The following is a 72,089-nucleotide window of genomic DNA, read 5'->3' on the forward strand; positions in this document are numbered from 1 at the left end:
GTTTTATAGTAATCGTAAGATAAAAGGAAAATAGTTTTCCAAATTTAGTAGTTGCTCCATTCGGAAATTTCTTATGGAAAAAGGCTATCAAGCAAAAATAATTTTACTAAGCGATAGTTGTTGAGAGCTTAAAGAATTATTTAGAGTTGACTATACAATAGTTAGTCTTTTGATCGTTGCTACACGATCGAATAGCAAAGTCTATGCAATAGGCTTCATTTACTAAACGATCGAGTAAATCGTCTATGCGATAGACAGTGTTCTTATCTCCCACTTACTTGATCATCTACCCGATTGCATACCTTCTTTCTTCCTCAATCCAAGATCATACAGAGCCCACAACTCCTAGATTCTCAAACCGAGAATACCAAGGTAACACTTGTGGTGGTGTTCTATATATGTTCGTGAATTGAGTTGGACTCGATTGGGTTCGAGGAGCATCAAGTTGTTCGTGTTGTTGGTTGGTCTGTTCATTGCGTACAAGTGCTGCTTTGGATGCATTAGAGACTGGTCAAGGGATACTTGAAGAATGGATCTTCAAAGGTACGCAGACTCTATCTCTTGAATCTCTTATAACATGTTGTAGTTTCTATATATGCATAATCTGTATGTATTCGTTTAAGACTGTAATCATTGTGTTTATTCGAATTAGGATTTGGAAAGATCCACTTCCGCTGCTCATGGAGATCCCTGTTGTGATTTCCTTCAATGATAACAGTGGAGTAGTTGCAAACTCAAAGGAACCTCGAATCCATAAATGTGAAAAACACATCGAGTGGAAGTACCATCTTATCAGGGAGATTGTACATAAAAAAGATGTGATCTTCATGTAGATAGCCTCACAAGACAACTAAGCTGATCCATTTACGAAGGCCCTCTCGGCTAAAATGTTCGAGGGTCACCTAGTAGGACTAGGTCTACGAGATACTCATAACTAGGGCAAGTGGGATAATTTATGGGTATCTGATGCCCTAGTTTATTGTATTTATATTTTTTATTCTTTCATTGTACTCAACATTATTTGTATATATTTTATCCACTGGAGTTTTAGTCCAAGTGGGAGTATTGTTGGGTTGTATGTCCTGAAACTCGTAGTTTGTAAAGCTAAACATATTCTATTGTCAATAAATATGTTATTCGACATTACTTCAATAAAGTTGTTATTGAAATCTACAAATTTCATTTATACAATCTAAATCCAATAAACTGAGATCCATGGCTATTACATGAATACTTGAACTTTATGTGGAGACATAAAAGTGGACCAGGTTCGAGTAAATAGACAAAATGATCTATAGTATACAAATATGGTTGGGTGCCTTATTCTGGTAGCACTATCAGCTGTGGTCCACTTTGTAGTTGTTACAAGTTATTGTAAAGGTGCTACAAACGAAGTGATCCTGATTTGTTCATGTATTGAAATGAGGAGTGGGGGCATCCTATGCAATGAGTTTGCGTAGGATCGAACCAAGAAATAAGTCACTCTTACTTTATAATGCCGTTTACTGTTTAAGACTAACTATTTTGCTTAGATGACCTAGGTAACTCAATCTTAATCCTGAGCTAACTATGAACTCCTATTTATTCGGGATTATTCTTAGATTTTCATAAGTGAGGGTTGGCTCAATAGCATCGGCTCAATATGCCTGCCATTTTAGGAATAAGACCGAGTAGATAGCTGGGGACATAGGGTGCAATAAGGAATTCATGCCTACCCGATTTAGGGATAGAAGAAAGGTTGTTCTCTTAAGTACTGTATCCAGGCCTTGAACAAGGGGTCCCACCCTCTCATTGGCCTAAGAGGGATCCAGATTAGTGATTGGAAGCAAACCAATTGTTCATTAGAGGATCAGTGGAACTTAAGGAGAAATATGTAATATCGGGGGTAAAACAGCATATTGACCCAACCATTATTACGGACAACCTATGAAGGGTCGACTTACTGATCATGGTTAAATTAAGTCGACATAAATATATCTACATTGGGGAGTGCAACTATTGAGCTATAGTGGTATGACTTGATAGTTAACGAATACCGATTAATTTGGTCTAAAGAGTTTTAACCAATTAATTTTAAATTGTTGGAGCTCATGATCTGTAGGTTCATAAGGTCCCTCTACTAGCTCATAAAACATGAGTACCTTGTATTATTAACTTGAGTGAATTTGGAATAATATAAATTTGAATTGTTCAAATTGAATTTCAGTTTGAAAATGTTCAAATTGAAATTAGGGTTTGAATTTCAATAAGTTCTAATTCAAAATTAGGGTTTCATATAATTGTATTTGATATAATTAAACGTTTAATTTGGTGAAATTAAACAAAATTGAAGAGTTTATACTATTTAAATATTGATTTAAATATTAATTACATTAATAGGATTCATGTTTAAAATTAGTGTGTGATTAATTTAATATTTGATATTAAATTATTTAATTAATTAAATATTTTTAATTAATTAAAAAGTAAATTAATTTTTTAATTTCAAATTCAATTTAAGAAATTTAATTATGGTGTTTTATATTTAATTAATTATGAATTAATTAAATCAAAATTTAGTTAATTTTGGAATTGATTAAAATTTGAAATTGAAAGATGAAAATTTGGTTTAAGTGGGAATATCCATGATTGTTTAGCAACGATCGTGTACCTTTATTATGCGATGAAGCATGAGGCACGCGATCGTGCAGCGTGCAACACACAACGCAAGCCTTAAACTATCATCTAAACAACAACGATGTGGTGAAGCACAATCGTCTAAATGATCGTTGAGCAAGCGCGAGGTATCACATACCGGGTGATCGTGTAGTCAATGATTATGCGATGAAGCATGCTAACTACACGATCATTTATTGCATGCACCTTTTATTAAATGATGAACATCAACTGCTCTATACGATCGTCTACCTCCAGCGTCCACGCGATCGAGCAACCAATGCTATGCGATAAAGAAAACACTTTATCCCATCGTTTAGCTTGTTTAGTAAATACTAGACGATCGTGCAGAACATTTCTACACAATCGTTTAGCCAAATCCCAAAGATCGCTTACCTCAATCTACACAATACGACCAACCTTTGGTCTTCTTCCTTCCTGAAAATCGCATCTCCACGCTTCAAAACTTCATCACGAACGACTCAACAAACTCAAACACTTTGAATTATAGACTCGATTTCTTGTTAATTATGCCCAAAAATTCAGAGGCCTTTACAAATTAACACTGTAAATTCAAAGAAGCTTTAAACAAAGGCAATTCTTCCGTAAACATTCATCAACATCCATCCACAAATGCATTTAACACTTAAATGAAATGCAGAAAACCCACCATGACTGTAAAAGAAGTTCAAAACAGAAGTGAAATTTGGAATATTAGAACAACCTGGCTCTTATACCAATTGAAGGAAATCAGACATGAGGATTTTCATGAGCAGCAGAAGGATCGTTCCAAATTTCATTCAAAATTGAACATATACAATTACAGTACAAGAACGGAAACTCACAGGTCATGCAACAACTAGAAATTACAGCATGCTTACACAGAGAGTCAAGGGATAGAGTATGCGTACCTTTGAAGAACCATTCTTCAAAATCCCTCAATCACTCCAATCATCCAAGAACAGCAACTCAGCCCTCGAACGCAACGACTGGAACAACAACACAAAAAACAGCGATCATGACCCCAATGAACGGCCTCCAAAACCTCGAATTCAATCGGGTTGAGTAACTCTCCATTTTAGGAAAACATTTTTCCTTTTGTCTCGCAGTTACTATAAAACCACCAACCACTCAATTGGTTATTAGAGAAAAAGAGATAATTATCAAATAATTAATATTATTATAAATATATATGTTAACCAAAATTATCAAATAATTAATATTATTATAAATATATATGATAACCAACTTACCATGTTATATTTATAACATATAGTTTCAATATTTCATCTCATGAAACATATAAACCATAGTTCTTTTTCTATTTTATGGTACTTAATGTAAATCATATTTACATTAATCCTCCACTTGATGTATCTCCTATATCGCACCAATTATATCATATATAATTAAATTTCCTCTTGTCAATTTGAACATTTCAAATCAACTCCAGGAACTGATTCTCAACTTGAATCCATTGAGCTACCAAGGGGACCTTATGGACTTGTAGCTTGAAGCTCAACGGTACGTTATAACTGACTAACTCTTTAGTCACGGGATCCACCATCCATTAACTGTCGAGCACTCCACTAAAGACCGACAGCTGCACTCTTCTCACTATAGATATATTTTGTGTTCATATCAACCAATAAACAGTGCGATAATCCTTCATAGATCACTCGTAAGTACAGCTGCCAATTTACCGTTTTTCCACTATAGTTACATCTAACTCCTTAAGTACCACTGATTCCTCTAATGAACATAAGTCATAGTCCTACTATGACTGAGTCCTCTCTTCTAAAGAAAGAATGTGGCCACTATGTTCAAGACCTGGAATCAGCCCTTAAGGGAGCAATCTATCTACTTACCCCTGCTTCGGGGAATGAGTGAATTCCATCTTGTGTAACTGAGTTTCCAACTCCAAAATCAGACAAATCTCCAAAAAGGTAGGCTTGTTGAGGTTGCAATCTGACCACTCCCACCCATACTAATCAAAGAACCACACTCGAAGCCAGGAGTTCCTAAAACACTCAAGATTAAGGTCATGTCACCTATGGCCCTTTAGGTGAGATGTAAGTCTCGAGTATCAATGGCGTTATATAAAGAGACTAGTCATCTCGTGGTCCGATCTTATACAAACACTTTGTATAGGACACCCGCTCGCATTCTCCACATGAATGGACAGGATCAGATCATCTGTAGTAGTTCACAACACTTGTAAACCTCTATAAAGCGGGTCGTATCTGTAGTGTCACCAGGATCAGGTATCCCTCCTTAATCCTTATACTAAAAACCTTTTTAAGTTAGGCATGATCCACTTGTATATCTCATATACATGCATAAGTTTACATACAATAACCATAGATCTCTGTTTATTGGATATGAGTAAATGCAAACTAAAATAACTCTTATTTTATTCATAACAATGTGTACAATGTTTACAAACTACGAGACTACAGGAGAATTAGGACATCAATCCCAACAGCCGCAGCATCACAACGCTGCCTTGCGCGCACGTTCATCATAATGTTCGTAGTGTTGCTACGCTACATTCAGCATTACAATGTTACCCTATCTCACCCAACTAGGCAGCTACTGCCTTATAGTGTTGCGCAATGCTCAATCCAGGGGTATTTTCATCCGTTCACGTCCCTTTGAAGCTAGTTGCTCAAATTAGCTCCTAATTGCTCCAAAATAACCCCAAATAGCTCATAATGATTGATTCTACCTCCAAGATGCTCAATACCTACAAAATTATCAAATAAACAAATTAAACATAGTAACGACTTAGAATTAAGAAGAGGAAAATAGCACATTTTTTGTGCTATCAGAAATTCATGCAGATAATCACACCTTTCCTTCATGTGTTACAAAACTCATAAATCTTGGAGATTATAAAATCTAACATCTTTGAACGCAAGATTTGAATGAAATGAAGCAAAAATCAATTAAGGAAACAAAAGTTGTAGCCATGGAAACATGGAAAGTGATCAAATCAACGCTCAATCTTGCACGCAGAGGACTACACTTTGAGAAAACAACAATGAAAGAAAACGACAAAACGCGTAGTCAATGGAAGTCAAATCAAGGCGCAAGTTGGTCGCTAACTTGAGACATTCGCGGCAAAACCAATGAATCTGTGATATGAGTAATCGGTGCAGCAGGGCATGGAATTAAATGCAAAGGTACCAGTGCATCATTAGAAAGAGGCAAAGAAGCTTCCTTCTTGACGTATATAATTAGCCCATTGAAATTGAAGTTAAGTGTGAGACTTTCTTCCAAGAAATTGATCGAAAATCTACTCAAAAACCTCCACATTTCCACCATCATCTTCAACCTCTTGAGCTTATCTTTAAAGTACTCTAAGTGAAACTCAATTTTCTTCTTTTAAAAAGAGAGAGAACACCACCAGTCTCCATTACAACCGCTGTGAAGTAGCTACCGTACAAGCTAAATGAAGCAAGAGATTACGACTAGCTGCTTAACACTTCCATTCTTTATTCTTTATCATATATTTCTTTACATTTATGTTTGTATTAAGTAACTGAGATTGAAAAACTCATGCTCTTAATATAAATATGATGTCTTTCACATTTCATCCATTCATGTCTTTCTATCTTTAATCATGTGCAACTAAATTTTACATGGGTTGAGAAAGCTAAACTGACATTTTTCTTCAGACTTCCATAAACCAAAGTTCACCTTGATTGATGTATGCATATTACATTTCTTGAATCCAATTGAGATATTGCTTTTAGTAGGCATACTTGACGGCTAGAGATAGTAAGTGAATGTAAATCTCATTAAACAAGGATAGAAGTAGCTTTAGAGATAAAGTTAACCTTTTATCAACATATTAACTCAGGCATGAGTCCTAGAGATAGGGAGTTGTGGTTTAAAACCACTAAGAGGAAAATTTTGTATTTTTATGAGTTAATGACATGAACGGATGACTTATGCATTACTTGAAAAAATGTTAGTAAACCTTTCTCAACCCTACTTTATAAACTGATTTTTCCTTCACTTTCCTTGCACACTGCTTCACTGTATTTGTAATAACCCATATCTTTATCATTTCATTTCCAGCCTCATACCATTCGACGCATCATTGATCACTATCACTCACACAATCACCATCATCCACTTCCACCACACTTGGAACTAGTATTTAGTTAGCTATGAAGAATCCTCCATGCGTAATTGAAAAACTCATCACGTTAAGACCGAGCATTAATTTCAACGCATCTTAGTCGATAATCCATGTGTTCGACCCTAGACTCACTAAGACTCTATTCAGGCTTACTCTTAGGTCTTCATAGATAAAACATTGCATTTATGATTCTTTATTTATCCCATTAGAGATTAAGACACGACACAAAACTATAATTTCATTCATCACTTCCAAATGCAACAATGTATGTCCAAGGATGTCAATAAGGTCGCATTTATCATCATCAGTCAGCCTATCAATAGCAAATATGGTGTCAACTACCTCCTTCCGACGTCAAAATTCTAGCTCTACTTCTTCTTTTGCTACAATATGAGTATGTCCATGTGTGTTGAATACATATCAGCAGTTGATCGTAACATGTTGATCATTTCATACTAGAATGTCAGTCTTTTTCTCTTAATCCCTCTAGATGGCTTTATTGATACTCTTACTTTGCTTGTGTAGTTATTTGATACACCTGTTCTCCCTATGGACATCTCTACCTGTTTTTCATCCATTACATCCAGAGGCAATTGGGCTTCGGTTTGCTAATTATCTGAGATAGGGAAATCCTATGATCCTAGACGAATCTCATCCTCCATTTCCTGAAACAATTTTGATGCCATCACCAAACGGGGCTCGCGGTTCTGTCTAGTGGCCCTTTCCTTCCAAATACATTGGAAAGCTCATCGTATTTTTCCATAGTCCCTTTATGTTGGGATGACTTTGCATTGATACGTAGAAGCAAAATTAGAATTTATATAAAAACAAGTATGGTGTACATTTTGGTATCGGTGTCCTAATTCTCCCAGAGTCTCGTTGTTTTGTAAAGATACACATTTTTCAATGAATAAAATAAGTGTTATTTAATTCTAGCATTTACGCATATCCAATAAACAAAGCTTCTTAGTTATCTTATGTGAACTTAAGCATGTATATGTGATATACAAGTGGATCATACCTTAAGTGATAACTTAAATAGGTCTGTAGTATAAGGATTAAGGTGGGATACCTGATCCTGGTGAAATTACGGATATGACCCACTTTGTAGAGGTTTGCAAGTGTTGTAAACGATCCTGACCATTCATGTGGAAACATGGAGCGGGGGTGTCCTATACAAAGAGTTTGTATAAGACTTAGACCACGAGATGACTAGACTCTGTATATAACGTCGTTGATACTAGAGACTGGCATCTCACTTAAACGACCATAGGTGACACGACCTCAATCCTGAGTGTTTTGGGAACTCCTGCCTTTGAGGGAGGTTCTTTGATTAGTATGGGTGAGAGTGGCCAGATTGCCAACTCAACATGTCTACCTTTTTGGGGACTTGTCTGATCTGGGAGCTGAGAACTCAATCCATAATATGGAATTCACTCCTTTCTCGAAGCAGGGATAAGTAGAGAGATTACTCCCTTAAGAACTGATTCCGGGGCTTGAACATAATGGCCACAGCTTCTCTTTGGAAGAGAAGACTCAGTCATAGTAGGACTATGACTTATGTTCATTAAAAGAATCAGTGGTACTTAAGGAGACAGATGTAACTACATGGGCATAACGGTTATTGGCCCAGCTGTACTTATGAACAATCTGTGAAGGATTTTCACGCTGTTGATTGGTTAAGATGGACACATAATATATCTGTGGTAAGGAGAGTTCAGTTTTCAGTCTTTAGTGGAGTGTCTAGCAGTTAACAGATGATGGATCCTGTGACTAAAGAGTTTAGTCAATTATTCACGTACCGTTTGAGCTTCGAGCTATAAGTCCATGAGGTCCCCTTGGTAGCTCAATGGATTCAGTTGAGGATCAGTTCTTGGTGTTGATTTCAAATGTTCAAATTGACAAGAAATATTTTGATTATATATGATATAACCGGTATGATGTATGAGATACATCTAGTGGAGGATTGATGTAAATGAAATTTACATTAAGTACCATGGAATAGAAAAAGAACTATGGTTTGTATGTTTCATGAGATGAAGTATTAAAACTATAGGTTATAAATATAGTATGATAAGTTGGTTATCATTTATATTTATAATAATATTAATGATTGGATAATTAATTATTTTTCTTTTAAATAACCAAAGTAGTGGGTGGTTATTGAATCATGGTAATCGTGAGTTTAAAAGAAAAATGTTTTTCCTATTTTCAAACGGAGTTTTTAAAAAAGATTGAAAAAGTTTTCAGTTTTCTCTCCACGTAACAGAAACTTACGTAGTCGTCAAGTAAATAGGGATTTACTAAACAACAGTTGGGCGAGCTAAACGATCGTGCAGTGGCGAACTAAATGATTGTGTAGTATTTACTAAATGATCGCATAGTTTTGCTAGACGATCGCTTGCCCTAAGTAAACGATCTGTAGAGTCTGTAGACGACAGACCGAGCTAAACGATGAACTAAAAGATCATATAGCTTTTGCTAGACGATCGCTTAGTTTTATCTAAACAATTGGGCGTCGACCTATACGATAGGTCTCCACCATCTCTGATGCATTATTTTCTGCGATGAAATAATGAAAGAAATTGCGAAGATGGAAAATGTGTTGTGCTAACAAGTTTTCTCAACAAGACCCAAGTATAAATCCTACTGAGTTTCCTGGTAAGTCCAAGGTCGAACTCAGGGACTAAGGAAAACAATATGCGGCAATAATTTTTAGATTACTTTGCGGTAGCAAATAAATTAATGATTTGGTTGGTTTGTTGTTTGAAGTATAAAAAGTATGCGGCAGATTTAAGATAAGAATGATTATACAACAGACACACTAAGTATGCGGCGAAATGGGTTGAGAAGGTTTTTAGCTAGCGTTTCCCGAGAATGCATTCAAACTATGCGATCATGCTACACTCATGCGACAGCAAATCATTTTCCAATGCAAATGCGGTAGCTCCTAATTCTAGGACGTATGCGATGAATGCGATAATGTCTATAGAGCTTATTCCTAAGTCTCTACTTCTTGCCTATGAGATGATGCAAGATGCATACAAGGACAAGGTGACCGCATACAATCATAACCTATCTCTAGGATGCATGCGATGCGTTAATAGCAAACAGCGTTTATTCCTAAGCTTCTATCTCTTGATTATGCATTTCTAAGCGGACTCTTCCAAGCCTAGATTCTATCTTTAGACTACCCTCCTGAGTATCTCTAATGGACGAATGATGCATACATAATACAAGATAATCGCATAGAATGAAGATCCTTAGTTATGCTAGCTAAGTGCTTCTTAACCCATTCGATAGATTTAGCTACTCATGCGTAATATACAAAGAGTGAACAGATGTAAAGATGTAAATTCCATTTCTATAAATTAGTTCAGAGTACAAAATGACAATGGAAGATAAGGATAGAGAGCCTAGTAGCAATTCCTTGCTTCTTAAGGCTTTTACACTGTTAACTCTATTCTGCTCAAAAGATGTTCTTGCTTCCGTAGGAGTTGGCCCTCTCTCTAATCTCGATGCTTCCGGCAATCTCCCAAGTTCACCGGAACGATCTCTCAGTACAATCTCACTTCCCTCGCTTCCGCCTTCTAAGTAAAAGAAAACTATGAATAAGGCTACTTCTATCTAAGGGGAAAATTCTCTAACTGTCGAACTTCTTCTCTGAAGGTGGCCTCTCGTATTTATAGAGCTTCGGGGTGAAAGGATTCTTCTCTCTTATGATTGCATTGATGGGATGGCATCAATTCTCTGTCTGATGCGCCGAATATTTGTCACCCAAAAGTTGAGTGTACTTGCTACAGTAGTTCGTTAATGACTTGTCAACTTAATTCGGAATCGACCGTCATCAGTTTTCTGTCCCATCGTGATTTATTGCGCTTTTCACCTAGATGCGCCCACCATGATGCGCGGGCTCTATGCGGCAACCTTCTTGAGTGGATAATCGCAAGTGCAAATGATTGCATAGCCTTGCGTTAACGCAATCTCTTGATGTGTTCGGCCGTTGATTTATTTCGATCGTATTTCCGCCTTGCGTCAACGCATATTTTGCACAAAAATACACAAGTTGGTTTTTTTAATGCGATGGACGCATGCAACCGCAATATTGTGAACTTAATTCTTTTTGGACACAAGTTTTTATCATCGCAATCCTGTATTGTTTAATAACTTAGCACTGTAATAACGTGCATTTCTGCCCGTTATCACATCCCTAAACTTAAACAATGCTTGTCATCAAGCATAAGCTAAAGATTTCCTTTAGAAAGTCGACCGCCTTCTCTTTTCCTAGATTTCTCAAGGATACCTTATTCAAATTCTATACACCAAATTTCCTTAATTTTTATCCAGGTCTTTTCTTAAAATATTTCTAAAATTTAGGAACCGCAAGTTTAACCTTCAAAAAGACTTTACTATATTCTAGGACATCGTATGATTTATTTCAAAAACTTTTTCACTGGGGTGTTAAATGATTTTTTTATCCTTGCGTATTTTAGACATTATTTTTTTTCCTCTGACCTTGTGCTAATCCAAGTGCCTCACTTTCCTTTTGGCTTGCCCCCACGTGTGTCATGTGGACATCCAATTACGAGCAAGGCACTCTTTCTCAGACTAAACTCATGCCCATTTGGCAGTGGAGTTGCGGTCATTTATTTATGCGTTGATCACGATTCCTATCTTCATTTTGGCTTACCCCCACGTGTGTCATGCGGACATCTAACTACGAGTAGGATCCGATGGTAACGTTATGAAATAATTTGTTTTTCTTAAGCAAGGCTAAAAATAGCAAGATTGAGAAATGAATACCGCACCCCCAAATTTAAAATGTGGCAATGTCCTCATTGCTAAAAGATTGAAAGAAGTCATGCGATGTTCTTAGGAAGTTTCATAAAGGGTCAGTTTGAAAGAAAGCTAGCAGACCACTAACTTCTAGAAATATTTCATGAGGTGACTGTCCTAAAATTAAGTTGACTCTAGTGTGTACGAAAAGATAGAAGCATGCATTTCATCATTGAAATCATAATTGACAAAGAAAATCATGCGGTGACTTACTAAATTGATTGCAGCAACCAAAGAGGATGCGGTGATAAAATTTTCAAAATTAAAATGTGATGCGATAGTGCAAAATTTGGAACAAAGTCAAGGAAAGATACAACCCCCAAATTTGCGATGTCGCCATCATTAGATGTTGATGCATCCTGCTTTGCGGCGATCTACTTCCTTTGGATTGTGGTGACGAAACAAAGTAGTTGCATCTTCGTGTATCGCCTTCGCAATCGTTCACTTCGATCGTTGTAAAGAAAACATTGAGAGGGTCAAATACAAAAACAAAGTTAACAAAATCGTTTACCACGATCGTTCAACACGATCACAAAAAAAAATATTTATTTATTATTATTATTATTATTTTAGATATAAAGACAAATATACGATAACAATTAAAAGACAGATGATGAGAGTTCATGAAGCATTGGTATAAAAAGGATATTTCAAAAGGAATGCATCCCTGATGAGTTCGAGTTGCATAGTAACGTAAGGACTGCTTATTTTAGGCTGGACTTTTTACGTCCACGGCAGCTTTTTATTCTTTTCTCGTCCTCTGGGATTTTGATAGCCTTAATCCGGAGCTTTTCCTTATTGACATTCATTAAAATTTCCCCAATATACGATAACAATTAAAAGACAGGTGATAAGAGTTCATGAAGCATTAGTATAAAAAGGATATTTCAAAAGGAATGCATCCCTGATAAGTTTGAGTTGCATAGTAACGCAGGGACTGCTTATTTTAGGCTGGACTTTTTACGTCCACGGTGGCTTTTTCTTCTTTTCTCGGTCCTCTAGGATTTTGATAGCCTTAATTCGAAGCTTTTCCTTATTGACATTCATTACAATTTCCCCCTTGCGCACATCAATTTGAGCGCGACCAGTCGAGAGGAATGGTCGGCCCAATATNTTATTGACATTCATTACAATTTCCCCCTTGCGCACATCAATTTGAGCGCGACCAGTCGAGAGGAATGGTCGGCCCAATATGATGGGCACATCTTCGTCCGCTTTATAATAAAAAATGATGAAGTCTGCCGGTAAGATGAATTTATCAATTGAGATTGCAGCATCTTTCAACTCTCCCTTAAGATGTATTCGGGATCTGTCCGCAAGTAGGAGAGTCTCCGTCGTGGACGTAAGTTTGCCTATATTCAATCGTTTGAAGATTGATAGCGGCATTACGTTTATACTTGCCCCAAGAATGCATAGTGTTTGGTACTTGTAGACCCCTCCAATGGAGCATGGTATCCTGAAGATTCCCGGGTCACACATTTTTGGTGGGATCGTTGTATTTTGCGTTACTACCTTTGTAGTGATCTTATCTTCATCATTTTGTTTCTTTTTCAATCTTTGCGGAAATGGTGGTAGCTGGACTTCTTCTATCTCATGTTTCAGAGGCTTAAAGGTGGACGCAACTTCTAGATTCATCTTCTCGGGCTCTTCTGAATCATATGTCAATGGGTCCTCTGTTGTTGCCGCATTCAAGTTGGTCGTGATGGGTTCCTCCCCTACTTTTGTTGTCATTTTTTCGCTTAGCAAGGAGACAGCTAAGCATTGTTCCTTTCCTGTACCCTGAATGTTGTGAGCGAGCTTAGTTGAGCTCGGAAATGCTTCTTTTGGTCTGTTTTTTAGTTCGCCCATAATCTGTCCTAGCTGAATTTCGAGATTTCGGATGGACGTTACTTGATTCTAAAGCACTGATTCGTTCTTCTCAATGTACTGCTTCAACAAGCTCTCTAAGGATGAAGATTGCGGTGCCTGCGAACTGCTGGCTTGGTTATGCGTTGGACCGTTGGTTCACGGGAAAAATCTGGGTGGCCCTTCTTTTTTAGCCACTGGTTGAAAGCTTTGTTGTTGATTTTTCCACGCGAAATTGGGGTGGTTTCTCCACCAGGGTTTTATGTATCGAAATAAGGATTATTCTTTATGAAGCAAACTGACTACAGATTTCCTGGTCATTCTTCCATCGGATGTGCATCTCCACAGATGACACAACTTGCAATCCCGTTTGAGCAATTGCGTTGACCTGCCCTTTTTTCGCTCCCGTGCTATTAATTGTGATGCCTTGTATCAAACTTATTATCGCAGTCATTTGATTCTGAAGGGATGCGATGGCCTCGTTGTTCACATCATTGTCTCTAATTCTTAATCTTTGATTGCTTTCACTTCAGTCCTCGTGATTTTTTGAAATGCGATCAAGGATATTCTTGGCCTCCTCATACGTTTTATCCAGCAGACCTCCAGCTGTTGCCACATTGGCAACGGTCTGCGATGTAGGGTTAATACTTGGTAGAAAATCTCTATCGGTAAGCAGTCTAGTAAGCCGTTATGTGGGCAATCTCTTACCAGCCTCTTAAACCTCGCCCAAGCATCGCTGAGCGATTCTTTCATGTCCTATTCAAAATTGGTTATTAATTTCCTTCTTCTGGCATTCTCCGTTGGTGGGAAATATTTCTTCATAAACTGTTCTACTACTTGTTCCCATGAGGTAATCTCCCCCGGTTCGAGAGAGTATGCTCATTTTCTTGCTTGATCGCATAAGGAAAATGGGAACAATGTGAGCCGAACCTCCTCGGTAGAGATATTTGAGAATACAAAAGTGTTGTAGATCTTGATGAAACTTCGGAGGTGGGCGTGCGGGTCCTCGCCACGCCTCCCACCAAGCTATTCGGCAGTCTGGATCATCTGTAGCATCACTAGTTTCATTTCGAATTGCAATCCATCAAGAGCGAGCCTCATGATTCCTGGGGAGAAATCGTAAAGGTTGGGTGACGCATAGTCCCGAATGGGCCTATTGCGGTCGTTCACCAATAGGATGGGATTCGCCATGACATTGTTTTCATTTGGTGTTCCATTTCCAGGTTGTTTTGCCATGTTATCTTTCTCGTGTTGTTGTTGTTGGCGACTATCTCTTAGTCTTCGTCGGAACATTATTTCAATCTCTGGGTCGTAATGCACCAGAGATTGAAAGCTGCAAAGAAATCAGAAAAATTATCATGAGCACACTGTATTGCCGAAATCCCCGACAACGGCGTCAAAAACTTGATGCGTTATTTTCTACGGTGAAATAACGAAAGGAATTACGATGATGGAAAATGCATTGTGCAAACAAGTTTTCTCAGCAAGACCCAAGTATAAATCCTACTGAGTTTCTTGGTAAGTCCAGGGTTGAACTCAGGGACTAAGGAAAACAATATGCAACAATAATTTTCAGATTACTTTGCGGTAATAAATAAATTAATGATTTGGTTGGTTTGTTGTTTGAAGTATAAAAAGTATGCGGCAGATTTAAGATAAGAATGATTATGCGACAGAGGCACTGAGTATGCGATGAAACAGGTTGAGAAGGTCTTTAGCTAGCATTTCCCGAGAATGCGTTCAAACTATGCGATCATGTTACACTCATGCGACAACAAATCATTTTCCAATGCAAATGTGGTAGCTTCTAATTCTAGGACGTATGCGATGAATGCGATAATGTCTATAGAGCTTATTCCTAAGTCTCTACTTCTTGCCTATGAGATGATGCAAGATGTATACAAGGACAAGGTGACCGCATACAATCATAACCTATCTCTAGGATGCATGCGATGCGTTAATAGCAAACAACGTTTATTCCTAAGCTTCTATCTCTTGATTATGCGTTTCTAATCTGACTCTTCCAAGCCTAGATTCTAACCTAACTTTTCCAAGCCTAGATTCTATCTTTAGACTACCCTCCTGAGTATCTCTAATGGACGAATGATGCATACATAATACAAGATAATCGCATAGAATGAAGATCCTTAGTTATGCTAGCTAAGTGCTTCTCAACCCATTCGACATATTTAGCTACTCATGCGTAATATACAAAGAGTGAACAGATGTAAAGATGTAAATTCCATTTCTATAAATTAGTTCAGAGTACAAAATGAAAATGGAAGATAAGGATAGAGAGCCTAGTAGCAATTCCTTGCTTTCCAAGGCTTTTACATTGTTAACTCTATTCTGCTCAAAAGATGTTCTTGCTTCCATAGGAGTTGGCCCTCTCTCTGATCTCGATGCTTCCGGCACTCTTCCAAGTTCACCGGAACGATCTCTCGGTACAATCTCACTTCCCTCGCTTCCGCCTTCTAAGTAAAAGAAAACTATGAACAAGGCTACTTCTATCTAAGTGGAAAATTCTCTAACTGTCGAACTTCTTATCTGAAGGTGGCCTCTGGTATTTATAGAGCTTCGGGGTGAAAGGATTCTTCTCTCTTATGATTGCATTGATGGGATGGCATCAATTCTCTGTCTGATGCGTCGAATATTTGTCACCGAAAAGTTGAGTGTATTTGCTATAGTAGTTCGTTAACGACTTGTCAACTTAATTTGGAATCGACCGTCATCAGCTTTCTGTCCCATTGTGATTATTGCACTTTTATACCAGATGCGCCCACTATGATGTGTCGGCTCTATGCAGCAACCTTCTTGAGCGGATAATCGCGAGTGCAAATGATCGCATAACCTTGCGTTAACACAATCTCTTGATGCGCTCGGCCGTTGATTTCTTTGGATCGTATTTTCCACCTTGCGTCAACGCATATTCTACATAAAAATACACAAGTTAGCTGTTTTAATGCGATGGATACATGCGACCGCAATATTGTAAACTTAATGCTTTTTGGACGCAATCTTGTATATTTTTATCATCACAATCCTACATTGTTTAATAACTTAGCACTGTAATAATGTGCATTTCTATCCGTCATCAATCTCACACTTGCCCAATCGTGTACGCGATCGGTGTTTCTTTCGTTCATCTTCCTCATACCAAGTCCGAACAGAGTCTACCCTCTGAATTCTCACACCAAGAATACCAAGGTCGCCTTATTGGTGGCATCAGACTCAACTCGACACTGTCGAGGTTTTCTAGAGGCCGTTCGTGGTGTTGTGGAGGCCGTTCGCTGTTGCGAAGGAGTTCGTGATGGGGGAGATCATTGAGGACGAGCACGAAGTCTTTGTGCTGTGTTCGTGCGGTGTTACGGTTGTGTAGATCGAACGTTCGTTGTTGCTATTGTTCGAGCAATTAAAGTGCACAACAGAGCGTGGAGACACTTCTGCAATTGTTCGTAGAGTTTTCCCTTTATGCATTAGAGTTTTTCATGTTGTAATTTCTGTATGAATTGTGTAACCGTTTGTTTGAAGTCGACTGTAAATGTATCTGTTCATTCATGATTGTAATTTGGAATTATCGTTCTTCCGCTGCTCAAGGAAATCTCAGATCCGATTTCCTACAGTACATTGTTTCATTTTTTTTGTAACTTACTCGAACCCAAACGTCAAATATCTCCCTATCTGCAAATACACACTTGAGCTCCTCGTTCCACCCAAACCCTGATTGACTTAACATCTCTGATACTATGGTGTAATGTTTCTTCAAACTCCTGACCTTACATTTGATGGTGTTCTGGTTTAGTCCACACTCAGGCAATTTCTCCGCCATCATTCGTTCCAAATGTTGTAGATATTCTAGTCGAAACATCCCATTTTCAGCCTTTCAACTAGACCCCACCAAAGAGACTAAAGCATTCACTAAACTAATGTCCTCAGCTTCATCCAGGTATGTTCTTATCTTTTTTTCATCACCTGCCATTCTGGTACATGCATATATACGTGGTAAAGCATTATTCAAACTTAGAACATTATGTGCCATATTATAATTAAAAAAAAATCATGGTGTTAAATAGATGAATTAAACATCTCCATAACATAATTCATGTCACCCCCCCCCCCCCCCCCCCCCCCCCAAAACTACTTGTTAGCTTAGTCAGGGAGATGGCATGCAGCCAACAGACATCCTCCTCCTTTAACGATACCTGTTGACCCTGCTGAATCGTTGAACCTGATAAACATACTAACCTTAGATATAAAATACTTTACATGTAACACAACACACAGTAGAATCCCTGAAAACTTTTAGACACACATGAAATGCAGTCCTGACATAACTCGGTTTGGAAAATAACCTGATAGAGATTTCACAAACAAAAACATATCCAACTGGGGTTTACACAACCACGACATCTAGTGCTTACACAACCATAAACTATCCAGTTCTTACAAAGACATTTACAATACAAACAGACACAATGTACAACTCCACCCACGTATGGAGCTTGATCTTGAAGCTTCTAGCAGAAAATAGACTTTGGCGGTAATCAGACACCGGGAGCTCGATCTCTACCTGAAAAGTGGGAAAACATTTTGAAAGAGTGAGCTACAAAGCCTAGTGAGTGACTAAATTTAAAACTGTAAATCCGCAAACCAGAACACATGATAAACCTTTAAACGTATAAATCTGTTCAATCAAAGCGTTAGACATAAACGTGTAATGATAAAAGCTTTCTCAAATATTCCGCAAGTACGTCATTAAAATCTAGCAAGGCATATCAAGTATATAAAATATTTTAACTAACATGACAAATCAACGTTGTATAGGGCACGCCCAGTACAACCAACGTTTACTAGCTCTACGATGTAGTGGGGCTTGCCCAGCACTCCCATCATCTTTGTCGTAGTGGGGCTCACCCAGCACTCACGACAGCATCGTTGTCATGGAGTACACTCAACGTCAACAACGGAATATAACCTATGTGCACACGATACCATATAGACTTGGGCTCAGTCATGTAGTCAATAAAAGTCTCAGAAAACCACATGAAAACATTAAAACATGCTTGTTTATCTTTATCATTCATAAAACTCAAGCTTACTCAGCTTGCTCGTGAAAAACTGAAAATCTTTAAACAGTACTCACTAATACATACTTTACTTTAAATGATATCGTTTCAACTGCTTTTCAGGAAGTCAATAATCACGTGCTCGTATATAAACCTCATTAGAAAATCTAAGCTCAAAACTTATGCTTGAAACCATTCATAGAAATCATGTATCATTCATAAGTTCATATTCAAGCATGTAAACCATTTAAGCATAAATTACAGTTTAGAAATTATTTTCAAAATTCGTTTTGTCACTCACAGTCTTAGCTAGTTCCCTGGTCTGTAGACTCGGCCTATTTCCTCTTGGCCTATCAAACAAACCAAGATCGAGCATCAGAACTATAAATTGTCTTGTCTTTCCATGCTCATGAATTCTAAATTCTAGAAATAAAATCACACTTCACACTCTTTTTTCCAGATTTTCCAGATTCAATACCCTAACTTCCAATAATCATATCTTCCTCAATACTTGAGCATAATGTACTATATATCAAAATCTTCATTTTGAAACTTTCTATAACTTACCTGAAGGATTTATCCAAGAATCCCCCGAACGCAGTAAATACAGATTTGTGCGTCTCTGCTACCCTTTATCTTTCTCCTGAAATTAAACCTACTTCTAATCATTTATGACTCACAAATTCTTCATGTAAGTTATAGGAAATTGAATAAGCTTTCGAACCATACCTAATTGAGCTTCTAATTCAACCTGTAAACCCCAGAATGTTCGAAAAACCAGAGAAAACCAGAGATTCTTCTGATTTACACGAAAATTTTGTGCTCTGTTTTCCTTTTCAAAAACCATTAACTTAACTTCAGATTTAGCTCAAGCTTCCTTCATGAAATTTGTTAAAAACTAGATTAATTTCAAGAAAGTCAGGCTTCATCTCTTAGTTCTTCTTGTGTAGCTCAAACAGACTTAAAAACCAGAGATAGGCAGGTTGAACCTAGATTCTTCCATGGTTGCACTTGCATGAACTTTTTCCTCCCTTCTTCAACCTCCAACCTGCAGCAAGCTTCTTCTTCCTCTTCCTTCACTCTCTCTCTCAAAATGCTCTGAAAATCTGATGGGAAATGATGGAGAAATGGGCTGAAATGAGTTAGGTGGTGGTGGGTTCTCATTTTATACCATTAAGCACAGAATGGGTTTCCATTTCCTTTCATTTTCCTTTTTTTCTTTTTCCTTTTTCCCTTTTCCTTTTATTTTCTTTTATTTTCTTTTTCTTTATTTCCTTTCTTTTCTTTTCTTTATTAATAAATTCCAAAATTATCAAAGACAACCTCAACCAAAAGTTTTGTCATTTTTCTTCAACAATGGAATAACTTAAATCCAACATCCTACAATATGTGACAAGAGCAAATAATCTAAGGAAAGTCTTGGGTTTACAATTCAAATACATAAATATTTTTCAATAAGTAAACAACATTTCAATTTTTCTATCATAAACAACATTTCAATTTTTCTATCAGAAAAACAATCATGATTGTTGCCACTAGGAAAACATTTGGGCCACCAAATCATCTCTAAATTGGGCCCATTCATCTGATGTCTCAATAAATTCGATATTCTCCCCCTTCAGAAAAGAAAATATAGAATTCTCATCCACAAACTCATCAAGCATAGCAACCATCCCCATTACCCTTATGATCAGGTTGTGAATCGGGCAACGCGTAGCTATCGTTTGACATTGCAACCCGGGTAGAAGGTTGTTCCCCTAAGAATTTCTCAACGCCCCTTTAACAATGTGAATGCTCACTTGATAACATTCCTTGTTGAAGAATTCTTCATGTTGAAAAATTTCCTCAAAGTTGTGGTGTGTTTCCTATTAAACGCTAGTATAAGAGATGGTAATGTTCTCCTCTATAGTGTAGCCAGGAATCCTTCAGCATTGGGGTAGCCAGCACACACAGATAATAGTATCATGTACAAGTTTTTTATTGTCAAATATGTGTATTATTGCATTTACGCATGTTTTATATTGTACATGATTGATTCTTATACCTTTTGGAACCCTCAGTCTGTGCAGTCAAGCAACTGCATCCCTAAGAACCCTAGAGTCGGTGCTTGCACCTTCCTATCCTGACATAACAAATATGAACTGTCTGTTTTGATCACATACTACAAGAACATACGTGGAAATTTTCCCCTTTCTCGTCCTACATCGTGATCGATCAATGACACTAACATTCACTTTGATGTATTTATCGTCCAATGCATCCAGAAAAATCTATTGGGATTGGGCTAATCATGATAATTTGAGACAATGTCAATAAAGTTATTTCAGATGCATTCATAGAATAGTACTGAAACTTTTTTGTACCTAAAACGATTTCCATCATCCAATCGATACATGTACTTGTAATCAAATCGGGGGTTTCAAAAAGACGATGTAAAGTTGTATTACTGCTCTGAGAACTGCATTGAAATATCTCAAGACCGTTTCACTAGATCTCAAAAATTGTGTGCATACTACTCAATTCTTAATATCGTGAGCAAGAATGTGTAGGAATATTGCTAACATCTCTTCAATACCAACACATCTAATTGGTTCCAAACATCTCGTCATCCTAAGCATATTACAATAAACATAAATGTTATTCTATTCATTCGAGTACTTTCACGATATGCCAAGTCACTCTCATAAATGAGGCGAAAGAAAGTAAATTGTCGAATGTAGTGTTTAATGTATGCTAGTTGTTCTTCTATCCTTTGGTGATTGATAAGCAACATGGTCAATGTTATGAACAACTGCATTTGAGACTCTATAATAATTATTAGGATTGCAAAAGCTCCTCAACAATTTCCATCTTACTAGGGTAAGGGGGGAAATAAATAGATCCTAAAAGGATGAATTGTACTTAGTATTAAGACAATACTAATGAACTTAGCTTTATTTACAAAATGACAAATATTGACAATTAAGACCTATTCGTATGCTCTACCCATAATTTCATAATTAGGGCAGTCAATACCAATTATAAGTGTTACGGTATAGGATTTAAGGGTTTTTTAGGGGCTTAGGATTTAGGAGTTCCAATAGTTATGGTTTAGAGTTTTTTAGGGTTTTGGTGGGGTTAAGGTTTAGGGTTCTCATTGGTAAACAAAGAGCAACAATTAAAGCTATACCTATCCTAATGCAACCTTATTTTATTACGTTGTAAAGAATAATAATGGGGCAACATTGCCAAATTATAAGTGTAGCTCAATGATATCTAGATATTTTTCAATAACTAATGGTTCGTTAGGCTTATCTTTTCAGTTAATATATGATTAGGTTGACAAATAGCTCAGGACTTAAACTTAAAGAGAGATCAGAAATTGGTGTCTCCAAAATATATGAAGAGTACTTTTGGTTTAAATAGAAGGGATGACACTTAAATGTTAATCTTAAAACCAAAATCTTACAAAAACCAGAAAACCAACTATTATATGGTGTCTTTTGGCCAATTTATAGAATATAGATTAACCTTTTTTTAAACCAATTTTTTTCTCCTACGGTTAAAATTTACATTTTGCACAAAATTTTAACAAAATAATAATTTTGCACATTTTGCACATTAAATTTTAAAAAAAATATTTGGCATTTCAAACGATAGAGTTTAAAACTTTTGTATTTCAATGACCCTTGAAAATGAAATATCAAACTTTTTTTATGGTTTAATTATATATTTCAATTGGCTACATTTTTGTACATTTCAAGCTATAAAAAATAGCATCGTATAAAAATATAAATCGAAGATTCTCAGATTCTAGTAAGAAAAATAAAATTTGTAGTTTCATATTAACATGTATTGCACTCACCCTGAATAGTATATAAAATAACAACTATCTATAAGCAAATAATAGTGTTCTCAACAATGTCCAATTATATTTGAAAATAAATATATTTAAATAACAATGACCCACAGTCTCAATCTATTACAAATAGTCCACCAAAATTTATAGATAGATATTGAATTATAAAAAAGTATATTCTGAACGTAAAACTAATGAACCTCAAACTAATTGAGAAGGAAATGTGGAAATGTGTAATTAGTTTGGCACCTACAAGAAAGAAAACAAAGTATTTAGACTATGATGAAGATAAATGCAAATGAAATAACAATTAAACATACTGCAACTTACCTTTTTATTAGGTTTGGAATGACTAAAGGTCAAAACACCAAGAATATATAGAGACAGATAAGAAATTATCTAACAAAAGTAATAAACCCATGTTAATGAAATATCTTATTTATTATAAAAGAATGGAATGAAAGTGTACCTCTTTGAGCACAATCGTTCGATTCGTAACCACCCTTGTATGAATGTAAAAACATTGAAGTAAGAGAAGGGAAACAAAAATATTACAAAAGGAAAAGTATCCAAATGATTGAAGTCGAAAGTGAAAAAAAAAAAAAAAAAAAAGAAAGGGAAGATGAGAACAATGACTCACCAACAAACTGTATCAAAGGAGGCAGTGGAGATTTCTCAAGAGAACATAGAGGAGAAAGTCATGTATAAATAGAAGGGATGTTGAGGGGTTTTTGGTCAGGAGATTTGGGTGCACCTAACCTCATTAAGTTTAAATAGTGAGTTCATTAAACAAGAAATAAAAGGAGTAAAATCAGATTAAGTAAAACAGGTATGGACCAGTCAATATTAAATGGGTGGTTGAGCATATTACTAAACATTATTCAATGAATATTACATTAAATACAATATAATATATCACATTGCAAAAAACAAAAACAGAGACCTAAGGGATATGATTTTGCTCTTTCATTTGAAGAAATTCAACTCCAACAAACAAAATCAACATATGAATAACAAAAAAATCAAAAACAAAAATAGAAAAATAAAAACAAAAACAAAAAAAAATCGATGATAAGTATTAGATATTGAATCCAACCCACATACTAATAAATAAAATTTATATCAAATTTCCTTCGCTATGTTGTATTAAAAAAATGATAATAACATTATAAGATTTGTCAACACGTGTATATTTCAATGTTAATTGAAATGTATCTCTTCCCTTGATATTGAGGTTTACATTATCATATTCATATTACTATAATAAAAATGTTAATTATATCATAATATTTAATAAGTATATATTCTATGTGGTTACATAATGATAATTTTGATACAATACAAGAGTTCCAATCCATAACTCTAAAAATAATTATTTTCTAGAAACTAATTTAAAACACGCATAACTCTAAAATTAAAATTCTAGAAATTAATTAAAATTAACTAAAGTCTACTAATGCTTCTCATAGTCCCAATCCATATATATATACTAGAAACAAGTAAAATTTGAAATAATAAGTATATTATATAATATGAATTAGTTTCTTAAAAATAATGTACTAAATTTAGAAATAATTATTTTCTAGTTATATTTGAATATAAAGAAATTAGTTTAGAAAAAACGTTAACGTTTTTATTTAAACAAAACTAAAAGAAACATTAACTAGTTTTTATTGCGAAAGAAAAAACATTAACATTAAAAGAAACGTCATATAAGAAAAACTGAAGGGAAAAATAAAACACAGAACACAAAAGGAAAAGTAAAACATAATAAATTAATTTCAATAGAACAAACAAAACAATAATAATAATAATATAAAAATCCATATACTATACTAACTTATTAGAACCATTTTTTAGTTACCAGAATTTTGGGTTTTTGCCAAAAGTGAGTTTAATTTAGTGGTATTAATATGGATCAGAGGTCCAATCTCCCATCCAGTAATTATTGTAAAAAAATAAAAAATTTGGATTTTTGAGAAAAAAAACAAAATCGAGTAAATGAAAGTTTTTTTTTTTTTTTTTTTTTTTTTTGCATAGTTAATTCTCTTTGTTCATATAATAATTATTTTATAAATAAAACCCTTAAATGGAACAAAATAAAACTGGCAAATCGGAATAACCTCCCTCCCAAATTGTTTATAAAGTCTTCTTTATATTAATTAGCAAAGAGTTTATTAAGAAAAATTAATTAACTAGAAAAAACTTGCAAAAAAAAAAACTCACAATTAAATTTAATTTTGGGCATATAAATTAACCAATGAACCTCTCTTTATCCCACACATCAAAAAGAGAAAAAAAACATACAAAAAAACAAAATGATTTCAAACGACGTATTTTATAGATCTCAAATGTTGTTGTTTTGGAGGAAACTTCCTCTTGTCAACATTAACTCTTCATTTCCTTTTAGAAATTTTCTCATCAAACCTTTCAAAACTCATGTGGTAATCATAATGTTCTTCTTATTATTGTATTTTTGTTTCTTATTTGATGTTGTTAACAGAAAGAAAAGAAAAGGTAAAGTAGTATTGTTTTATTTTTAAATACTTATTATGCAATTTATAAGTTAAAAAAAAAACTAATTTTTGTTTTCTAAAAATTATAGATTAGAAAAACCATAATGTTTTCTTTTATTTATTTTTGGCTCTACTAATTGGATTGAACAATTTAACATTTAGCACTTGAAAATTGGATCTTGTGAGTCAAAAAAGGAAAAGGAATGGAATCACAATAAAGAGAAACTTGATATAACCAAAGACAACATCAACAACATAGAGGTAATTACTTCCTAAATTATTTAAATTAATTTTAGTCTTCAAAATTTTCTTAAATATCCTAAACGCTGTCGTTTTGCAGGAGTTTCTTCCCTCTCAAGAAGATGAACTTGTGGTTCCATCCCAAGAATTTTCCCACCAAGCCCATATTCCTACCACTCAAAAGGTCTCTCTCATTCACAATTCACAATTTTTCCCTTTAAAATCTATTTAATAATGTTTTTTTTCTTTTTAATTTTTTAATTTTTTAATTCTTTTTAGGAGAAGTTTTCATATATAGAAAAAAATGTCAAATTATTTACAGAAATAGCAAGAAAAACACTGATAGACACAGATAAACTTCTATCAGTGTGTCTATCACTGATAGACATCTATCAGTCCCTATCACTGATAGACGACACCGATAGACTTCTATCGATCTCTATCAACCTTTAGTAAAAAAGACTAAATTTTGTTATTTTGTGTAAATAATTTTCCTTATTTTTCTAGTTTCGAAAATTCCCTTTTTTTTAATTTGAATTTTAATGTTACTATATATATACTTATTCCTATTTAATTTTTACAATATTAATTTTGTATTTAAGTATCAACTTGCATAAAATATATATATCACCTATCAAAAGTTTAGAAATTTGAATCTCCGATTCATTCTATTATTACACTAAAAAAATATATATACATCCTATATAAGTAAGAAAAATAATCTGACCAACTTTTATTATTTATTTTAAAAGAGATAAAAACAATGAATCGAGACTTCATTTCTTTCTAAAATTGCTATACAACCCTAAAATGACCCATCAATGTGTATTTAAAAAAATCTTTAAAAAATAAAAGTATAACTGAATTATCCCCAAAAAAAAAATACTAAATGAACCCTTTTTAAAACAAGCACATTTTTCTTTAATTTAGATTTTACCCCATTCTTGGCAACTACTCAGACATTAAATAATTATTTAATGTCCTTTTTTTTTTTTTTTTTTTGGAATTAAGTACTTGGATATGTACAAAAGATCCATTGAAGAACCTTCAAAATTTTGGTCCGAAATTGCATCATCTGAGTTTCTATCTGGAAAAAGGAGTGGAATCATCATCAAGCCGTCATTGAAACCTTGATATTACCAAAGGCAAGATTAATATAGAGGTAACCCTCCCTAATATATTCTCTTTTATATTTTCAAAATAAATATCTAACATACCGTTTGATAATTATTTTTAAAAAATTGTTTTTGTGTTTAGAATTTGATTAATAATTCAACCATTGTATTTAAAAATATGTAAATTATTATAAGAAATATAGATGAAATAGACTTAATTTTCAAAAAAAAAAAAAAAAAAAAAGACAAAAACCACATGATTACCAAATAGGATCTAAATGAATGCTTAGAGTTTTATTTTTAAAATTATTTTTAGAATCAAAATAGTGGAAATCCTAAACGCCTACATTTATGTTGGTAAAATTTGAAATTTTAAAATGAATTATAAAATTATAATAAATATATTGATTCATATAATAAATTTTAGATTGTTTTTAAATATAGAAAAATAATCGAAAATATTTACAAATATAGCAAAAGGTTATTGTCTATTAATGATAGACAGTGATAGACAACAATATATTATTATCATATATCACTGATAGATATTGATAGACTATGATATTTTGCTATATTTGAAAATATTTACGGCACTTTTATTTGTTGTTTAAGATCATTTTTTCTTAATTTTATTAGTTATTTATTTATTTATTTGGACAGTGGTTCAAGGGTGGCATCACAAATATTTGCTATAATTGCATTGATAGAAACATTGAAGCTGGATTGGGAGATAAAATTGCAATGTATTGGGAGGGAAATGAGCCTGGCTATGAGGCTTCTTTAACCTACACCAACCTCCTCCACCAAGTTTCCCAAGTATTATTTATTTTTTTTCTTTATTTTTCATATCTTCTTAATTTTATTTCCTCTTTTTTATGTTAAAAAATGGGTTTTTTTTTTTTTGTCAAATATCTTTTTTATATATATTTGGTCAAAAAGATGTTTACACTTAAAAAATTTCTAATGCATGTGCATCTATGGGCTGTGCCTTTTAGTTATTTTTTAAGAATAACTTCAATTTTTCTTAAAAAAATAATAATTTTTATTATAAAATTTTGAGAATATATAAAACATCATGTTTAAACAACTAACTATAATTACAATGCGTAGGATTTTTAGAAATAATAACCAAGTATATAACATCATTTTAAAAATTACAAATATAGACAAGTCGATAGACTTCTATTGTGGATAGATTCTTACCAGTGATATGATCTATCACTAATAGACTCCTACCAATAATATGGTCTATCACGGTAGACTATTTATTATGTTATATCTGCTGATACTTTGGGTTTAATGTCTATATTTGTAACTATCCTTTTTAATTTTTTACAACTTTGTTTAGAATACAACGTAACATTATTGGTATGTTTGGAATAATTTTTTAAAAAATATATACTTTTTAAATAAAATCCTTTTTTCTTATAATGTAAAGTTTATCTAATATAGATTTTTTAGTGGTTTAGATTATTAAAAATATTTACTATTTAAAAACCTATAATAATATGTAAAAAGTATTTTAAAAATAGATTAATTAAAAATTACTTTTAATGGATGATCCATTTGGTAATTATTTTAAACAATATTTTTTATAGATGAATTTTCATGCTTGTAAACAATATTTTTTATAGATGAATTTTCTTGCTTTATTATCTATTCTACACAGATATTTTTAAATCATTTTGAAAACTATATAAAAATTAGTTTTTTTATTAAAAAAAGAGTATTTTTTAAAACTTTGACCAAGAGTTGAAATGTATATTAATAAAAGATGAAAATCAATATAAAGAGGTTACTAAAAACTAATAAAAAAATCTTTTTGAAACAAAAAAATTAAAAATCAAATTATTATCACAAGCAACCTTTATAATCAGTTCCACAGTGTTAGCTTGTTTTTATGTAACATTATTGTGTATTCTTGAAGACTAATGAAAATTTATGTAAATTTATATTAATGTTGATTAGGTTGGTAATTATTTGAGAGATATTGGAGTTAAAAAAGGAAATACTGTTGTGATTTACTTACCTATGATTATGGAACTTCCCATTGCAATGTTGGCTTGTGCTCGCATTGGTGCCATCCATTCGGTATGTATATGCCCTTTATTATCTTAGATTAAAAACACGTTTGGTTCCTAAATTTTTAAGAAAATATGCCTTTTATATATAATGTATAGTTGAAAAAAATGATATTGATATATTTGGGTGTATAATATAAGGTTGTATTTGCTGGATTTTCTTCTGAATCACTTGCTCAAAGAATAATTGATTGCAAACCAAAAGCTTTGATTACTTGCAATGCTGCAAAAAGAGGCTCAAAAACCATCCTTCTTAAAGACATTGTTGATGCTGCCCTCATCCAATCAGCCAAACATGGCCATTCTATTGGTATGCTATTTAATTTAATCCACTTAATTAGAACTAATTAATTTCTAAAAATTTTATAATTTATTATTATATAATAAATTATTAGCTTATCTCATAATTTTTTTTAAGTAGTACTTAGATGCGACCTAGGTTGCATCCATCTTCCTATACCCTCATCCATCACATAGAAAAATAAATTTAAAAATATTTTTAAAAAAGAAAAATAAGTTTGTCACGTGGTAGATTGTGATTGGATTATTGGGTGAGTTACACAAAAAAGCTGCAGTCCAAAATGCACCCAAATATTTTTTTTATCTTTTTAATTTTAGAAATAAAAGATATAAAGGTGAATGTAGGGAAATGAATATATAATACATTTATATTTATATTTCAGTCAATATATAGGTTAATAAAAAATATCAAAGATTTTAAATAATACTTTTAAATTTGTTGGGCAGATTCATGTTTGGTTTATGAAAATAAATCAACTTTGAAGAAAGAAAGCACCCCATGGAAAGAAGGAAGAGATATATGGTGGCAGGTTTATTGTTTTTTTATATATTTTTTTCTTTTTAAAGAATAGCCTTCTTAAAAATTTTAAATTATAAATTGAAATATATTTTAAAATAATTAGACTTTGTTTCATAATAATGTTTTAAAAACGTTTTTGAAATTTAGCTATATATATATATATATATATATATTGAGTTATTTGTGGACAAGCTATTTAGATTATTTAAAAATTGACTCGTTTTCTTTTAATTTTTTTATTATTATTGTTTTAGGATGTTATTCCTAAATATTCAAAGAATTGTGATGTGGAATGGGTTGATGCTGAGGATCCTCTTTTTTTGCTTTACACAAGTGGGAGTGCTGGAAAGCCTAAGGTATTTACTTACCTTTTTTTCTAATTAATTATTACTCTCTAACTTAAGTGAGTTTCAAATTTTATGAAATTAGAAAAGAGATTTCCAAAAATAAAAAAAATAAGGAGAACGAAAATTTTAATTTATAAAAATCTATCGGTATAGTAATAGAAATTTATAGAAGTCTATCAAGATCTATCAAAAAAAAATTTTGTTGCTATTTCTATAAATAATTTGATATTTTTTCTATTTGTGAAAATTTCTTAAATTTATAGAATGGGCAAGAGAAATCATATTTTTGACATTATTATTAGTTTATATATATTTTTATTAAGTGATAATATTTAACTATTTAATTTTATATGTGGAATAGGGTGTAGTTCATACAACAGGTGGATATATGGTGTACGTTGGAACCAGTTTCAAATATGTCTTTGACTATAAACCTTTTGATATTTATTGGTGAGTAACACATCAATATCCTTAATTTTAATTTAGGTTTAAATTTTATATGATTGATTTAAAGTTTTTTTAGAATATTATATACAATTAGTTTAAACTTTAGTGTAATTATAATTAGTAGTACTTTTAGGACTAATAATTAAATGTATAACAACATTTTTTTAAAAAAAATTACAAATATAGTAAAATGATTTATCACTCATAGACTTTAAAAATTATCTAAATTTTGTTATATTTGTAAATTCTTTTACATTTAACCTTTAGATCTAATTTCTATATTTACAATTGTCCCTTCTTTTTATTATTTTAAGGTCCACGGCTGATTGCGGTTGGGGTGCGGGGCACGGTTACGTGACATATGGGCCACTGCTTAATGCAGCCACTATTGTTATTCATGAAGGGGTAACTACTTAATTAACATCATGATAATTTCATTTTCACTTCCATATTTTTTTATAGTTCTTTATAGAAAGGGTAGGGAATTAAGGTATGAACTTTAAAGATGATAAATTAGTATCTAATCTATTAAGCTATATTCGAATTTACATTTACACTTCAATAATAACTACTAGTTAAATATTTCATAACATTAGTTCTTAAATTTTGATGGCTTTGTCTATTTACTCTTTACTTCTTAATATGTATTAATGTTCTATGAACTATAATAGTAATTTTATGTGGTTCATTCCTTTAACACTGTTAATTAAATTATTAATTTTTTTCTTCATAATATCTAATCGAATTACACTCTAGTGTAATGTCATATCAACATCTAAGAAACAATATAACAATATTAGTAATAGAAATATATTAAATTGAAACTATAGAACGTTTAGAGACTAGACAAATATTATCAAAGTTTTAGGGACTAAATTTGTCTCCCTACGGGTAAACAGTCGTCGGGAGATTGAACGAAAAAATCCAATTGGTATATCAAACTCCTGATGGTGTTGAAACTGTCGAGAGAATAGGAGAATTACCGTCGTTTCGTTGATCCCGTCGAGAGTTACTAACTCCCAACGGTATATATACCTTGCATAAACTCCCTATGAGTAGGCATTGCGCGTCGGAAAAGGAAAAAAAAAAAAAGATAGTATATAGAAAATGTTGATACAATAAATAATGGATTGGGTGTAGGTTGCAAATTATCCAAATTCAGGGAGGTGTTGGGAAATAGTGGACAAATACAAAGTCTCCGTTTTCTTCACTGCTCCCACTTTGATCCGTTCTCTCATGCGGGATGGTGATGAGGTAATTCCCTTTCTTTTACTTTTTTTTTTTTTTTTTAATGTTTTTCGTTTAAATTTAAAAAAGAAAATAATAGTTAAAATACCAATTTTGTCCCTACTTTGCTCAATTATTACTGTCTCATGAAACTTAAATTTAGTTTTAATTGAAATTGAAATTGGTTAAATGATAATAATAATTTTCGTGCAAAGAGATACAATATGTGAATATATTTTAAATTATAAAAAAATACTAATAAATAACCAAAAAAATATTCCTTTTGAAAATCAACGAAAAACTAATTATAGAGACTAAATTTAATATTTACAAAAAGTATAAGACTAAAATTAAACAGTCCCAAAATATATAGACCAAAATGATATTTTTATAAAAAAAACAATAAATCCAACTATAGAAATTTATGCTAAATTGTAAGACAATCCCTTGGAACTTACTATTTGTTTCAAGCTTTCAAAAGTTTTAATATTACTCTTCATCTTTCATAAATATTTCAAACCTATAGTTGGAGTAGAAATCCTCTAAAATAGTATAGAAAATCGAAACTTCAAACCGTGTGTAGGTGACTATGTTGAGAATTCCACATTGAAAAGACCAAGGGGACTCACACTCTTTATAAGATAGATGGGTTACTCCTCTTATTGTCATTTAGTTTTGAGATGGATTCGCATACTCTCTAATAGACTACACTCATACTATGTCTCAATTTTGAAACAATTATAAAAGGTTTATGATTACATTGCAACCTTAAAATAATTTAATTTAAAATTTATAGACTAAATTTATAATGGGTCGAAATTATGGATGCAGCATGTTAGGCGTTACTCTCGAAAATCTCTACGAGTACTTGGAAGTGCAGGCGAGCCAATTAATCCAGCTGCATGGAGGTAATTAAAATTCAACTATATATTAATTATTTTTTTTTACTTTTAAAAATTACTTCTTGGAGTAAAAATTCAAACTTACCTCGTTTTTTACTTTTAAAAATTACTTCTTGGAGTAAAAATGCAAACTTACCTCGACTACTGACCAATAATTCGTTATCATTAAATTTTATAAATTCAATCACATTTTTTGTATGCACTTGTAAGCGTCTGATTTTCATTTTACTTATCTTATAACCTTATATTTGTAATGTAATATTTTTTTATATAAAAAAGTGATGAATTAGATATACAGGTGGTTTTATAAGGTGGTGGGTGACTCTCGGTGCCCTATTTTGGACACGTGGTGGCAAACAGAGACCGGTGCCGCCATGGTAATTATTTTATTATTATTGTTGTTGTTGTTAGGTTGGCAATGGAGCCGGGTCGAGGCGGGGACTCTGTCTCCGTCCTCGTTCTCGCAGGGTATTTCCCCCTCGGGGACGGGGATTTCTCATCAGGAAAACGGGTCCCCTTAGGGACCCATTCCCGACTTTTATATATATAAAATAAAAATTTAATCGAGGACGGAGATGGAGACGGGGACGGAGGCGGGGATAACCTCCCCGTCCCCGACCGAGGACCCGGTTAGGATCCCTAATTTGACCTCATCCTCGGTCAAACTAGAGGCGGGGACCTGCGTGGATCTTTGCCAAACCTAGTTGTTGTTGAGTTCATGGCAATTATATGCACATATTTCATTTTTAAAAATATAAATTAGAAAAATTTTTAGTATTGAACTAATTAATTAAAGTATATGGTTTGTGGACGTAGATTACTCCAATGCCAGGGGCATGGCCATTGAAGCCTGGTTCTGCTACTTTCCCATTTTTTGGAGTCCAGGTTCTTTCATCTAAAACTACACCCTTTTATCATTTCTAAATGTAATTATTGTATAACATTTTATATAAAATTTACAAATTAATAATTTTTTTAAGAAATAATATTTGTTAGTCCCTAGATTTTGTATTTAGTTTTCGTTTGGTCTCTAAGTATCAAAGTGTTACACTTTTACTCTAAGTTTTTATTTCATCCTTACGTTTCAATATTTTACATTTGTATCATTAATTTTTTACGAATACTTATGTTAGTATTTGATGTAATTTTCAGTTAGTTAGTTTAAAATAATTATGATGTGAATTTCTTTAATTAATGTTAATAGTGTTTACAAATTAGTGAAAATTAATTTACTTATAATTAATTTAATCTTTATGTTCATCAATAAGCATTAAAACTAGAGATTAGAAGTGAGTATTTAGTTAAAAATTAAAAAAAAAAAAAAAAAAAAATCTCAAAGAATAAAATGTAATATTTTGAAACTTATGATTAAATAGAAATTAAATACAAAATTCGTGGATAATAGTGTAACATTATAAAACTTTAGTATTTAAATAAAAACCAGTCAAAAAATAAATATATTACTCGTACTATCACTTCGAAGTTAGAAATTAGATTCTCTTACCCTACATATTGAGAGAGAGGAAGAAAAAAAAAAAAAAAAAAAAAAAAAAAAAAAGGAAGAAGAAGAAGAAGAAGACGACTCAAAACCTAACAACTAGATTGATATTTTTCTCTAATTTTTTTAACCTAAATTCATTAATTGTTGGTTGACTTTGATAATAGCTTGTTTTTGTTGACTACAATTAGTTGTAATCCTAACAATTGTTGATGAACTTATAATACTGATTTGTCAAATTTTCAATTCAAAAAATTCGCACATTACATTATGACCCAATATTTATTGAATTAAAAAAGTGATAAACTTTATTTTCTTTATTATCTTTATACAATTTAGAAAATTCTAAAACACTAGTGGCACTGACACATACTCTCATAAACTTAATACAAAAGAAATGATAGATACTATGTAATGAAATAATATATTAATTCTATGCCTAGTCTAAAGTTAATCGAAGAAGTACCTACCATCCTACCACAGCATTACATATGCCCACACATTTATATCATAGTCAAAAATCGAAACGAACCGAACCGACCTAACCTAACGTCGATGCAGGCAGTGATAGTGGATGAAGAGGGGAAGGAAATAGAAGGAGAAGGCAATGGGTACTTATGTATAAAAGGTTCATGGCCAGGGGCATTGAGGACACTTTATGGAGATCATGACAGATTTGAAACCACATATTTCAAGCCATTTCCAGGATATTATTTCACTGGTGATGGTTGTACCAGGTGACTTTTAACTCATGTTTCTTAGGTCAAGTTTTTTTTTTTCTTTTCTTTAATTGGCTTTAATGAAACCATTTGATTTGATTTAGATAGTAATTATGTATGTTATTCCTGATCTTATTATGTTCGACATTTAGGGATAAAGACGGATACATCTGGATTACTGGACGAGTCGACGATGTTCTCAATGTTAGGTATACATATTTCATTTTCTTCAAACAAGTGATGTTAATGAGTTGATGTATGTGTGATATCCAAATAATTTGTATTTTTCAACAATTCAGTATTTTGATTTTGTTTGGAATGACTTTTAAAGTGTTTAAAGAGTGTTTTTAAGTATTAAAAAATATAGTTAAACACTTGATTCCAAACATATTTTTAGAATAAGGTACTTAATTTTATAACATTTCACATTTTTAGATAGAAGAACGTGTTGATATTTATCAGAGTCAAATAACAAAAAAGAAACTACTTTTCATGTCAGGTTAAAATCTTGTAAATATCTAACATTTCGAGTTATTTTATTTTTAACTTATATTTGATATATATTTAAATATATGTGGTAGGGTAGGTTAAGTGTTAGATTATGAAATGAATTCAAGCTTTTGTTAGATTTATCGACAAAAGACTAGACTATTTACATGTTTAGACACATAAAATATGGTCTAAAAACTTTATATTATGCAGTGGACATCGAATTGGGACAGCAGAAATAGAATCTGCATTAGTTTCACATCCTCATTGTACAGAAGCTGCAGTGATTGGGATTGATCATGAGGTCACAACTATTTCTACTTGATTCAAGTTTCAACTTCTTTGTGCCATTTGTGATCTTTATTATGTCGTATTGGATCAACTAACATTGGTTCGATAGACGCTCTTAAAAACAGGAACTAACAGAGGATATAAATCAAAGTGTAGGGACTGAATTTTATAATTTAACCTCTCTCGTCTTCAGGTTAAGGGGCAGAGTATTCGTGCATTTGTTACGCTAGTTGAAGGAGTTCCTCAAAGTGAAGAGCTCCGAGAAAGCCTAATACAAACAATTCGAACACAAGTTAGTCAACAATTTCAAAAATATGAACTTAAGAGGATTGTAAAAGAATAATTAAGGGTGAAATATTTTGATATTATACTTTCAGATTGGAGCATTTGCAGCACCTGATAAAATACATTGGGCAAATGAGCTGCCAAAAACAAGGAGTGGAAAGATATTGAGAAGAGCTTTGAGAAAAATTGCATCCAAGCAGTTGGATGAGATTGGAGATACCTCAACACTTGCAGATCCTACTGTCTTGGATCAACTTATTGCACAAATTGATTCTTGAAACCTCAAAAATAAGTGACCTATCAATAAAAAGCCTTAAAGAAAAGTTTGCAGTGGCCAACTTAGTTTCTTATTCTTTTGAAAATTAGTTTTGATCTTGTACTCAATCAAGGGCATGTTTGGAAAGGAGAAAAAGATGTATCCAATTATCTTCTACATGTAAAATTTTTTTTGGCAGAGTATGTTATTGGAATTGAATAGCTATTTCTACATTACAGATCATTATCATCACATTTTTCCTCAACCAAACAGCCACTTGAAGTTTTGGCCCTCAACAAAAATAGTAGAATCACAAACCAAAGATTAAGAGAGGCAGCCAAAATCATTTTGAGATTCAAGAAAGAAATTTCCCGCCTTAGAGAAGTTTCAGACATGTCTTATAATCCAAAAAAAATCTACGTGCCTTCAAATTTTTTAATTACAAGAATCTTTGTAATCCCATAACCATACTTGTCATTGAAAGCTATCTTGGTCACTACCAAAAATACTCTCTATATGCTTTTTTGGTTCTCGAGTTACATTTCTACAACCACAGCATCCCTAGTATTGCATAAACTCGTAAACGCATGTTTGATACATTCATATTTAATTTATATTTTAAATATGATGATTTTAAAATGCTCTAGGAAGCAAAGAAATTGAAAAATCAGGGATATTGCTACGATGTAACTAATAGAATCTCAAACTTATTCATTATACTGGTATACTTTGGGATGTATAAGAATGTATATTACATCGCCAATAAAATAATCATAACAATCATACCAGGATAGACAAAATGGAGGTTTGGGCTAAAGCTTGGACTTGGGAATTTGAGGTTCTCTAGACCATGAAGGAGGAATGACTCTGTAATCTTGAGTTGGCTTTTCAGCCTTTTCTTTTTCCCTTTCCTTCTCTTCTTCATCTTCATCGTCCAAGATATCCTTCGAGAACGCATTTGGATTTGCTTTTATGCAGCTCTGCAAAGCCACAAAAGGATGCACGCAGTCCGATCCCTTTGGAAAACATCACAATTTGGCTGTTAGTATGTACCACAAATTTTGCAAAGATTTTTAAGAATAAAAATTTCAAAAAAAAAAAGGCAAAATGAAAAATCAACCTCATAACTTCACGAATTTAGTTCTTAAACATTTACAAATTTTGCTTATTCTTTAATTTTTGAGTTCAACACGACAAGTGGAGTTGTGAGGATTTAAACATCTAACCTCTTGGTCAAGGATCTACTTAAACCAGTTGAGCTAGGTTCAAGCGTTGTTTACCCTTGGGTAAAAATCCAAAAATATCAAATGCTAAAGAAGTTTGTAGTTGAATTTTAATTATAAAAAAATGTAATAGAAATCTAACGAGCATAATTAGTTGCAGTGTTAAACAAGATTAGTTATAGCCCTTCTACTTTTCAACAGAGAAGGGTGCTGTTTCGTGTTTTTCAACCGATGTGATGTATCAAATTTGTACATCATGTTATGGAACTTATATGCCATGCCATGTCGAATTCCTTCTCTCTCCCTAATGTCTGAAGACATTTGGTAAGTTCTAACCACAAAAATGTACAAATCATAATGAAATTTTATAACTATACAAGAGACCAAATTGACTACAATTACACGGTTGCGATCAAAAAACATAATTTAACCAAAAAGCTTTGCCGTAACTTCTTTTTCCTTTAAAAGCTAAATGTGGCAGGGTTGCGATTAAAAAATATAATTCTACCAAAAGGCTTTGCCGTAACTTCTTTTTCCTTTAAAAACTATATAAAATGTGGCAGTTCCTTCTATTTCCTTACCTTTTCCTCGGCAGTACTCTTAAAGAAGCAAAGAAAAGCATCAGAAAACTGGACCCCACATGGACCTTTACGTAGGTCAGCTATGCAGGGGCACTCTAACGCTCTGTTAGCTTTGGCATCAAGAGACTGAAAGAAGCATGGGTCAACTTCTTGGTTTCTATTCCAATTTCAAAAGGAAGCTTATATCTTTAAAGTGGACAAACCTCATTTGTTTCATTACCATAAGCTGCAGCTTCTGCAAGAATGAAAAAGTTGTTGATTATCTAACATGTGCTCAAATCTAACACTAAAGAGAACTAGTACAACGGATACTTCATATAATATTTCATTTTATGTGTACTTAAACTATAATAAAATTTTAAACAAAGAATAGTTAAAGCACACTAAACAAATAATATCATTCTGTTCTCTGATTAAATGGCTGCATTACTCAGTTTTTTCTGTTGTCTTTTGTGATGCCAGCTTAGTATTTCATACGTGAGGTAGTTGGCTTCATGTGTAATCTGTAATATACCCCCTTGAATAAGATCTCACGACTTCAATGGTTAGTCTGTAGAAAACCTCACTTTTATGTTGCTATGAAGCAACAATGGCTAGTGTTCACTTAAATAAATTCCGTCAATGAAGAACTATAGAATAACCTACTTGCTAACTTGCAGTCAAAGCTTGTTGCAACTCAGGTTAAGTCTTCACTGGAAAGGTTTCAATTGGATGGCCTCCGATAAGCCGTCTGGTCTACATAACAAAGTAAGCTCTCACAAATTAGATCAATACAACATCCTGTGACGACAAAAGTGGCCTCCACTTCTTAGAAACTACAGACTTGAAGCATGAAGGACACCTCGCAGTAGCAAGAAAATGACAGATGATGTCCATTGTGTTTATCCTCCCACATTCTAATGCCAACCAACAGACAGACCCACGAAACTTGCTAATTGAAAATATAAAACACTGACTCCTAAATGGCAGTCAATTAACTTCTTCAGGAGGTGGTTTTACAAATAAATGACAGCTGAAACTGTTTCTCAAGTCACAGGATACAAGATGTAGGGCGCCAGATGCATAAAATCCTTTCTTGGCATCCAATTAAATGACAGCTGAAATTTTAATTTTAAGTCATAGGACACACAACATAAGGCGCCAGATGCATCAAGTCGTTGCTTAGCATCCAATCAAGTGCTGAAGAAGAATAATGCTTCAGCAAACATGGACTTTTGCAAGTAAAGATAACTACAAAGATGGCTGATTATCCTCACTCAGTGAAGACTAAAATAATAAAACCTGTCGGTGGCTATAAATCCAATGAGGATTTTCTTTCACTAAATTCTGTCTAGGTCAGATGACAATACACACTGATTGTAGCCATAATCAAAGCAAACTTGCAAAAGCAGGCTAAATTTCATAAAATTGCATTTGAACAAAGATTGACCAGCTGCACTTCGTGCATGGAGGCAACATGATTATTCGTCATACTCATAACAATATTGCTGGAGGAGATTCACAAAATAAAATCTTCAAACAAAATACTCTTTTCTTTCTCATCTGGTCAGAATAGACAGAATGCAAGGTTAACTTAGAGGAAACTGTTAGGCACCCACTCCCCCTGCACTTGGAAAGTACCAACAACAAGCCAAAATACCAGAACAAAGTACCACAAATGTATATTGACCTTAAAAGTAGAAAGAAGTCTGATTACAAGTCAAACAAATCACAGCAAAGAAACTTAATCCCGAGATCAATAATGGAAAAGCTTGCAAGATAAGAAAGAAGCAACCAGCCAATTCGAGAGGGCTGGGACTCTCCTCTAAAAGCCTTACTCTGCTTTTTACCCAAAAAGATACCCTCCCCACAGTACCAACATTCCTTGTATGGTAATACAGTGGTCCCCTCCCCTAACTAATTCTCACGTCCCACTTCCTCTGTGCAGGTAGGATGTTAGGTAAATTCCCTTTTCTGCCCCTCCTTTGGTAAGTATGGATCACTGATGGTCTAACAATACCCCCTCCTCTAGATACACCTTGTCCTCAAGGTGGAGCATGAGAAATTGTTCATTCATCTATGGACCGGCTCCCAAGTGGCCTCACTCTCCGGAAGGTTTTTCCATTTCACCAGTCATTCATTTGTTGCTAATTCTCCATTCCAACACACCCCAAGTATGGCTCCCGGTATAATTTGGAGTTCGAACTCTTCTGTCAAAACCGGTGGATGATGTTGCACAAGTGTCTTGTTCCCCAACTTCTTTTTCAGCTGTGACACATGAAAAACAACTGGCCTCATCGAGTAATTCTAACTTGTATGCTACTTCCCCAATTTGTTCCAGTACTTTGTAGGGCCCGTAGAATCGAGGGGAAAGTTTCTTGCACCTCTTTTTCGCCAACGATCGTTGTTTGTATGGCCGAAGTTTCAGGAACACCTCCTCCCTAACTTCAAACACTAATTCCGAGACCTCTTCAAGTCTACTTGCTTCTTCATTCGGTTTTGAGCTATTACCAAATGGTCCTTCAGGGCTCGAAGGGCTGCATCTCTTGCCATTAGCTTTTGTTCAACAAGATCATTCAACATCTTCTTCTACCCATAAGATATAAGAGGTGGTGGCGGCCACCCGAATACTGCCTGATAAGGGGTTGTTTTTATAGATGCGTGGAAGGTTGTGCTATACCATAGCTCAGCCCATGGTATCCAAGTGCTCCATCTGGTTGGTTGCTCATTGCAGAAGCAGCGCGAGTAAGTTTCTAGGCAACGATTAACTCTTTCCATTTGTCCATCTGTTTGGGGGTGGAACGCGGTGCTCTACTTTAATACTGTCTCCATCATTGTAAATAACTCCTTCCAAAAATTGCTGAGAAAAATCTTATCTCAATCAGTGATTATGGTCTTGGGGACTCCATGGTGGCGCACCACCTCATGGACAAACAAGTCTGCTACCTCCTTAGCAGAAAATGGATGCTTAAGGCGTATGAAGTGAGCATATTTACTCAAACGATCCACGACCACCATGATGTTGTCCCTGACTTCGGCAACCCTTCAACAAAATCCATCGTTAAATCATACCAAATCTGATAAGGAATGGGCAGAGGCTGCAACAAACCAGCTGGAATTATTGCCTTAGTCTTATTTCGTTGGTAGATTTCACATTGATCCACATACTTCTTGACATCCGACTTCATTCCCTGCCAGAACAACTCACCCAACATCCGCTTATATGTGCGAAGGAACCCGGAATGTCCTCCCAAAACCGAGTCATGAAATGTGTGAAGTAGTGTTGGAATTAGTGATAAGGATTTAGAGAGTATTAACCTTCCCTTGTATAACAATTTCCCATGTTTAAGTTGATAATTGGGTTTGCCCTCAGTATCGATCTCCAAAGCAACTATAATTCGTTGCAACTCCTTATCCCCTTCGACTTCTTTCAGACCTATCTCCACATCCACCAACGCCGAGGTAGATAACACTAGGATCTCAACTCCTGGCAGTGAACGAGACAATGTGTCTACTACTTGTTTTGCAGTCCGAGTTGATAAAAGATGTCGAAGTTGTATCCCATTAGTTTAGTTAACCAACGTTGGAATTGAGGTTGCACTTCTCATTGCTCTATTAGGAATTTTAATGCCTTCTGGTTAGAGATCACCGTGAACTTGTTTCCCAATAAGTGATGTCTCCATTTCTGCACAAAAAACACAACTGCCATCAACTCCCTCTCATATATTGACTTCCCCTATGCTCGAGCGGATAATTGTTGACTGGAGAAGGGAATGGACCTATTATTCTGTGATAGAACTGCTCCCAAACCGAACCTAGAGGCATCTATTTCAATCACAAATGGTTGAGAAAAATCCGACAATGCTAACACTAGAATTGTAGCCATGGTTGTTTTCAACTCTTCGAACGCCTTGGAGGTTACCCGTCCCATCTAAACGAATTTTTCTGCAGCAACTTATTCAATGGTGCTACCGTCTCGCCATGTCCCTTAACAAATCACCTGTAGCATCCGGTTAACCCCAAGAATCCTCTCAATTCGGTCACGTTCTCGGGTTGGGGCCATTGTAGCATCACTTTAATCTTCTCATCATCTGCCTCCACTCCACGCTAGGATATCCAATGCCCTAAGAACTGTATAAAATATTGGCAAAACACACTTTTTCTTATTCGCAAACAGGTGGTTATCCCTCAGAACGTTGAATACGACTGCTAAGTGCAATTCAAGAGTGGTGATGTTAGGGGTTGTAGACCAAAATGTCATCGAAAAACACCAAAACAAAACGACGAAGGAACGGTCAGAAGATCTGATTCATTAACAATTGAAATGTTGTCGGGGCGTTGGTCAATCCAAAAGGCATGACAAAAAATTTGTAATGTCCCTCGTGGGTGCGAAATGTCGCCTTCTCGATGTCTTCCTCCCTCATCTTGATCTGATGGTAACCAGATCATAAATCCAGTCCGGAATATACTGTTGAATCATGTAATTCATCTAAAAACTCTCCAATAACCGGGATTGGAAACTTATCAACTATGCTCACTTGATTCAATTTTCGGTAGTCAACACAGAACCTCCAACTTTTATCTTTCTTTTGTACCAGGAGAACCGAGCTCGAGTAGGGGCTACGACTAGGCCTTATGATTTCAGCTTGCAACATTTCGTCAACCAACTTTTCGATTTCTTCCTTTTGGGTGTGCCCATACTTATATGGCCTCACGTTGATCAGTGCTTGACCTTCCCTGATCACAATCTAATGGTCGACTACCCACTTTGGGGGAAGGACATTTGGTGTACCGAATACATCTTCACTCTCTTCCAAGAGCGCTTGGATCATTACCAGAAGGGCCTCAACTTTTCCGTCATTCAATACATGTTCTGCCCCTGCGTCCCCTTCAATTTTTGTGTTCTGAAATTCGATCAGGAAACCTTGGTCATCTTCTTCCCACATCTTGGACAAAGCCTTCAGTGTCACTTCCGTTTTAGTGAGCGACAGATCTCCTCAGAGAGTTACTTGTTTCCCATACACTACGAACGACATCATTAGGGATGGCCAATGCACCCCCATGGACCCCGTTGCAAACAACCACTACATTCCGAGCACCACATCCATTCTTCCTAGGTTGATTGGTAGGAAGTCGGCTATTACCACTAGTTCGGGTAAATTCAGCATCAATGCCTTGCAAATTCCATTCCCTTTAACTGTCGCTCTGTTGTCGATAACCACTCCGTACTTGGTGGTCTCCAATAGAGGTAGTTTCAATTCTGACACTAGACGCTGATGGATAAAATTATGTGTGGCCCCGCAATCAATAAGGACTACAACTTCCCTTCCATCGATTGTTCCTTTTAATTTCATTGTCCCTCTCTTGAAAAAACCCAACATCGACCTCAGGGAAATTTCCGCCTCTTCCACTACCTCGAACATATTTAATTCCGAACCTTCTTCGCCCTCTGCTGTTTCTAACCTCCTCTAAGTTTGATTCGTCATTGGTGATGAATAACATCAGCTCCTGATTTTCCCTCACCTTGCATCAATGCCTGGTGAATACTTGTCATTGCAATGGAAACAGAGCCCCTTCTCCAACCGTTCTCTATACTCTCTGTCACAGTCGCTTCACCGATGGGTCCTTCTTCCCATAATTTCCCTTAATGGGAATCGAAATTTGTCTGGTGTTTCCTACTTCCGTCCCCTTAGGGTTCCCTTTATTTGTAGACGTACTTATTTTATTTCTGGATTGGGCCTCCCCCTTTATGGTCCCAACCTCTTTCAACTCTTTCAGGGATAATTTAAGGGCTAGGTTACGATCATTCACCAATTGGGCCTCCCTCATGCAAGCCTCCAAGCCCACTGGTCGGTGGCTAATTACCTCCGCTTGTAACTCTAGTTCCAATCATTCAGGAAAGTGTCTTTCAAAACGTCATCTGCCAGGTCCAATAACAACATGGAATAGGCGACAAACTTCTTGACGTAGTCGACATACGCACCCTCTTGTTTGATCCTTAGTAATTAAGCGCCCAGGCTACCCTCGACAGTGGGTCGGAAATGCTCAAACATCCTCTTCTTCAACACTCCCCACGATCTGATCAGATTTCTATTATGACTCCAAGGAACCAATCCACCTCATCTGGCGCAAAGCTCACCACGACCACTTTCACCTTCTCCATCTTACTTAACTCATGTATCTCGAAATAGTGCTCTGCCCTGTCAACCACGACTCCAGATTCTCCCCTTCGAAAACCGGCATCTCCAGACGCTTGTAATTACCCTTATCATTTCCAGTTCCCTAGACGGCAGCTGAATCCACTTCCTCTATCTTCCCTTTTGATTTCTAGTGCGATCCCTCAACCATTCCAAAATCACCGCTCTTCTTCATGGTGCTACTTTTGCGTACTTCCACTATGAGCTTCTCAAAGCTTTTGCAGAGTCCTACAATCCTGCCCTTCATCTCAGCTATGTCTTTCTCGTACATCTCCATCCTCTCCTCCATCTGTCGTTGCGCCATTTTCCTTGTTCACCCCAGGATGTTAGGACTCTAATACCAATTTGTTAGGCACCCGCGCCAAAATACCATAACAAAGTACCAAAAACGTATATTGACCTTAAAAGTAGAAAGCAGTCTGATTACAAGGCAAACAAAACACAGCAAAGAAACCTAATCCTGAGAACAATAATGGAAAAGCTTGCAAGATAAGAAAAAAGCAACCAGCCAATTTGAGAGGGCTAGGACTCTCCTCTAAAAGCCTTACTCTACTTTTTACCAAAAAAAGATACCACCAGACTGCTTTCTACTTTTAAGGTCAATATATGTTTGTGGTACTTTGTTATGGTATTTTGGCTTGTTGTTGATACATTCTGAGTGCAGGGGGAGCGGGATAAGAAAGAAGCAACCAGCCAATTTGAGAGGGCTAGGACTCTCCTCTACAAGCCTTACTCTACTTTTTACCACAAAAAGACACCCTCCCCACAGTACCAACATTCCTTATATGGTAATACAGTGGTCCCCTCCCCTAACTAATTCTCACGTCCCACTTCCTCTCCAAGTAGGATGTTAGGTAAATTCCCTTTTTTGCCCTCCTTTGCTAAGCATGGATTACTAGTGGTCTAATAGAAACCAAGGCTCATATAGAGGAGGGGGAGGAAATCATGATCGAGAATCCTTGTGTGTACACTATATATTATATGGGTCGATGAGTCACACACTTGCTCGTTGATAACAGCTCCTTTGCTCTAATTACCCCATCTTACAGTGAACAATCCAATTTTGTATCATTTTGTAAAGCTTGCCAATTCGACATTTTCATAGGTTGCTCTTCCTAGGTCAATTTTTATTTTCTAATCAGATAAACCATTTGTTCTTTTGCATTGAGATCTATTGAGGCTTGCACTTACTAATTGTAACTGTAGTTTATTTTATTTTCATTTCCATTTGTCCTTAAAAGTGAACTAAGAGGCTATCTTTCCCTTCAAACAATTCAAACTTTCATACTGAAACTAAACTTAAAAGAAGAATCCTAGTCCTTCGATTTGATGGTGGACAAGACTGGCCACTGCTTTAATTTCCTGAACAGCGGAAGAACAAGGAGTCCAGTAAGATTATCTCGTCTCTCCTATCTTTTAAAATGAGAGCTGAGATAAAGCATCACTGTCTGGTTGAAACTGCATTGACTCTCCTAGCTCAAGCCCATATGCCACTTTAATTGGGCGGAACATTTTATACTTCACTTTATTTGATAAATAGGCTCCTCATGCCCGTTCTTAAGGCCAAACTCCTTTTTAACTTTTCCACAACTCTCTCCCAATTGTTCTTTTCTGAAAACCTTTTCTAAAACAACTTTTAACTCAAACATAATCAATCTACCGTGTTCCAATGACAACCTTTTGGGTATATATCTTTGTAGAAACTGACCAATACCCGTTCTTCTAATTCTATCCTTTCTTGGCTCCCCTTTCCAATTCGAGTGACAACTCCTAGTCCCCCAATTTAACCCACTTCCCAGAATCCTTATTCTTCAGCAACCAGCCTCTCTCAGTCACCCATGCAATCACTTGCTTATAACCTAGCAAAGTTCCATAAATCCTATTACCATGAATAAACCAGGCCGTAGATGATGAACATAATGCCTTCACCAAAGCGGACCATACTGCAGACTAATTTCTCCTGTTGCCTAAGCATGCTATGAAGAATAAAAACCGATACTACCGCAGAAAATAAATTTAACGAAATTCACGATAGTCCTTAGACCTTTTAGCACCCGAAATTTCAATTTCTTGAACATGAATCATTCTTATATGAAAAGGATCGCTTCGTTCACTAACAGAGTCATTTTTACAGACACGTAGAATATGAACAGAACAAAAAGACACGAAGAGATCAAACAGAAGGAAACGGACCTGCAATCAGAGACTCCATGGAGGGAGGACGGGGAGAGGAACCGGAGGAGACGGGATTTGCGGATGAATTCCGGCTTTGTGGTAGATCGTTCGGAGACGATACGGCGGCGACGCTTTCAACTTGACCCATCGTTCTCTAAACTCAAATTGGAATCGGTAGAAAAGTAGGCGGTCTAAACTTCGAAAAGTGGACTAGAAAAAAAAAGGGAAATTTGTATGGATGACCCAATTTTTAGGTCCAAAATGTTAAATGACCCATTTTTGAAAAATAATATCAATTGACTCTCTGCTAACATCATCGTCATACCAAATACGTAAATTGCCCTTACACCAGCCTCACGAGGTAAATCTCGCTCTCGTCTGATTAAACGCTCTCGCTCTCGCTTGAAATTCTCTGGTTTGATGTGATTGTTCGCCAGTGTACGAATGATTTGACAATTTTCACGAAGAAGCCTCAAATCAAATCAATAATATCTAAACACAATACAATGGTGATTTCTTTAAAATCTAAACTCCATTTCAAAGGTGATTACTTCTTTGGTTTTCGACGGTGTTTTGTTGAACGGAGATTTTTCGAACAGGGATTTCCAAGACGCGGCTTTTTCAGAACGGAACAGTTTTTTTAGAAAAGTGAATTATGTTGAGTCTGTTTAATTATTTTTGCTGTGTTATTTCTGGAAATGTAGCATTATGAAATTTTGTATTGGGAAAGAGTAAGAAAGAGGAAGAGTAACAGAGAGAGCGAGATTTTGAGAAAGAGCGAGAATGAGAGAGCGAGATTTTGAGAGGGAGTGAGATTAAGAGAGCGAGATTAAGAGAGAGAGCGAAAGTACATTTTAATTGCTTGTACAACTTAATGACAAATATTCTCTTGCTTTGTAGGATGACAAAAAAGCAACTATTTATTCGATATGGAGGTGATTGGGATGAGAATAAAAGTTCGTATATTGGGGGACAGTTGAGAGGAATCATTGTGCCTCATACATTGAATTATGAAGAACTTAAATCTCGCATTTATAGGGTTACAAATGCCAGTTCTTCAGAGTTTGATCTTATACTGAAAGTTAAATATAAGCTTGAATTTGAAGCCTCTCCATAATGCATAATGAATGATGATGATGTTCGCTTCCTTCTTTTGCGAGAAGAGCTTAGTAGACTTCAGATAGCTATAACGTTGAAGTCTAATCAGGATGAAAATATTGGAATGGGGTTTGGAAATGTGAGTTATGATGATACGGTTGTGGACAGACAATACGAGAAATCATATCAGTTTCGTCGGGAAGAGGATGATATTCCATTGTCTACCAATACTGTACCATCAACATTCGATTATATGGATCGTGGTCCTTCAGTGGATGTGAATGAGCAACTAACAGGATTGAATGAAATGGATCGTGATCATGAAGATGTGCGTCGTTCTACAGCAGCTTCAGTAGTTCCACCATTTGTGTCTTCAAGTCATAGGACAGAGTTGATTATGTTTGGCATTTCTTCATCTGGGACAGAGGACGTTGAAGTTGGTCAACTATTTTTTAGCAAAAAGGACTTGAAAATGAGATTATCTATTCTGTCCATCAACAAAAATTTTGAATTTAAGGTCAGAAAATCAACCAAATCTCTGTTCAATGTCAAATGTATTGGGAGACATGTAAGTGGAGCCTTCGTGCAGTCAAAATGGAAGGGGTCTGATATATTCAAGATCACAAAGTACTGCAGTTCGCACACATGTTCCATTGGAATTTTGAATAACGACCATAGACAAGCAACTGCTACGGTTATTGGTCAGCTCATTAAAGATAAGTTCACGGGAATAGAACGTATTTATAAACCTTGTCATATCGTTGAGGATATGAGGAGAGATTATGGTGTGAACATAAGTTATGATAAAGCGTGGCGTGTAAGGGAAGCTGCGTATGATCTCACTAGAGGTACTTCATAATACTCATACTTCATACTACATGCTTATAAAGAAGCACTAAAAATAGAGAATCCGGGTACAGTCTTTGAGATCGAACTTGAAGATGAGGTGCATTTCAAGTATATGTTTATGGCATTAGGGCCTTGTATTAGAGGTTTCGCAAGCTGTCGACCTTGTATTATTATTGATGGGTCACACTTGAAAGGAAAATACAAAGGCACCATGTTGGTTGCGGTTTCTATGGACGGGAACAATCAATTATACCCACTAGCATATGCAATAGTGGACAATGAAATTAATCGATCATGGAAATGGTTTATGTCAAACTTGAAATGCAGTATCAGAGAACCTGATAATCTGGTGTTTGTGTCTGATCGGATGGTATCTATCGGTAATGCTATTCGTGCATTTTTCCCACAGCATTTCATGGATTGTGCACATGGCATATAGAACAAAATTTTGTTACAAACTTTAAGGATAGTTGATGCGTGGAAAATAGAGTAAATAAATATGCGTTTATCATTCGTTCTCCATGCATCACTAGTCATGTGTTGGACTAAGGGATATGCAATATGCGTCTAAGAATTTATGCAATGACCATGCGTTCCTGCCACAAGTTTTCTTGCTTTCTCACCAAGTATAATGAGATCGTAAGTTTCTCAAGGTGATCCGAGGTCGAACTCAGGGACTTGTAGCTAAATGTTATGAAGTAATGTGTTGCGGCGAAGAATAAAAGAATATTGAATGTTAAGGGCTATGCGCTACTCCTACTTCTAACTAAATAGATTAAGCAATGGAAGTATGACTATGAGAGTTAGAGACACGGCAATTGTTAATGCGTAATAAGATGCATGGGAAAATAGATAAGATGGCAGGGATGACTTCACCGCATCAATAAGCTTGATCGCAAGGGTAACCCCAGCCAACGCAAGCTATACGATTATACTATACACACTTGACGAAGATGCATGCGATGCATATGTGATAGTGTCGATAGAACTTATGTCTAAGTCTCTATTTTTGCTCACGTGCTCCCACACATAAACAAGGTGACCACATTCCACCGTATCCTACTTCTGGATGCATGCGATGTGACCGCATACTTTCATATCCTATTTATAGGGTGCATACGCTGTGTAATAGCAAACAGAACTTATTCCTAAGCTTCTATTCTTGCTTATGTGTTCCAATCTGACTCTCTCAAGCCTAGATTTGGTTTTTAGACTACTCTCTCAAGTATGCCCAAATGATGAATGATACGCTCATAAGACAAGGTAATCACATAAAGCATGGTTGACATAAGATTATTCCTATCTCTAGGAACATTGCTTACTTTGCTTAATGCATTCAACTACTTACCCTCTTGGGCAGTTAGTCGCTGCTAATTTTGCTTATAGACAAGCATTGCGACCACCCACAGACAAGCGTTGCTACAGCCTCACACTAAGTAAAGAGTATTTTCTCACAACACTCGTGCAACGCACACCTCTCGGTGGTTTGCTACATGCTTCATATGTCTATGTGTAAGACCCTAACACTAAATTTAAAGTGGGAGGTTAAATAGAGAAGAAAAATCCTAAGTAGGATATTGGGGCAAAGAGTGGAAAACATTAGTACTAAATTATCCAAAAAGGTGACCAAAAGGCCAAACGCATATGGGAGGCTTAAATATGTTGAACGCAAGAGTGCATGGAGGATGGAAGGAAGAAGACTTGAAAAATGGCCAAGGGCTTGCATACAACAAACACAAGGGCATGTGGACACAAGCAGGGCATGCATTGGAGGCATGCGTCGAGTGAGCATGCTAGGCATACAGGTCATGCGTCGAGGCCAAGCGCACAGGCCATGCATTAAGGCCAAGCGCACAGGCCATGCGCCGAGGCCAAGTGTGCAGCCCATGCATCGAGCATGTATGCCGAGCGCCCTGCCTATGCATCGAACGGGCAAGCCGGACGCCCATCCTATGCATCGAGCACTGCCGAGTCTGCCGAGCAGCCATGCGCCGATGCCTTATGCCAAGAGCACACCTATGCGGCAAGGCATGCCCATGCAGCGAGACACGCCCACGCAGCCAAGCGTGCCTATGTGACCAAGGGCGCCTATGCGACCGAACATGCCTATGCGGCCAAGCGCACAAGCGCCTAGGCAGCACACCCATGCATCGATGGTCAACGTCGTGCATCCAAGCTTAGTAGGCCGAGCAAGCATGCTTAGCAAGCCATGCATTGAAGGTGAGCGGCCACCCTATGTGTTGGTGATGGCCGACTCATGCGATGGCTAAATGGCACTTTGATGAAGGAAGGGTGAGTTGTTATGCGTTAAGGACAAAAGGTAAGGCTAATTGATGGAAAAACTCCAAGGGAAGATGCCAATAGTTATACAAGCATAAGTCTTAAACAATTTAAGTAGAGAAATATGTTTAATTATTTAAGTAATTTAGGTGGCAAAAGGAGGATCACACGAAGTTCTAGCAGGAGGTGGACAAAGGAGATTTCATACAATGGAAGTCTTATCACCCTAAACAGGAGGTGGGTGAAGGAGATTACATGTAAAAAATGGAACTTTGGCTGGCAAGCTGAGATGAGAACAACTCAAGGTTAGGTTAGGTAGGCTAAGTGTTGGCAGCTCCAAAGTGAGACAAATGGGAGTTGAGTTGTCACAAGGGGGTGAGTTTGAAATGGCTATAAATAGAGGGGTTGGGCGAGAGGGATTTATTCATACCATCACAAAAAATCTTGTGTTGAGAGCATATTTAGAGTGTTACGTTTGAGTTATTAGGCTGCAAGTTAATTGAAGATCAAAAAAACGAAGGTTGCATTGGCGAGGGCATTGAGTCAGCCCGAACGCACAGCCAGCCCACACCCTGCGTGCATGCCTTGCAGCGTTGTGTCTGTCCGCATGCCTCGCTCGACGCATCCCACACGCTAGCCTAGTGCAGCTGCTCCCCCTGCGCGACGCATCACGCCCAGCGCAACAGGCCACGAGCAACACGCGCCCAACATGTTAGCCCCTGTGTGAACAGCACGCCCACCTGCCTATTGCCAAATGCCTAGCTGCCTACCACAGTCCAAATAACCTCTAAAGAGGCTAATTTTAGGATTTTGGCTAAATTGGAGTAGGGTAAGCTGGTATTTTCATTATATAATGGTATTTTGGCTATTTTGACATTATTTATTGATATAAGTATTAATTGGGGAATTTCCATTGATATGGAGGAATTCTTAGGAAAGTATTCTCAAGGTGATTTTAGTGGAAAAACTTGCTTGCGGCGAGTGTTTACTTAGTTTTATGCGTTGATATGTGGATAAATGCATATGTAAGTGCAAAATGCATGCTTATGATGTTATGTTGTTTGCCATGATATTGTTTGTGAATTTTCTATGGAAACTAAGATTATACCCGGACTACATAAGTTAGCATGCTTAAAAAGGATACTTGGTGGGAAAATATAGTCGGCCTCGATCGGCGGGAAATAATAGTCGGTGACGACAGGCGGGAAATATAGTCAAGTTACCTAAGCATGACTAGTGGGAAAAGAATTGTCGATGTGCACATTGGCGGGAAATGTGGGTTATAGGAAAGTTTCCATAAAAAGTTGTTATGATTAATAGTATATCCATGATATGAACATGCCAAGTATAACATGGAACTGAAGGATGATGATTGAATGAAGAGGTAATGAAGATGGAATCAAAGGAAGTAGAGAAATGCATTGATCACAAAATGTATTAATCTATTAAGCCACAATGTAATATAATACAGGGATAGTAGAGATATGGAGGGTCAGATGGGAAATGTCTTGCTTCCATCAGATGTGTGTCAAGGTTGCCGGTGGTCCCATGGATGGGCGGTGGAGTAGTCTCTTTCGAGATTTATCTCCTACGGAGCTCCGTTCGTCACTCGAAATGGTTGGAGGGATGAAGAACTCTCAAGAATATCTTCTCACGCTTTCATCTGGATCACAAGGATCTGCTCTAAGGTAGAAGCTCGGATGATTTGAAGTTGTACTCTAAGGCTTCTATTTATAGAGCTCGATCACCGACATCATTAATGGTCCTTCTTTGAATTTCTACTGCTAACAGCGTGATGGACCTTCTCTAAATCTCTGCTACTAACGGCGTGGTAGGTGACATGTCAACATCACCTTTTGATACTCCCAAGGTATGCGTTCATGCTTGGTTTCCGAGGTATCATCACATTCCACCACCCTTACGTTCATCCCTCTCTTATGGTTATCACTCTGTAGCCGCAACCTCTATGAGATGACGCATGCGGTTAATGGCCGTAACATCCATGCGCCGAACATATGCAATCGCCTTTTGTGGTGGTGGGAATCACCGCATGCGATCGATTCCTGCGTTAGCTACAAAAATAGACAATTGGATGCAAAATAATGCATAATAGTGGGTTAGCCGAGATTTTCATTGCTGACCGACGCAAGCTCACTTTCTCATGAATTCTTAGTACAATCACCACATATTCTACTTAACAGCCCTTATAATTCTAAATAAAAGGCCTATAATAATGTACATTTCTGCCCGTCATCAACAACACGGTTGTTGGGATATTTAGAGATGCAGCAAGGGCATTTTGCATGATAGAGTTCTAGACAAAATGGGATGAACTCCGTAGTTTTAGAGACGGTACTGTCATGAATATTTAGAAGACATCGATCTTCAAAGGTAAGCACAGGTTTACCAAATAGAACGAAGATATGATAACATGACAACCAACAGTGCAGAGTGTTTCAATTCCTTAACTAAAGAGTATCGACTATTGCCCATAGTATGCTTGATTGAACATGTTAGAGAAATGCTCCAATTGTGGTTCTACAAATGGAGAAATTACTGGGCATCTCGAACGACATTGCAATCTAACTACTATGAAACCCGATTGGCAAGTGAGGCCGATAAGGGCAGACGATAGTAGGTAGAGCCTATTGATTATTTTCGAGTACACATGTGAGATAATAGATTGGACGGTATTGTCAATCTTCACATGAAGGAATGCACATGTAAGGAATTCGACTCACTTGGTATCCCGTGTTCGCATGCAATTGTTGCTGCCAAGGAAAGAAATATACCCACCCACAGTCTTTGCAGTCGATTTTATACAGTGGACTCTTTAATGACTGTGTATGCGGAGCCTATAAATCTACTTGGCACATATCTGAATGGAAAAGACCTCCTGGATATGTAGAAAAGATTATCCTTCCTCCGAAGTTTGTGCCACAAGTCGGGCGATAGAGAGTGAGAAGAATATCATCCAGAGGAGAATTTTGCAGACAAATGAAATGTGGTCGGTGTGGGAATTATGGGCATAACCGCCAAAATTGTACCGTACTGCTTACAACCGTGCGACGTGCTGAAAATGCCAAAGACTGAGACACAAACACCCCTCATCTAGTTTAGTTTGTAACTAACTTGTAACATTTCATTTGTTATAAATACCATTGATCAGTTTTTCATACGTCATACTTGTAACATATTTGTAACATACTTCATACTTTTTCATACTTGTAACATACTTCATACTTTTTCGTACTTCATACTTGTAACACTTCATACTTCATACTTTCATCTTGTAAAAAAAAAAAAATAACAAGCTGGAGCATTTCTATAATAGCAATCTTCATACTCTCTCCATTTTCATACCCTCTCAATCTTCATACTTGTAACAAAAAACAATAACTTCATACTCTCTCAATCTTCATACTTGTAACAAAAAACAATAACTTCATACTCTCTCAATCTCGCTCTCTCTCAAAATTTATCTCTCTCAATGTTTGAACTTTGAATCTTGAACCATATAATGTTCTACATACCATTAATACAATGAAAAGAGCAGTAGCTCAATTATGCATATTCTGATAAAATTCTGATATTGAGCTTTGAACTTTGAACTTACATAAAAAATACATGTTCAATTATACAATGAAAAGAGCAGTAGCTCCATTATACATAAAAATGCATGTTCTGATAAAATTATGATATTGAACTTTGAACTTTGAACTTACATAAAAAATACATGTTCAATTATACAATGAAAAGAGCAGTAGCTCCATTATACATAAAAAATAAATGTTTTTACATACATAAAAAATACATGTTCTATACACATAAAAAATATGGAGTGTTTTCCCATAGTTGATACGCTAACTGCATCCTATATTCATTCATCTTCTCCTGAGTGATTACAGACGAATCAGCATCAGTCACTAAGTGTTCTAGTAATTTGATTGCAAAGATGCCACAATCAAGCGACCCGTGTTGTATGTCGACATTTATAGGTCGCGAGATTTTCCAACGAGCTGTGGATAGGTCTGGTTTTGAATGATCCACGTCACAGTAGTGAAGTAGGGATGGTATTGTGATCGTCAATGGCTCTAACCAATTCACCAGCTTTGTCATTGGTGTGTATGACGAAAGTGAATCGAACACGAATATGTGGCCTCTGTTATTGTCCATTACAAGGACCATCCAGTGGTCACTAATATTCATCACCGTATAAATGAAATCCACATCTTCCCATTTGACATCGAATTTACCGATGACGTAGTCCTTATACGCGTCTTCATCTTCCCATGCTAGGGCAGCCTTCAGAAGTGTCTTATTCTTTATTCATTTAAATACCCCACCACGAGCTTTAAGGTGACTCTGTCAAATAAAATGAGAATTTAAGTAATGAAATATAATGAGAAGTTAAGAAACGAAATATCAAAATTTACTGTTACACCAATTGGCAAGATGGTGAACTTGTGCATGCACATGTCGGTCTAGGTATAAAATTTTTCTTTCATAAAATAAAATAAAGTATTTATGGTCTGCACGAAAAATTACTATGTCAGTAAAAGTACAAGACAGCCAACATGTAAAGAAGCAAAGACTAGGAAACTTATATCGCACTCGATCAACAAATTCGAGGTAATCAATTCCTTGAAGAATTTCCTGGCGAGTGGTTTAAAGAAGTTCTCTCGAACCTCGTTGTCTGTATTATCGTCTGAGATCCAACCCATCATTTCTATAAGGATATTGTGTGGAACATCATGTGCTACATTATATGTGATGATTGCTCTAGATAGTGACGTAACTACACCTGGGAGAGGATGCTTAACCACACTTTTCTTCTTTATTTGAGCTGGGGGTGTATATTTATCAACAGGTTTTCTCTTACGACTAATTCTTTGAGATTCCTACATAAATAGATAACAAAATGTTACTCATCAAGAAATATAAAAATATAAACAAAAATTACTGATCAATAAATTACTCACCAATGTAACTCTTTCAGTGGTTGTAACAATCCCAGAAGTGTCGGCCTTTGGGATGCCAGCCATGTTAGCCTCTGTATGTGGCATGGCGAGTAAGGCAGACATGTCAAGCTCTGTTTGTGGGATGTCGGCCTCTATAGGTTCGATGTCAATTGGTGATGTCGTGGTGGTATCAGGTTGTAGAGGGGGGGGTGGTGGGAGTAGGTGAAGTGGTGGTATCGGGCTGTAGAGAGGGGATGAGAGTGTCAGAGGCAATCGCATTATTGGTATCAGGATCCCGAGATAGGATGGGTGACTTGGTCGTCTCCTCATTCATCGTGGAACCCTTCAATTAGTAAAGTAAAATGATGAGTTCACGAACATGTAAAAACTAAACACATAAAGATATAAAATGATAGTAAATACAAACCTTGCACATAAACTACAATAATGACAGGATGGCCGATAATTGCCCTTTCATGTCCGTCATGTTTTCCTCCATACTGGATACACGACTATCTAAATCCGATTTACGGCCATCCAACCTCAATAGTGAGATGTCAATGGTCCGCAGGTATGAATAAATAGACTCATCGGGATTGGCTCTCTCCCTGCGGCAAGAAACACGCTCAGGACACTCCTCATCCATAGGTCACTCTCTACGGGAGTCCACAAGATAGACATCAAGTTGGTTCAACTCGTCCTCATCGCGTACATCCCCCATCACATCATGGAACATATCATCACCAGATGTGTATGTCCCTCCTTCCACCCTTCCATATTCAGCATCCTCATGCTCAGAATGCTCAGGTTCATCCCCTCCCTCCACCCTGACAACTTCATCATTGTCATCTCCACGATGATTATCACCGTCACTTTCACTTTCAGGACTACCCCCATCATTAGTCGACCTATTGCCCCTTTCAGAACTATCATCATCCGCACTTAGATCATTGAGGTATCTGGAAACTCCCTCTCAGCATCTGACATGACAGTACCCTCTTTAATCTTTATCTGCATTAACAACCCAGTAAACTGGTTAGTGTCAATTTAACAACCAGATAAACATATCATGCATAGAGTAAATGTACATTGTTAGACTCGAATACCTCTCTCTCGAGTACTTTGAAGAACACTGAGTGGGAGCATGCCCATCGTAATATGCGGGGCAAAGCCACCTTGCTCCTTTGCTCCACAATGTTCCCAGCTATTGATGAAGCTAGAATCTCGTACGTCCATACCTAAATAAAATTTAAAATATATTAAGAATAATAGTAATGTTAAATCAAATAACATGATTATTATGTTAAGTAAATTTACCTGGAACGCTTGTGGAAATCCACGTAAAGAGTACTCACAATGTAATTTTTATTTCCTTTGACCCTCGTCTTGTATAGACTGCTCTTATCATTCAACGCAGTTGTTGACTTGAAAATTGAATGGTGTGTACTATGCATACATGATAATGCGCTACAAGATCATGTTGCCATAAACTTGTAACTTGAAAATTGTGTCTTATGCTATGTAATTGCTCATGCACACTTTATGCGATACTACTTCTAGATATGCATTGTTAACTATATGCTTGTAGTATGCTATGCGTTGTCACAAGTTTCCTTGCACTGAAACCAAGTATAATTCCAATGCAAGCTCAGAGTAATCCGAGGTTGAACACAAGGATTATTTTCGTTAATATGTTACGTTTGTGATATATGCGACCAGTTTTACAATTAATAAAGATGGTGTGTTTGTACAGGTAATTAAAGTGCGGTAAAATATAGTTGCGGTAATAAAATAAAAGTGCATAAAAGTAAACCTAAACTATTATGATACAAGATACAAGATACATGATACATGATACTGAGTTCGAGACTGACTGTGAAGTTTATACAAAGGATCGTGGTATGCGATGGCAAGTCTTTATGGATGAATTAAAAAGAGAAAGAATAACTAGTACAAATATCGCAAGTTCATTAATTGCGTTAAAGATGTAACTAAGGTTCCGCTTTCCCTTGACGTACACCTCTCGGTGATCGGTCGCGTTCCCCATATCTCTATGGTGAAACAAGGATGAACGTGATGAACGCAAGGTTGCTTCCATCTCTGGAAGTACTTCTCGCTTTAGTTAACGCATTCTCCAACCTTCTCTCGACAGGCGGAATGACATCTTCACTTCTGCTCTCATAGGTGAAGACGTCGTCTAGCATGTTAGCTAAACAGAATTATTTCCTTAACATAGGTTAACTTACTTGCTAATTTGTCTAATTCCAGGGATTAAGAAAACATCATGGAAAAGTGATTGTGGGTGAACAGAAATAGACAGGGAGAGATGATAAGGGAATGAAATCAATACAATTCATACTAAGATTAAGCGTTTGATACATGGTGTGAATGATAGAGATTAAGAAGATGAGAACAATGATGAAATAGATAGAAACAAATACAGAAGATTGTCAATGTCTTGACATAGATCTAGATGGGTGTTTTGCTTGCCGGGCGTGTTGGAATGAATGGAGAGAAGAGTTTCCGCTCTCAGGCTTGCTCGTCTGGTAGAAGTGAACTTCGTACAGAGCTTCAACAACGGGGATTGAAAGGATTATTTGCCCAGAGACTCACCTCTCGACCTTTTCTCTTAATTCTTCCTGGATCTACTCCGATCAGGCACTCAGACCAGTCTCTTTCTCAATATACAAGTATCAAAATATGCTCGTATCAAGTATATTTTGCAATGGAATTGCATAGGCTATTTATAGGCGAAACTTTGACTCTTTGCAGTGTAGACCCCACTTTATTGTTAAGGAAGTTCCTGAAATGGTGGAGTGAATATTCCTTCTATTACGCAATCAATACCATCAGAAATGCACAACGATCAGCAGTACACGCGTTAGAATCCTCCACAATTGCGTTGCTCTTTACATCTTCGATCATTTTCCCGCATGCAGTGTTGTTTTTTATTACCGCGTGTGGTTGAAGTTAAGCTCTGGATCGACTATCGCATGCGCCGTCATTGCGTTGATCGTCTCTTCATTATTGATTGATGGGCGCAATGTGACGTAGATGCATTGTTCATTTTCTCTTTGAGCCATGAGCACATGCAGTGACTTAATTTCCTGCAAAACAGAATCGAAACATCCTTTTCTACCATCACAATGGTGTTAGTGGGTGTATTGACGACAATCTATAATTCTCGCATTTCTTAGCCAATTTTCATACATTCGACACAACTTTTCTTCCCTTTAGCCGCAATATCTAAATAAAACAGTATAAATAACTTGTATTTCTACAAGTTATCAGCAGTCTTTAGGGCATCCAATGTCCTCTCCCAAACAATGGTACCCCAATCAAGACTATTGTAGTACTCTAAGTTTTGAACGTCCTTAAAAAGTTTGAGGTCCACTGCATTTTTTTGTTTGTTTTTCATCATCATTGCGACCTCAGTATAGTAAACTACTGTGATCTTCACAGCATCATATTTCAAACTCCAAGTCCTTGTATTTTTCTTCAAGTTGACGGAGATGTAAGGTGTCCTTCGTCACTCGATTACCAAAATACTTGATAGCAAGTTCATACGAGGACTGTTGGTTCTGATCAACTCGTGTTGAAGATTGCCACAAACCAGTCATCAATTAAAAGTCATCCTTCGAAAAAATGACAACCTTTCCACAAACATAGAATGACATTGAGTTTGATCTCGTCCTCTTCACTTCTCTCAGCAACATATGATGGATAATTGGGTTGTTAAACACCATGTCAACGTCTGCAAATCGCCCAAAAATTGTTCTCTTGAACATGTCCAACTGCCTTGGCGTAAGCTTCTCTTTCACAATCTTGTTTGCATTAGCAATGTGGGCCAAGTTGGTTACTTGACCAGGAAATCAGTCGGCTTCGGGTATTCTGAAACGTGTTGCCATCTTAAATCACTCTTGCATGAAATAAAGATTCAATCAGTAAACTTCTTTAGAAAAAAAATTGTAAAACAACATTCTGTTTAAATCTCGCTGGATTCGCTCTCGCTAGACTCGCTCTTGCTAGATCCGCTCTCACTGGCGTCACTCTCTCTGGTATCGTTCTCTCTGGTGTTGCTTTCTCCGGTATCACTCTCTCCGGTCTCGCTCTCTCCGGTCTCGCTCTTCGGTGTCACTCTCATTTATCTCGCTCACATTCTCTCTTTTTACTCACCTTCAACCACATAACACATCGAAAACGAGAAAAACAAACAAAAAAACCATAGGTTCACTTATCTTGCTCACATTCGCTCTATCCGTTGTCGCTTTACGGATTTCACTCTCACTTATCTCGCTCACAAACTCTTTCTACTTGTCTTCAACCACAGAACACATCAAAAACCAAAAAAACAAACAAAAAAACCATATCAGTATTTCTAAACCCAGAACGACCCATAAAGCCCCATTACCGATCAGTGTAAGACATTTTCAGGCACATATTGAAAGATTTACCGATCATATCCGATTTGTCGGTGACAGTAGAATCGTTTGCAACCCGAAATGATGGATTCTAAAGAGTTTTTTAGTTTATGAGTGATACAAAGCCATTAGCCTTGGAAAATTTGAATGAAGAGTTTTTAGTTTTGGTGGGTTTTTAGTAAAAAGGTAAAAAGACAAAGAAGGGCAATTTACGTAATTTGGTATGACGATGATGTCAGTAGAGGGTCAATTGACATTATTTTTTTAAAAATGGGTCATTTGACATTTTAGACCCAAAAGTTGGTCATCCATACAAATTTCCCAAAAAAGAACTCTTTTTTTCTTGTTCTTTAAATCTAGTTGGAAGAGCACGTGGCTTAAAATGAAAATTTAAATTTGCCTAATTAGTTCATGTATTTTTTTTTTTTGCAAAGGTATTGTAATTAAAATGTGTAGTGGAGAATCAAACCTCAGACCACGAGGTTGATAGCATGAATACTATACCAGTTGAGCTATGCTTTTGTTGGCAAATTAGTAAATGTTTATTATTTGTTATGGCAACAAAACACGAGTGGCTAATTTTGTGTCTTCCTATCCTCGATGACATGTTAAGACATTGTTGTAGTAGATTCTGCATAATATTTTTTCATTATGTTCAGGATTATGTAGATTTCATGGTATGCTTGTCTTTTTCCTGTAGAGATGATTTATTCTCTCTTAAAGATCTTCTCAAAGCTATAGTCAATTGTTCCATTGGAGTAGAGGAAGGGTTGGGGTCAAGAAATATAATCTTCATCCACGTCCCCGTCCCCGTTTATCAAAGAGGAGAAACTTCTCCCCACTCCCTCCCCCACTTCCTGTCCAATTGGAGATTTCCTACGCTTTACGAGCGTGGGTTCCTACAAGGTCGGGGTAGCTCTAGTTCAAACTTAGAGGGAGCCTAAGTTGAAACTGAAGAGCAAGTTATACGTGAGTCACTATAAAGAAAGTCTTTCAGATAAATATTTCTTTGTAATGGTTAAACTCTTTATAGAGTGAAGTTTCTTTTTACTAGGCACAGTCTGGGTTATCAATCTTTGTGTCTCACTATCTTTGCTATTGTTGTTTGATATTAAGTTATTATGTTTGTCGGTAATCATTTTATAGCATCACGTATTGTTGGGAATGACTAACATAGCAAAAAAATAATACGAAAAAAAGGTTTTATTACCGTTTGAAATTAATTCCAATAATTAATTGTTTGTGATGAATCCAAGAACTAATCTCAATTAATTCTAAAATAGTTTTAATATTAATTTCAAAACGGTTTTTTGTTTTAAAAATAGATCTGTCAGTGAAATTTTGAGTTTTAAAAGGAAAAAAAAATGTTTTTGAGAATCCCACATTACTTAGGTTGGGAAGTGGAATCTCCTTTTTGTACTCCCACCTTGAGCTGTGGGTTTGGCCCCAAGGGGTACTGTAACTAAAAATGTCCTTTTTTATTATGCATGCATTGTGATGATAGATATGATTCAAGTTCGTGTTGCCATAAACTTGATGACTGAAATTTAATGCTTTATCTTTATCTAACTCAAATGCATGGCTTGTGAATGAAATGAATGATGTGCTAAATGCGCTCAAGTGTTTTGCGATAAAGATAATTTTATGCGATACTACGTTCTAAGTGTATGCGTTGATAGTGATATGCGATGAAGTAGTGCATGTCACAAGTTTCCTTGCACTGAAACCAAGTATAATTCCAACGCAAGTTTCTCAGAATGATCCGAGGTCGAACACAGGGATTGTTGTCGTTAAATGTGATACTTATGTGATACATGCAATTGATTTTGACAATGAATAAAGAATGTTGGTTTACACAGAAATATAAATTGCGATGAAAGTAGCGGTAATAAAGTAAAATCGTAAACTAATATGATACAAGATACTAGATACATGATACATGATATATGATATAGAGGTCGAGGACTGACTATGAAGTTGTACAAAGTAATCGATGTATGCGATGACAAGTCTTATGAATGAAGCAGAAAGAGAAAGAGTAAAGAGTAAAAACATCGCAAGTTTGTCAATCGCGTTAAGGACGAAACTAAGGTTCCGCTTTCCCTTGGCATACACCTCTTGGTGATCAGCCGTGTTCCCATATCTCTATGGTGAAACAGGGATGAACGTGATGAACGCAAGGTTGTTTCTATCTCTGGAAATACTTCTCGCTTTAGTTAACGCATTCTTCCAACCTTTTCTCGATAGGCAGAATAACATCTTCACTTCTGCTCTCACAGGTGAAGATGCCATCGAGCATGCTTTAGCTAAACTTAATTAATTCATTAACACAAATTAACTCACTCGCTTAGTTCTTGCTATTTACCCCGGAGATTAAGAACACATCATGGAGAAAATGGATGATAAAAGTATGGAAAGATACAGATAGATGATAATGGTGACGATGATAACATTTAATTCTAAAATTAAGCATTTGATACATGTCTGTGAATGAAGGATTAAAGAAGATGAATACAGAAGATGAAATAGAGAATATAAACAAATACGAAAAGAGTGTCAACATCTTGATATAGATCCCGATCGGAGATTTGTGCTTGCCGGCATATGGATGTGGTGGAGAGGAAAGCCTCCCTCTCAGGCTTGCTTTCCCGGTAGAATTAACCTTTGCATAGAGCTTCAACTTCGGGAATGGGAAGAATTCCTTGCTCGGAGACTCACTTTTCAGCCTTGTCTCGTATTTCTCCCGGATTTACTCTGGATAGTCGCTTTAGACCAGCCTCTCTCTTAAAATCAGTATATGCACGTCTCTATGTATATCATGTATATCTTTTAGTGAATTTGAGGAAGCTATTTATAGGCGAGACCTTGGCTCTTTGAATTTGTGGTCCCCACTGTATAGTTATGGTAGTTCCTGAAATGGCAGAATGGAAAATTCCTTTCTGTTACGCGATCAATCCGTCAGAATTGCACGACTAAAAGCTGTACACTTGTTAGAATCATCTGCAAATGCATTGCTCTTCACATCTTTGATCTATCACCACATACGGTGTTGTTTTTTATTACCGCATGCAGTTAAAATTGCGTTGATCGCTAAGCTCTTGATCGATTGTCGCATGCGCCGTCATTGCGTTGATCGTCTCTTCGTTCTTGATTGATGGGCGCAATGTGATGTAGATGCATTGTTCATTTTGTCTTTGAGCCATGAACGCATGCGGTGACTTATTTCCTGCAAAACAGAAACTGAAACATTCTATTTTCCATCGCAATGGTGTTAGTGGGTGTATTTATGACAATTCATAATTTTTGTATTTCTTAGCCAATTTGTATACTATCGATGCAACTTTCCCCTTTTTTGCCGTAATATCTAAATAAAACAATATAAATAACTTGTATTTCTACAAGTTATCAGGTACCCATGTTGATAGGCTAATGTGGGATGTCCACCATACCCACATTAGCCTATTAACTCCTTATTTTATTATTATTTTAATTTCTTCATTCAAATCCTTCAACACATGTTGCGAGTCGGTCCAGTCTTCCGTGTGTTTCGCGCGCCTGCACGTTCATTGGCTCCATGCGCGCTTCGCAACTACACGTTCATTGGTTGTACATTTTTTGTTTTTCGTTGGTCCTCTACGCCTATAAAAGGCGCAAGCCATTTCTCATTTTCATCACGAGTCGGTCAAGTCTTTCATGTGCTTCGTGCATCTGCACGTTCATTGGCTTCACACGCGCTTCACAGCTGCACATTCATTGGTTGTACGTTTCCTGCATCATTTTCCGTTGGTTTTCTACGCCTATAAAAGGCGCAAGCCATTTCTCATTTTCATCACAACACAAATTTAATTCTTCCATCTTCTCTTTCGATTTCTCATATTCTCTAAGTTTTCGAGAAAATCTTTTAAAGAGTGTGGGTTTTTCAGTCGGGTATTGTGCAGCTTTGGTTGAGACAAATTTAAATTTTTTAGGTTGTTTTATCTTGAGGACGATGTGACAATTCTGTAGAACTGCTTGCACACTTGGGCAGAGCCGCAAAACGTCTTTAAGAGAGCAAGATCACGATTCAGCTTGTAATGAATTTCTGTTTTGTAGGTTCCTTATTTCTGACAACTATCGTTTATGGCTATTCGCTACTATCAAATTTGACCGTCGAAGGGTAGTCATTTCCAATAATTTTAAGACGTTTTCATCTGTTAATTCTGTAATGGCCCTTTCAAGTCAGAACGACATAATGACTATTGGGGTTGATGCCTTAAACTTTTGTTGGGTCCTGTAGTTTGTAAACACTGTATTGAACAAATGTTTGTGATGTAATAATATGAGATATTTTCTTCACAGTTGTCTATGAAACATGAGATGTTTTACTTGCTTTACCATAAACCAAAAAACTAAGATCCCTAGTTGTCGTTGTAATTTAAGCATGTATGTAGAGACATACAGGTGGATCATGCCTTAAGTGATAACTAAAATGGTTTGTAGTATATGGATATATGAGGGAAACCTTATCCTAGTAACACTACGGGTGTGACCCACTTTGTAGATTGTTACAAGTGTTGTGATGTGCTATAGATGGTCTGATCCTGATCATTCATGTGAAGACATACGAACGGAGGCTGATAACTTGTAGAAATATAAGTTATTGATGCTGTTTTATTTAGATATTGCCACAAAAAGAGAGGAAAGTTGCGTCGATAGTATAAGAATTGGTTGAGAAATACGAAAATTATGAAATGTCGTAAACGCATCCACTAACACCATTGCGATGGCGAAATAGAATGTTTCAGTCTCTATTTTACAGGAAATAGGTCACTGCATGCGTTAATGGCTTGAAGACAAAATGTACAACGCATCTACATTGCATGCGCCCATCGATCAAGAACGAAGAGATGATCAACGCAATGATGGCGCATGCGACGATCGATCAAGAACGAAGAGATGATCAACGCAATGATGGCACATGCGACGATCGATCATGAGCTTTAGCGACCAACACATTTCAACCTCATACGGTAATAAAAAACAACATCGCATGCGATGATCGATTGAAAATGTGAAAAGCAACGCATTCGCGGACGATTCTGACAAGTGTACAGCTTTTTGTTGTTCAATTCTGATAGATTGATTATGGAGCAAAGAGGAATTTTCCATTACGCCATTGTAGGAATTGCCATAATTATACAGTGGGGACCACAAATTCAAAGAGCCAAGGTCTTGTCTATAAATAGCTTCCTCAAATTCACTGAAAGATAAACGGGGAGAGAGGCTGGTCTGAAGAGACTTTTACAGAGTAAATCCGAGAGAACTACGAGACAAGGCTGAAAAGTAAGTCTCCGAGCAAGGAATTCTTCCGATTCTCGAAGTCGAAGCTCTGTGTAAAAGGTCAATTCTACCGGGAAAGCAAGCCTGAGAGGGAAGCTTTCCTCTCCATCACATCCATGTGCCGACAAGCATAAGTCTCCGATCGGGATCTGTGTCAAGACGTTGACACTTTTTTCGTATTTGTTTCTATTCTCTAATTCATCTTCTGTGTTCATCTTCTTTAATCCCTCATTCACAAACATGTATCAAATGCTTAATTTTAGAATTAAATGTTATCATCGTCATCATTATCATCTCTCTATCTCTTTCCATACATTTATCATCCATTTTCTCCATGATGTGTTCTTAATTCCCGGGGTAAGAGGCGAGAATTAAGCGAATGAGTTAATCTGTGTCAAGGAATCAATTAAGTTTAGCTAAAGCATGCTTGACGGCATCTTCACCTGTGAGAGCAAAAGTAAAGATGTTATTCCACCTATCGAGAGAAGGTTGGAAGAATGCATTAACTAAAGCGATAAGTATTTCCAGAGATGGAAACAACCTTGCGTTCATCACGTTCATCTCTGTTTCACCATAGACGTACGGGAACGTGGCCGATCACTAAAAGGTGTACGCCAAGGGAAAGTGGAACCTTAGTTGCATCCTTAACGTGATTGACGAACTTGTAATGTTTTTACTTTTTACTCATTCTCTTTCTGCCTCATTCATAAGACTTGCCATCACATTCATATATTCTTTTGTACAACTTCACAGCCAGTCCTCGACCCCTGTATCATAGTAGTTTAGGAATTTACTTTACCAACGCATTTTTACTTCAGCGCAATTTATATTTCTATACAAACCAAAATTCTTTATTCATTATTATAACCGGTCACATGTATCACATAAGTATCGCATTTAACGACAACAATCCTCGTGTTCGACCTAGATCATTCTGAGAAACTTGCATTGGAATTATACTTGGTTTCAGCGCAAGGAAACTTTTGACACACACTACTTCCTTGCATACTACGAGCATATCACTATCAACGCATACACTTAGAACGTAGTATCGCATAAATTATCTTTATCGCAAAGCACTTGAGCGCATATAGAGCATCATTCATTCATTCATCAGTGCAATAGATAGATAACATTCCATTTTTATCCTCACAAGTTTATGGCAACATGAGCTTGTAGCATAATATCTATCATCACAGTGCATAATAATTAAATAATTAATAAATAAAGATAATTTAAATCAACAGTCAATAGGGGCATCCTATACAAAGGAGTTTGTATAAGACCGGACCATGAAGTGTTTAGTCTCGTTATATAACGTCGTTCATGACAAAGACTTCACTTCACTAGGATGACCATAGATAACATGACCTTAATCCTAAGTGAGTTGGGAACGATCGTATACACGCGCAGTTTCCTAAATGATCGTGTAGCTTTTACTAAGCGATTGCGCATCCGAGCGAGATTCACTAGACGATCGTGTAAACAATCAAGAACCTTACATATACGATCGTGTACTTTTACTAAACGATCAAGCACCAGTCTATACGATAGACTCTAAACTCTCCCACTTGCTTGGTCGTTGAATACGATCGTTCTTTCCTCCTTTCCTCTATCAAATCCAGAGCCCACACCTCCTAGATTCTCACTCCGAGAATACCAAGGTCACTAAGTGGTTGTGTCTTAGTTGCTACTTGTTCGTGTAGAAGACTGTTTGTTTGCTGAACAAGAGCGAGAGATTTAGGTTGATGATTGGCTTGCCGTTGCAGCGACAGCGAGAGGTACTGATCCAAGCGAGAGCGAAAGTTAAACAAAAGAAAAGTTCTTCAAAGGTGAGTCTCTTGTTCCTTTGTATTTAATTTATTGAAAGCATGCCGTAATTTGTTTTGAAACGCATTGTATGTATGTTAGTGAATGCTATATTTCTGTCACAATGAATTTGGAACGATCTTGCTTCCGCTCATAGTTTCTCTTTGATAAGAGTTCCTTCAATTGGCATTAGATCCCTATTCTGATATTCCAAATCCATTGTTGTATAGAATAGTATTTACATTCTTGGTGGGTGAAGCATGTCTACATTCTGTTTAAATGTTAAATTAGTTTGTGGATGTGGATTAATGGAGTTTTTTGGGAAGATGCCTCTGGTTGTTTAATTCTTTTACATTCAGAGTTAATTGTAAGGGCCCATATGTTTTTAGGCATATTAACTTGCTATCAAGTCTGTAATTCAAAGAGTTTGAGTAATTGTGAGTCGCTCGTGATGAATCTTCAAGGCAAGAAGTTGAATAGTACTTCGAGGAAGAAGAAGACCAAGCGTTGGTCAGATTATGTAAATGATGGAGTAAGCGATCGTTGAGTATATAATACTCGATAGCAAGGTTGACGTGTGTGCACTAAACGGTTGTGTAGTTCAGCAAGCCTCATCTCTTAGTTACTGACTACACGATCGCAGAGTAAAATGTTACTTAAGCGCTTGCTCTATGATCGTCTAAACGATCGTACTTCACAACAATGTAGTCGTCTAAACGATCGTTTAGACTTACACATTTAATGTTACTGTGCTAAACGATCGAGTGCCTCATGCTTCATCGCATTGTAAATGGTACTTGATCATAGCTAAACGATCAGGGATACTCGACCAGTTTACTAAACAATCAGGTAGGCTTCGCCCGGGCGATTCAAGACCCATTTTTCTCGATGGATCTATGTAATAGATAGGATTTTATTTCCAGTTTTGAGGCTAATCATCTCGATCCATTAGTTTTTGGTGAATGTACATAGAATGTATGTTTGATTAGATGTCATATGGTATGCCATATAGTTGAAATTCCACCTTAGGTTATACATTGGTCATGCATCATCTCTATATTATAAGTGTTATGATATAGTAGTTTACATGATTTAAATTACATAAGAGCATGCTCATACATCATATAATATAAAAGTTATATTTATGCATGCATTAAGAAAGACATGCATCATCTTTATATTATAAGTGTTATAGTATAAGGGTGTATGGAAGCATGCTTGCTTAGTTCATTACAAGTATATAAGAGTTATATATAGTAATGAATGGACATTGCATGAAGCATGACACATAGGTTAAATTTATAAGAGTTATAAATACCTAGTTGTGCATGGCAATGTGTATAGGTTTTGGTTATTTCTTTTATAAGTGTTATAAGGGAAATAAGAACTAAAATTAATAAGATAGACATGCATACGAACTTAGGCTTGAATCATGATTTTAAAAGAGTTTTAAAACCTGATAGAGATAGACCTAAGATCACGGTTCCAATGAGATTAGCAACCTATGGTTTAATCTTTTAATCAGTTTAATAGGATTAAATTGACTAATAAAAGATTAAAAGTGTAGCAAATCTATCTATAAGGGACCTTTTGTCTAAGGGGGGGTTCTATCTAGGCTGGGATATTTAAGCTAAAGGAAATGGAACACCCCTACCTGGGAACCTACTTGAAAAGGTGAATTAGATAGATTTGATGCATGCATGCATATTTGAGGAAAGTCCATTAAAGAGTTTAATGAAACTACTTGAACTTGTTTGATTTCAAAGATAAGAGTTGTTTTTGAGAAAATTAAACTGACTTAAATAAAATCAGTAGCCGGATGGTCTAAGTTAATGAACCCTTAGGTAGAGCCTTCAGTGGGAGGAACTTGGGGTGTATGATACTTCATTTAAACCTCTTCGCGTTTCTCCCTTTATGTTCACACCATGAGATCTATCCTCGGTCTCGTGGCACCCTGAGAGTGTCCCTCTAAAGGATGGCGTTTGGGTAGGTCAATATCAAGGTGAATGGAGAGAATGTCATAGTAAGTGGGAGCGGGACGTGCGACAGCATATCCCATGGTCTTTTTCATTAGGTTGGATAACGTTTCTGTGCATCGCCTCGAGGCACCTTAGGAGTGTCCCCCTATAGGTGGTATTTTTGCACGACTCTTTATTTGATCTCCTGCATAGGATAAGGTCGCTTTAATCTCTTGTCTTAATATGCTTTTTTCCCTACAGTGGGCGCATTAGGGTGGGACTCTAGGGCCGAAAATGAGGGGTTACACTTACGCGAAATTGTATAAGGTTAACAGTTCTGGACCAAAAAATGGTGACTGTTAGGGTCAGTTACAAGAGTTGTTTCTGTCTAATGGTTGAAATTGTCTCATCCTAGTGAAGGGGCATCTGATCACCCCACCAGTGACGTTTGTCCTGCCTTGCTGTGGCATCATTGCGAAATAGATGTCTTTTCACTTAAGGTACATGGAAACTATTTTGCTAAAACTAAAATTGGTATTAAAATGTGGTATTGCATAGACTTATTAAGTTTGTTCGTTTTTTAGCAATGTAAATATGGCTATAACCACATTAGCTCTATTAAGCGTCGCCATACTGACTGACGAAAACTATGCTAGTTGGAAACACACGATCACAACAATTTTAATCATCGATGATTTACTGTTCGTCCTTACGGAGGAGTGTCCTTCTATTCCTCCTCAGAACGCCACTCAAAATGTTCGGGAGGCCTATGAGCGTTGGACACAGTAAACAAAAAGGCCCGAGCTTACATCTTGGCTAGTCTTAATGACATTTTGGCCAAGAAGCATGAAGCTATGGTCTCAGTGCGTGAAATCATGGAGTCTCTACAGGGAATGTTCGGACAACCATCTGGACAGCTTAAGCAAAAAGCTCTAAAATGCATCTTCAACTCCGAACTGGAGGAAGGCACCTTTGTTCGTGAACATGTGCTTAATATGATGGTCCACTTCAACATGGCAGAGATGAATGGGTCATGCATCGATGAGGGCAGCCAGGTTAGCATCATCCTGCACTCATTGCCTGATAGCTTCCTGCACTTTGTTAGTAATGCGATACTGAACAAAGTGAACTTTACCTTTACAACTCTCCTCAACGAGTTGTAGACATTCCAATCCTTGCTGAAAAGTAAGGAGAAGAAGGTTGGTAAGACAAATGTTGCCTCGTCATCAAAGAAGTTCCATAAGGGTTCGACTGCAGGAACAGAGTCTGCACCTTCTACTTCTAACACTTCCAAGTGGAAGAAGAAGAATGGTGGTAAGGGGAAGAGGAAGACACCCACTAACTCACAGCCAGTCGTCTAGCGGGGTAGGCAACCAGCACCCGTTGACAAAGGAAAGTGTTACCATTGCAACTAGGATGGGTACTAGAAGAAAAATTGTCCTCGTTGGATCAAGGAGAAGAAGAAAGCCAAGGCCAAGGCAAAACAAGGTAAATACGATTTACTAGTTTTGGAAACTTATTTAGTGAAGAATAATGATTTTGCCTGGATTATTGATTTTGGGGTCAATCATGTTTGTTCTTCTTTTCAGGGGATTAGATTCTGGCGGCAACTCGAGGCTGAAGAGATGATGATAAGAGTAGGCACTGGGCACGTCGTCTCAATTGTGGCAGTGGGAGGGCTTCAGTTGACTATACAGAAGAAGTTTATCATTTTAAATGATGTCTTTGTAGTTCCCGAGTTAAAGAGGAACTTGATTTCTTTAAAGTGTCTGATTCAATGTAATTATACTTTTAATTGAATTGAATAAAGTTTATTCATAAAGATGGAGTTGAAATCTGTTCAGCAAATCTGGAAAATAACTTGCATGTGCTAAGGCTATTAGCAACGAGTTCCCTTCATAACATAGAGATGTTTAAAACTGTTGTAACTCAAAATAAAGACAAAAGGTTACTCCAAAGGAAAATGCCCAACTTTGGCACCTTCAACTAGGGCACATCAATCTCAATAGATTAAGAGGTTGGTGAAGAATGGACTTCTAAGTGAGTTAGAGGAAAATTCTTTACCGGTGTGCGAATCTTGCCTTGAAGGTAAGATGACTAAAAGACCTTTTACTGGAAAAGTTATCAAGCCAAAGAGCCTCTAGAGTTAGTGCATTCTGACCTTTGTGGTCCGATGAATGTGCAAGCCAGGGGAGGATATGAGTATTTCATCACTTTTACTGATGATTACTCTCGATATAGGTATGTTTATTTGATGCAATGAAAGTCTGAATCCTTTGAAAAGTTTAGAGAATTCAAGGCTAAAGTTGAAAATGCGTTGGATAGATGGATTAAAACACTTCAATTGGATCGGGGTGGAGAGTTTTTGGATTCGGAGTTCCAGAACTATATGATAGAACATGGAATCATTTCCCAACTCTCAGCAAATGGTGAGCAAGGGAGAAACAGAACCTTGTTGGACATGGTTCGGTCGATGATGAGTTACGCTTCCTTACCGAACTCGTTTTGGGGTTTTGCAGTGGAGACTGTAGTGTATATCCTCAACTGTGTTCCTTCCAAGAGTGTTGCGAGAACACCTTTGGAGTTGTGGAACGGGCATAAAGCTAGTTTGCATCACTTCCGCATATGGGGTTGCCCAACTCATGTGCTTGAGGCTAATGCAAAGAAATTGGAACCACGTTCGAGGTTGTGCCTCTTTGTAGGCTACCCCAAAGGTACACGAGGGGGCTACTTTTATGATCCTTTGGAAAACAGAGTGTTTGTGTCAACGAACATTACCTTCCTGGAGGATGATCATATGAGAGAGCATAGTCCATGTCGTAAGATCGTATTGTATGAACTTTCCAACAAAACTATTGAAACTTTAACAAGAGTTGTTGAAGGGCCTACTCCATCTGCAAGAGTTGTAATGGTAGTTCATTTGGTAGGTCAGTTCCAACTCAGGAGTTGAGGGAACCTTGACATAGTGGGAGGGTTGCAAACCCACCTGTTCGCTATATGGGTTTCACTAAAATCCTGGGTATGGTAGCCGATGGCGAGGTTAAGGATCCGTTATCTTATCAGAAGGCAATGGAGGATGTTGACTAGGATGAATGGGTTAAAGCCATGGATCTCGAGATGGAGTCGTTGTACTTCAACTTAATATGGGATCTTGTAGATCAACCTGATGCGGTAAAACCTATAGATTGCAAATGGATCTATAAGAGGAAATGGGATGTTGATGGGAAGGTGCAAATCTTCAAGGCTAGACTTGTGGCAAAGGGTTATACCCAGGTGGAGGGAGTCAACTATGAGGAGACTTTCTCGCTTGTTGCCATGTTAAAGTATATTCGCATTCTCCTATCCATTGCAGCATTTTATGACTATGAGATATGGCAAATGGACGTTAAGACTACCTTTCTGAATGATAATCTTGAGGAGACCATTTATATGGTGTAGCTCGAGCGATTCATAGCCCAAGGTTAAGAGAAAAAGGTTTGCAATTTGAATCGGTCCATTTATGGGCTGAAACAGGTGTCTCGATCTCGGAACATTCGGTTTGATACTGTGATCAAATCGTACGACTTTGACCAAAACGTTGATAAGCCTTGTGTCTACAAGNCATTCGGTTTGATAC

The 72,089-nt window shown here is 36.3% G+C and overlaps 2 protein-coding genes across 10 annotated transcripts; one reads left to right on the forward strand and one right to left on the reverse strand.

The window, feature by feature from the left end:
* The first annotated feature begins 26,157 nt into the window (after nucleotides 1–26,157).
* Nucleotides 26,158–35,645, forward strand: LOC120068313 (acetyl-coenzyme A synthetase, chloroplastic/glyoxysomal-like). Its single transcript, XM_039020032.1, is given in 18 exon segments — nucleotides 26,158–26,250; nucleotides 26,252–26,308; nucleotides 26,922–27,077; nucleotides 28,230–28,352; nucleotides 28,484–28,652; nucleotides 29,090–29,172; nucleotides 29,417–29,518; nucleotides 29,871–29,959; nucleotides 30,271–30,361; nucleotides 31,097–31,210; nucleotides 32,015–32,091; nucleotides 32,384–32,462; nucleotides 32,902–32,970; nucleotides 34,145–34,320; nucleotides 34,455–34,511; nucleotides 35,005–35,095; nucleotides 35,276–35,374; nucleotides 35,460–35,645. Coding segments are annotated over 18 exon segments (1,902 nt in total). The 5' UTR covers nucleotides 26,158–26,166.
* On the reverse strand, nucleotides 35,092–45,969 carry LOC120068314 (mitochondrial intermembrane space import and assembly protein 40 homolog). Of its 9 annotated transcripts, none has more exons than XR_005479164.1 (7): nucleotides 45,797–45,969; nucleotides 37,631–37,662; nucleotides 37,428–37,553; nucleotides 36,410–36,639; nucleotides 35,588–35,640; nucleotides 35,479–35,504; nucleotides 35,092–35,350 (listed from the first exon to the last, which is right to left on the reverse strand). XR_005479164.1 is itself a non-coding variant. In XM_039020033.1 (5 exons), the coding sequence occupies exons 1-4, from the start codon at nucleotides 45,924–45,926 to the stop codon at nucleotides 36,436–36,438; spliced, it is 492 nt and encodes a 163-aa protein (XP_038875961.1). In that variant the 5' UTR covers nucleotides 45,927–45,969; the 3' UTR covers nucleotides 35,092–35,350; nucleotides 36,410–36,435. The 9 variants fall into 9 exon arrangements, 1 of the variants encoding a protein (XP_038875961.1); XR_005479160.1 differs by having other exon boundaries at nucleotides 35,454–35,504; XR_005479159.1 differs by having other exon boundaries at nucleotides 35,454–35,504; nucleotides 35,588–35,648.
* Between the last annotated feature and the right edge of the window lie 26,120 nt (nucleotides 45,970–72,089).

This window comes from Benincasa hispida, chromosome 12 (genome assembly GCF_009727055.1).
Source record: "Benincasa hispida cultivar B227 chromosome 12, ASM972705v1, whole genome shotgun sequence".
Taxonomy (NCBI): Eukaryota; Viridiplantae; Streptophyta; class Magnoliopsida; order Cucurbitales; family Cucurbitaceae; genus Benincasa; species Benincasa hispida.

What these genes read in the sequence shown, in the direction of transcription:
- LOC120068314 (XM_039020033.1), bottom strand. Translation starts at nt 45,926, where the DNA reads ATGGGTCAAGTTGAAAGCGTCGCCGCCGTATCGTCTCCGAACGATCTA. An exon ending in CATGGAGTCTCTGATTGCAG is followed by an intron (nt 37,663 to 45,796) that starts GTCCGTTTCCTT and finishes TCATTCTTGCAG; the next exon opens with AAGCTGCAGCTTATGGTAAT. An exon ending in AGAGTACTGCCGAGGAAAAG is followed by an intron (nt 36,640 to 37,427) that starts GTAAGGAAATAG and finishes TGTTTTCCAAAG; the next exon opens with GGATCGGACTGCGTGCATCC.